Raw genomic sequence first — 72,089 nt, 5'->3', positions numbered from 1 at the left:
CAGGATCTTGTTTCTTTTGAGGTAATTTCTGCCTAGACAAGTCATCCAGTTCTTTGGTGAGCAAAGGAGGTTCATTCTCCCAAGTCTCATTTCCAAATAACTTGTCATTTAGCTTCATGATTGCTCCAAGGTATTTAGCAACTTGCTCTTCAGTGACATACTCATCCTCTTCAGAGGAAGAATACTCATCAGAGCTCATGAATGGCAGAAGTAAGTCCAATGGAATCTCTATGGTCTCATTTTGAGCCTCAGATTCCCATGGTTCCTCATTAGGGAACTCATTGGAGTTCAGTGCACGCCCATTGAGGTCTTCCTCAGTGGCGTTCACTTCCTCTCCTTCCTCTCCAAATTCGGCCATATTGATAACCTTGCACTCTCCTTTTGGATTTTCTTCTGTATTGCTCGGAAGAGTACTTGGAGGGAGTTCAGTAACTTTCTTGCTCAGCTGTCCCACTTATGCCTCCAAATTTCTAATGGAGGATCTTGTTTCAGTCATGAAACTTTGAGTGGTTTTGATCAGATCAGAGACCATGGTTGCTAAGTCAGAGGGGTTCTGTTTAGCATTCTCTGTCTGTTGCTGAGAAGATGATGGAAAAGGCTTGCCATTGCTAAACCTGTTTCTTCCACCATTATTGTTGAAACCTTGTTGAGGTCTCTCTTGATTCTTCCATGAGAAATTTGGGTGATTTCTCCATGAAGAATTATAGGTGTTTCCATAGGGTTCTCCTAGGTAATTCACCTCTTCCATTGAAGGGTTCTCAGGATCATAAGCTTCTTCCTCAGATGAAGCATCCTTAGTACTGTTTGGTGCATTTTGCATTCCAGACAGACTTTGAGAAATCAAATTGACTTGTTGAGTCAATATCTTGTTCTGAGCCAAAATGGCATTCAGAGTATCAATCTCAAGAACTCCTTTCTTCTGACTAGTCCCATTGTTCACAGGATTCCTTTCAGAAGTGTACATGAATTGGTTATTTGCAACCATTTCAATTAGCTCTTGAGCCTCTGTAGGCGTCTTCTTTAGATGAAGAGATCCTCCAGCAGAGCTATCCAAGGACATCTTGGATAGTTCAGAGAGACCATCATAGAAAATACCTATGATGCTCCATTCAGAAAGCATGTCAGAGGGACATTTTCTGATTAATTGTTTGTATCTTTCCCAAGCTTCATAGAGGGATTCTCCATCCTTCTGTCTGAAGGTTTGGACTTCCACTCTAAGCTTACTCCATCTTTGAGGTGGAAAGAACTTTGCCAAGAAGGCATTGACTAGCTTTTCCCAAGAGTCCAGGCTTTCTTTAGGTTGTGAGTCCAACCATATCCTAGCTCTGTCTCTTACAGCAAAGGGGAATAGCATCAGTCTATAGACCTCAGGGTCTACCCCATTAGTCTTGACTGTGTCACAGATTTGCAAGAATTCAGCTAAGAACTGATGAGGATCTTCCATTGGAAGTCCATGGAACTTGCAATTCTGTTGCATTAGAGAAACTAATTGAGGCTTAAGCTCAAAGTTGTTTGCTCCAATGGCAGGGATAGAGATGCTTCTCCCATAGAAATCGGGAGTAGGTGCAGTAAAGTCACCCAGCACCTTCCTTGCATTGTTGGCATTGTTGTTGTTTTCGGCTGCCATGGGTTTTTCTTCCTTGAAGAATTCGGTCAGGTCCTCTAAAGAGAGTTGTGCTTTGGTTTCTCTTAGCTTTCTCTTCAAGGTCCTTTCAGGTTCAGGGTCAGCTTCAACAAGAATGCCTTTGTCTCTGCTCCTGCTCATATGAAAGAGAAGAAAACAAGAAAATGTGGAATCCTCTATGTCACAGTGTAGAGATTCCTTGAGGTGTCAGAGGAAAAGAAAAGTAGAAGACAGAAGTAGAAAATTCGAACTTATCAAAGAAGATGGAGTTCAAATTTTGCATTAAGGGATAGTGTTAGTCCATAAATAGAAGGATGTGAGAAGAAGGGAAGCAATTTTCGAAAATTAATTAAAATATTTTGAAAACATTTTGAAAAAACATCAATTGATTTTCGAAAATAAAAGTGGACAAGAAATCAAGTGATTTTTGAAAAAGAATTTGAAATTAGAAATTAAAAAGATTTGATTGAAAATTTGTTTTGAAAAAAAGATGTGATTGAGAAGATATGATTGAAAAGATATGATTTGAAAACAATTTTAAAAGATATGATTTGAAAACAATTTGAAAAAGATTTGATTAAAAAAAAAATTAATGACTTGCCTAACAAGAAAAGATATGATTCAAACATTAAACCTTTCTCAACAGAAAAGGCAACAAACTTGAAATGTTCAATCAAATCATTAATTGTTAGTAAGTATCTTTGAAGATGGAAAGAAATTGATTTTGAAAACATTTGATTGATAAGATATGATTTGAAAAAGATTTGATTTTGAAAAACTTTGAAAACTTGAAAAAAAATTGATTTGAAAACAAAATCTTCCCCCTTTAGCCATCCTGGCGTTAAACGCCCAGAATGGTGCACATTCTGGCGTTTAACGCCCAAAACTATACCCTTTTGGGCGTTAAACGCCCAACCAGGTACCCTGGCTGGCGTTTAAACGCCAGTCTGTCCTTCTTCACTGGGCGTTTTGAACGCCCAGCTTTTTCTGTGCAATTCCTCTGCTGTATGTTCTGAATCTTTAATTCTCTGTATTATTGACTTGAAAAGACACAAATTAAAAATATTTTTGGATTTTTAATAATAAAGAATAATCAAAATGCAACTAAAATCAAATAACAATGCATGCAAGACACCAAACTTAGCAATTTGTATACTATTGACACTAACAAAATGAGAATGCACATGATAAACAACAAAACACTCAAGTCAATAGAATTTAAGGATCAAAACAAGGTAATCATCAAGAACAACTTGAAGATTAATGAAGACATATGCATGAATTCGAAAAAAGCAAGAAGAGCAAAAACATGCAATTGACACCAAACTTAAAATGAGACACTAGACTTAGACAAGAAATATTTTTGGTTTTTATGATTTTGTAATTTTTTTGGATTTTTCGAAAATTATATGAAAATAGAAAATGAAGGTTTCAGAATTCTCAATTTGAACTTCCAGGAATCATTGCAATGCTAGTCTAAGACTCCGGTCCAGGAATTAGACATGGCTTCACAGCCAGCCAAGCTTTCAAAGAAAGCTTCGGTCCAAAACACTAGACATGGCCAAGGGCCAGCCAAGCCTCAGCAGATCATTGCTCCAATAGCAAGATTGATGGAGATCAACAAGCTAGTGTGATGATCAGTTGAAACCTCGGTCCAATAAGATTAGACATGGCTTCTCAGCCAGCCAGATTTCAAAAGATCATCATGAAACACTAGAATTCATTCTTAAGAACTCTGAAGAAAAATACCTAATCTAAGCAACAAGATGAACCGTCAGTTGTCCATACACGAACAATCCCCGGCAACGGCGCCAAAAACTTGGTGCACGAAATTGTGATCAATACTTTTCCATACACAAAACAATCCCCGGTAATGGCTCCAAAGACTTGGTGCTCAATACCATGGCATAAACACAACTTCGCACAACTAACCAGCAAGTGCACTGGGTCGTCCAAGTAATAAACCTTACGCGAGTAAGGGTCGATCCCACGGAGATTGTTGCTATGAAGCAAGCTATGGTCACCTTGTAAATCTCAGTCAGGTAGACTCAAATGGGTATAGTGATAAACGAATAAAGCATGAAGATAAAGATAGAGATACTTATGCATATCATTGGTGAGAGCTTCAGATAAGCGAATGAAGATGCCTTCCCTTCCGTCTCTCTGCTTTCCTACTGTCTTCATCCAATCCTTCTTACTCCTTTCCATGGCAAGCTCGTGTAGGGTTTCACCGTTGTCAGTGGCTACCTCCCATCCTCTCAGTGAAAATGATTGCATATGCTCTGTCACAGCAGGCGGAATTCATCTGTCGGTTCTTGTTCAGGCCGGAATAGAATTCATTGATTCTTTTGCGTCTGTCACTAACGCCCCGCCTTCAGGAGTTTGAAGCACGTCACAGTCATTCAATCATTGAATCCTACTCAGAATACCACAGACAAGGTTAGACCTTCCGGATTCTCTTGAATGCCGCCATCAATTCTTGCCTATACCACGAAGACTCTGATCTCACGGAATGGCTGGCTCATTTGTCAGGCGAGCACTCGGTTGTCAGGCGATCAACCATGCATCGTGTAATCAGGAATCCAAGAGATAAACACTAGGGCCTTGTTGCTTTGTAGAACAAAGTGGTTGTCAGTCACTTTGTTCATAAGTGAGAATGATGATGAGTGTCACGGATCATCACATTCATCAAGTTGAAGAACAAGTGATATCTTGGACAAAGAACAAGCGGAATTGAATAGAAGAACAATAGTAATTGCATTAATACTCGAGGTACAGCAGAGCTCCACACCTTAATCTATGGTGTGTAGAAACTCCACCGTTGAAAATACATAAGAACAAGGTCTAGGCATGGCCGTGAGGCCAGCCTCCCAATGATCTAAGATAGCATAAAAATGAAGATAGCTACCAAAAGTCTTCTAATACAATAGTAAAAGGTCCTACTTATAGAAAACTAGTAGCCTAAGGTGTACAAAGATGAGTAAATGACATAAAAATCCACTTCCGGGCCCACTTGGTGTGTGCTTGGGCTGAGCAATGAAGCATTTTCGTGTAGAGACTTCTCTTGGAGTTAAACACCAGCTTTTATGCCAGTTCGGGCGTTTAACTCCCAATTAGGTGCCAGTTCCGGCGTTTAACGCTAGAATTTCTGTAGGTGACTTTGAACGCCGGTTTGGGCCATCAAATCTTGGGCAAAGTATGGACTATTATATATTGCTGGAAAGCCCAGGATGTCTACTTTCCAACGCCGTTGAGAGCGCGCCAATTGGGCTTCTATAGCTCCAGAAAATCCACTTCGAGTGCAGGGAGGTCAGAATCCAACAGCATCTGCAGTCCTTTTCAGTCTCTGAATCAGATTTTTGCTCAGGTCCCTCAATTTCAGCCAGAAAATACCTGAAATCACAAAAAAACACACAAACTCATAGTAAAGTCCAGAAAAGTGAATTTTAACTAAAAACTAATAAAAATATACTAAGAACTCAACTAAAACTACCAAAAACATACTAAAAACAATGCCAAAAAGCATACAAATTATCCGCTCATCAGAAAGCTAGCCTTGCCAAGGTGGAGGGCTTTTCGGCTACTTTGTAGAGTTCTGGAGAGATGACTTCATGAACTTCTACTTCCTCCAATCATGATGCTATGGATCATGATGGCCCGATCCACAGTTACTTCGAATCGGTTGCTAGTGGGGATGATGGAGCGTTGGATGAACTCCAACCATCCACTAGCCACAGGCTTAAGGTCCAGTCTTCTCAATTGAACCGGCTTGCCTTTTGAGTCTCTTTTCTATTAAGCTCCTTCCACACATATGTCCATGAGGACTTGGTCCAACCTTTGATCAAAGTTGACCCTTCTAGTGTAGGGATGTGCGTCTTCTTGCATCATAGGCAAGTTGAATTCCAATCTTACATTTTTCGGACGGAAATCTAAGTATTTCCCCCGAACCATTGTAAGACAATTCTTTGGATTCGGGTTCATACTTTGATCATGGTTCCTAGCGATCCATGCATTGGCATAGAACTCTTGAACCATTAAGATTCTGACTTGTTGAATGGGGTTGGTAAGAACTTCCCAACCTCTTCTTCGGATTTCATATCGGATCTCCGAATACTCATTTTTCTTGAGCATGAAAGGGTCCTCGGGGATCACCTTCTTCTTGGCCACAACTTCATAGAAGTGGTCCTGATGGACCTTTGAGATGAATCTCTCGATCTCCTATGACTCGGAGGTAGAAGCTTTTGTCTTCCCTTTCCTCTTTCTAGAGGTTTCTCCGGCCTTAGGTGCCATAAATGGTTATGGAAAAACAAAAAAAACTATACTTTTACCACACCAAACTTAGAATATTGCTCGCCCTCAAGCAAAAGAAGAAAGAATAGAAGAAGAAGAAAAAGATATGGAGGAGAGGGAGAGATGTGTTGGTTTTGGCCAAGGGGGAGAAGAGAGAGTGGTGTTGTGTCAAAATGAAGAAATATGAAGGTGTTTATATAGTGGAGGGAGAGGGGTGTAGTGTTATTGGAATGTGTGAAGAAAAGAGAAGTAGGGTAGGTGGGGATCCTGTGGGATCCACAGATCCTGAGGTGATCCTGTGGGGTCCACAGATCCTAAGGTGTCAAGAATTTATCATCCCTGCACCAATTAGGCATGTAAAATGCCCTCTGCATGCAATCCTGGTATTTAACGACAGACTGAAGCTTGTTTCTGGCGTTCAACGCCAACTTTATGCTCTGTTCTGGCGTTAAACGCCAGCCAGATGCTCCTTACTGGCGTTTAAACGCCAGTAAGCTCTTCCTCCAGGGTGTGCTGTTTCTTCTGCTATTTTTTATTTTGTTTTTAATTTTTGCAATTGTTTTGTGACTCCACATGATTATGAACCTAATAAAACATAAAAGAATAATAGAAATATAGATAAATAAAAATTGGGTTGCCTCCCAATAAGCGCTTCTTTAATGTCAATAGCTTGACAGTGAGCTCTCTTGGAGCTTCACAGATGTTCAAAGCATTGTTGGGACCTCCCAACACCAAACTTAGAGTTTGGATGTGGGGGCTTCTCAACACCAAACTTAGAGTTTGGTTGTGGCCTCCAAACACCAAACTTAGAGTTTGATTGTAGGGGCTTTGTTTGACTCTGTATTGAGAGAAGTTTTTCATGCTTCTTCTCCATGGTTGCAGAGGAAGATCCTTGGGCTTTAAACACAAGGTAGTCCCCTGTCAATTGAAGGACTAGCTCTCCTCTATCAACATCAATCACAGCTCCTGCTGTGGCTAGGAAGGGTCTTCCAAGGATGATGCATTCATCGTCATCCTTCCTAGTGTATAAGATTATGAAATCAGCAAGGATGTAAAGGCCTTTAACCTTCACTAACACATCCTCTACCAATACATAAGCTTGTTTTATTGACTTGTCTGCCATCTCTAATGAGATTCTTGCAGCTTGTACCTCAAAGATCCCTAGTTTCTTCATTACAGAGAGTGGCATAAGATTTATACCTGACCCCAGGTCACACAGAGCCATCTCAAAGGTCATGGTGCCTATGGTACAAGGTATTAAGAATTTACCAGGATCTTATTTCTTTTGAGGTAAAGTTTGTTGAACCCATGCATTTAGTTCACTAATGAGCAAGGGAGGTTCATCTTCCCAAGTCTCATTACCAAACAACTTGGCATTCAGCTTCATGATGGCTCCTAGATATTGAGCAACTTGCTCTTCAGTTACATTTTCATCCTCTTCAGAGGAAGAATAGTTCTCAGAGCTCATAAATGGCAGAAGAAAGTTTAATGGAATCTCTATGGTCTCTATATGAACCTCAGATTCCTTTAGGTCCTCAATAGGGAACTCCTTTCTATCTAGGGGGCATCCCATGAGGTCTTCCTCATTGGGATTCACGTCCTCCCCTTCCTCTTTGGATTCGGCCATATTGATAATATCAATGGCCTTGCACTCTCTTTTTGGATTTTCTTCTGTATTGCTTGGGAGAGTACTAGGAGGAGTTTCAGTGACTTTCTTACTCAGCTGACCCACTTGTGACTCCAAAGTTCTAACGGAGGACCTTGTTTCATTCATGAAACTCAAAGTGGCCTTAGATAGATCAGATACTATATTTGCTAAGCTAGAGGGGCTCTGCTCAGAATTCTCTGTCTGTTGCTGAGAAGATGATGGAAAAGGCTTGCTATTGCTAAACCTTTTTCTTTCCACCATTATTAAAGCCTTGTTGAGGCTTTTGTTGATCCTTCTATGAGAAATTCGGATGATTTCTCCATGAGGAATTATAGGTGTTTCCATAGTGTTCACCCATGTAGTTCATTTCTGCCATTGTAGGGTTCTCAAGATCATAAGCTTCTTCTTCAGAAGATGCCTCTTTAGTACTGTTGGATGCATTTTGCCATCCATTCAGACTCTGAGAAATCATGTTGACTTGTTGAGTCAACATTTTGCTCTGAGCCAATATGGCATTCAGAGCATCAATTTCAAGAACTCCCTTCCTCTAAAGCGTCCCATTACTCACAGGATTCCTCTCAGAGGTGTACATGAATTGGTTATTTGCAACCATATCAATGAGTTCTTGAGCTTCTGCAGGCATTTTCTTTAAGTGAATGGATCCACCTGCAGAATGGTCCAATGACATCTTAGATAATTCAGACAGATCATCATAGAATATATCCAGGATGGTCCATTCTAAAAGCATGTCAGAAGGACACTTTTTGGTCAGTTGCTTGTATCTCTCCCAAGCTTCATAGAGGGATTTTCCTTCTTTCTACCTGAAGGTTTGAACATCCACTCTAATCTTACTTAGCTTTTGAGGAGGAAAAAACTTGGCCAAGAAGGCCGTGACCAGTTTATCCCAAGAGTTCAGACTATCTTTAGGTTGAGAGTCCAACAATACTCTAGCTCTGTCTCTTACAGCAAAAGGGAAAAGTATAAGCCTGTAGATCTCGGGATCAACCCCATTTATCTTAACAGTATCACAGATCTGCAAGAATTCAGTTAAGAACTGAAAAGGATCTTCTGATGGAAGTCCATAAAACTTGCAATTCTGTTGGATCAGAGAACTAATTGAGACTTTAGCTCAAACTTGTTTACTCCAATGGCAGGGATTGAGATGCTTCTTCCATGTAAGTTGGAATTTGGTGCAGTAAAGTCACCAAGCATCTTCCTTGCATTATTGTTGTTGTTATTATTTTTGGCTGCCATCTCCTCTTCTTTTTCGAAAATTTCTGTAAGGTTTTCTTTGGATTGTTGTATTTTAGCTTCTCTTAGTTTCTTCTTCAGAGTCCTTTCAGGTTCAGGATATGCTTCAACAAGAATATTATTGTCCTTGCTCCTGCTCATATGAAAAATGAGGCAACAGAAAATAATAATAGAGATCCTCTTTACCACAGTAGAGAGATTTCTTTATGTGAGTAGAAGAAAGAAGAAGAAAATCCGAACACAGGTAGAGGGGAGAAGAGGGTTCAAATTTTGAGTAGAAGAGAAGTGTTAGTAGATAAATAAATAAATAAATAGAAGATGATGAGAGAGAGGAGATTTCGAAAATTATTTTTGAAAAATGGTTTGTGATTTTTGAAAATTAAAAGAAGAAATAAAATTAAAATTAAAATTTGAAACAATTAGTTAATTAAAAGAATTTTGAAAAAGAGGGAGGTGATTTTCGAAAATTAGAGAGAGAAAAGTAGTTAGGTGGTTTTGAAAAAGATAAAAAAAAAACAAAAAGTCAATTAGTTAGTTGAAAAAGATTTGAAAATCAATTTTGAAAAGATAAGAAGTTAGAAAAGATTTTGAATGATTTTGAAAAAGATATGATTGAAATTTATTTTTGAAAAAGATTTGATTTTTAAAATTAAAATTGATTACTTGACTAACAAGAAACTAAAAGATATGATTCTAGAATTTGAAGATTGAACCTTTCTTAACAAGAAAGTAACAAACTTCAAATTTTTGAATCAATCACATTAATTGTTAGTAAAGTTTCGAAAATTATGAGATAAAATTAAGAAAAAGATTTTGAAAATCAATTTTTTTTTAAATTTTCAAAAATAAATAAAAAAATAGAAAAATATTTGATTTTTGAAAAAGTTTTGAAAAGATAAGATTTTTAAAAATTGAAATCTTGACTTGACTTACAAGAAACAACTAATTTTAAAATTTTTTGACTAAGTCAACCCAAAGATTTCGAAATTTATGAGGAAAATAAGGGAAAGATATTTTTTATTTTTGAATTTTTAATGAGGAGAGAGAAAAACACAAATATGACACAAAACATGAAAATTTTGGATCAAAACTAATGATGCATGCAATAACACTATGGATGTCAAGATGAACACCAAGAACACTTTGAATGTCAAGATGAACATCAAGACTTATTTTTGAAAATTTTTTCAAGAAAAGAAAAACATGCAAGACACCAAACTTAGAAAATTTTCATGCTTAGACACTATGAATGCAAAAATGCATATGAAAAATAACAAAAGACACAAACCAAGAAAATATGAAGATCAAACAAGAAGACTTTATCAAGAACAACTTGAAGATCATGAAGAACACATGCATGAATTTTTGAAAAATGCAAAAATTTTTAAAATATGCAATTGACACCAAACTTAAAAATTAACACTAGACTCAAACAAGAAACACAAAATATTTTTGAGTTTATGATTTTTTAAAAAAAAATTTGGATTTTTCGAAAATAATTTTGTAAAAACGAAAAAAAAGAAGAAAATTATTTTTTGGAAAGATTTTTTAAAACTTTTTGAAAATAGAATAAAGGAAAATTACCTAATCTGAGCAACAAGATGAACTGTCAGTTGTCCAAACTCGAACAATCCTTGGCAACGGCGCCAAAAACTTGGTAGGCGCGAAATTGTGATCATCAACAATGGCGCCAATAGACTTGGTGCTCTTAAATATGAATCACACTTCGTCACAACTTCGCACAACTAATCAGCAAGTGCACTGGGTCGTCCAAGTAATATCTTACGTGAGTAAGGGTCGATCCCACGGAGATTGTCGGTATGAAGCAAGCTATGGTCATCTTGTAAATCTCAGTTAGGCAGATTCAAATGATTATAATGATTTTAGAATATAAAGATAAATAAAGCATAAAATAAAGATAGAGATACTTATGTAAATCATTGGTGGGAATTTCAGATAAGTGTATGGAGATGCTTTGTCCCTTCTAAATCTCTGCTTTCCTACTGCTTTCATCCAATCCTTCATACTCCTTTCCATGGCAAGCTGTATGTAGGGTGTCACCGTTGTCAATGGCTACTTCCCATCCTCTCAGTGAAAATGGTCTAAATGCTCTGTCACAGCACGGCTAATCATCTGTCGGTTCTCGATCATGTCGGAATATGATGCATTGATCCTTTTGCTTCTGTCACTACGCCCAACACTCACGAGTTTGAAGCTCGTCACAGTCATTCAATACCTGAATCCTACTCGGAATACCATAGACAAGGTTTAGACTTTCCAGATTCTCAAGAATGCTGCCAATGGATTCTAGCTTATACCACGAAGATTCTAATTAAGGAATCCAAGAGATACACGCTCGATCTAAGGTAGAACGGAAGTGGTTGTCAGTCACGCGTTCATAGGTGAGAATGATGATGAGTGTCACGGATCATCACATTCATCATGTTGAAGTGCAGCGAATATCTCAGAACAAGAATAAGCTGAATTGAATAGAAAATAGTAGTAATTACATTAATACTCGAGGTACAGCAGAGCTCAACACCTTAATCTATGGTGTGTAGAAACTCTACCATTGAAAATACATAAGTGATAAAGGTATTCATTGGTTCCGGCCCCAGAGAGGGAAACAGGATAACCAAGACGACTAATACAATGGTAAAAAGTCCTATTTATACTAAACTAGTTATTATGGTTTACAAGAATAAGTCTAAGTGCAGAAATCCACTTCTGGGGCCCACTTTGGTGTGTGCATGGGCTGAGCTTGAGCTTTACACGTGCAGAGGCTCCTCTTGGAGTTAAACGCCGAGTTGTAACGTGTAATTGACGTTTAACTCTGGTTTGTGACGTGTTTCTGGCATTTTACTCCAGAATGCAGCATGCAACTGGTGTTGAACGCCAGTTTGCGTCATCTAAACTCGAATAAAGTATGAACTATTATATATTGATGAAAAGCCCTGGATGTCTACTTTCCAACTCAATTAAGATCGCGCCATTTAAAGTTTTGTAGCTCCAGAAAAGCCATCTTGAGTACAGGGAGGTCAGAATCCAACAACATCAGCAGTCCTTTTTCAGCCTGAATCAAATTTTTGTTCAGGTCCCTCAATTTCAGCCAGAAAATACCTGAAATCACAGAAAAATACACAAACTCATAGTAAAGTCTAGAAATGTGAATTTTGTATAAAAACTAATAAAAACATCCCTAAAAGTAGCTAGATCCTACTAAAAACTACCTAAAAACAATGCCAAAAAGCGTATAAATTATCCAATCATCACTCATGCATTTTGATATGCTTTCTTCTCTTTATTTGCACACACTATTTATATTGGTGTGTTAAATAAATAAAAATAAAAACATGGTTTAAATAAATCCTATGTGAGCTAAGCTTACTTACCAAACCTCTTTTAGTTGCTTCCTAGTTCTTTTCATGGCCTGTGGCCAGTAATTCAAATCCTACCTTTTGTAGTTTATTTCTTTTTGTTGTAAGAGTATTTTGTCTAAGTCTGTCCTTGGTCTTATCATGTGTTAAATTTTAGGAGTATCTTTAATAAAAAGCAGCCAAAAAAACTCAAATCCATATCACCTCTATTTCACTCATGCACCCTTTGTGATGTGTTAGCATAATGTTTATAATATTTATCATTTTACATAAAATCCATTCTCTTATATGTTTATTGAAAAGAAAAGGTTTTATTTTGCTAGTTCTAATGGTATAATAATGAGTAGATTGTGATTTAAGAATAAAATTTGACACTGAATCTAAATGTCATTCATTTCTCTGATGCATTATCTTGTTATCTCCTCCTTTCATAAACTCAGTATAATAGTTTCTAATTATAAAAGGGTTATGAATGTCTATGCTGGAAATATGCTTTTTTGTGCTTGTTTTTTCGAAGTCTACTAATAACTCAGAGCAACTAGCATATTTAAGCAAGGATTCACAATGAAACTTGAAAAATCAATGTAATAGTTGTCAAATTTGGAAAACTAATTGAAGTATTAGATAGCATTGTGTTTTGGAAATGCAATATTTGTAGAGTTGTTTCACTATTTTTGAAGTACAACACATTTTTTCATCGATGGAAGAATTACATTTCAAAATTAATGAGGAATATATGCATGATTTCTTTAGTGATTTATTTATGAGTTGTTCCTTTGTAGTTCAATATTTTTCAACTTTTTTTCATGATTGCAATTTGATATTTTTGAATTATTTGATTTTTTTTTTTTTTTGCTGTAGTTATTGCTAGAGTGGTAACCGTTGCTGAAATATTGAAAAATAATAGGCTTGCTGTTGAAAGGAGTAAGACATTTCATATTTGCTGATTTTAGATTATGTTATCTTATTCCTTATGATCGGTTGCATTGTACTACAAGATTTTTCTTTATTTGTGGCAGTTTTTTTTTTTTTTTTTTGTGGAGGTTTATAACCCCCACCAAATAATTTATGGGAATTTCTAAAACCCCCAAAATTTGAGGTGCCACAAGGTTTTTTGTGGGGGTTTTTAGAAACCTCCACAATCTATTCAGTGGGGGTTTTGTATGTATTTAGTGGGGGTTTTGTATTGAATTTTTGTGGCAATTTTAAATCACTTTTGTGACAGTTTAAAACCTCCACAAATTAATTTTTTAATTTAACAAAAATTAACTATTTTCTGATTTTTAAACCTCCACAAACTCTGTAATTATTTATTTACTTTTAATTTCAAATCATTCATTAATCTCATTTCATTTACATACTCTCAAATTAAAAATTTATTTTTTAATATCAAAATTTAAAAACTAAATCTTTTATAATACAATTTCTCAATATAAAACAACTCTACATATAAAAAAAAATCTCAATGTCAATAGTTCCAAACATAATTACATATGGTATTGTGCTACATAACTATTACTGTTTTTTTTTTTTAAAAAGTAAAATAAAACAACTTCAATATTTCAATATCATCTAATTACATAAAACAAATACACATAAAAAAATTTAAAGCATAGGCACAAACTAAGCTCTAAAATTTTAACATTAATAGTATATAATTACACTGAAGGTCCCCCATCCTGAAAGACCTTTTAACATTATCAAGTTAATTTATGTTGCTTTCTGTGTAGCTGAATTTCTTCCTCAGTAGAACCACATAGCTCAAGTCCTCAATCACCTTAATTCATTAATCACTAATTAACCACAATTACAGACTTAATTATTTCAAATCATATATATAGACTAGAGACAAAACCTTGTGAATTGCTCCCAATTGAACAACACCTTCTCTTACAGTAATGAGAGCTATGGTCTGCATCAAGAAACAATAAAGATCCAATGATGTAGACACATGAATATAAATGTTTATTATTTTCTTATCATAATCATCATAATAAATACTACCTTTTATTCGAGATTGGAACTGTGCTTCCCAAGTCCTAGGATGCTGTTATTAAGAATATAATTAAGCATGAAATCATGAAGTTGTAATTAAGAGTAAGATTATTAATGAATTAATTAATAAGTAGTATTAACTGAATCAGCCAAATTATGCCACGCTGACAAGAAGTTGATTTCTTGTTCATTAGGCTCTTTGTATATCCATTTGTGACTGTGATCTGCAGCAACTTTCCCTATCAACCTGCACTTATTCAATTCCACCCATCACAATAATAATTAATAATTATATTATTGATAATCACACAACATAAATAGAAGAAGAAGAACCATTATTATTATTTTTACGATTATTATTATTAGGACAATCACCAGAGTTTATTTCAGGTGCTGCTGCTGACGCTGCAAAGTTGCAGAATCCATCTTCCCACACCAATATCCTAATAATATATCATAAAAACTTTTAATCGATTACAAATTGCAAGATAAAGATCAAATATCAAGATAATTATCAAGAAAAATAGTGTGAAAAGCAAATGATATCCCTGATCAGTATGGATTATATGATCAGTCATTCTTTAAACTCTGAAAGTTACTACAAAAGAAAGAAAAAAATGTCCAATTTCTTAGGTTAGATAGCTGGATAAATAGATGATATCCCTCTGTCTAAGCAGGATCAGCAGGATTTGGCTGGTCAAGCAAATCCTGGATACCAACAAGAATTTGCTTCACTGTTATAGCTGGTCTCCACCCCTACAATGACAATAAATCTGTAAACCTGTTTGCTCACTGACATGTAAATCAAATTATATAAGTTAGTCTCAAGCAGTCCTACACAAGAGAGACGAACTTACACTATCTTCATTAAGTATAGACAAGCAAACAGTTCCAGATGGATAGACATTAGGGTGGAAGAAGCCTTGTGGGAATTTACACTTCGGAGGCTTGCTAGGGTAGGTCTTCACTGAAGTGCATTGTAAGGGGGAAAAAGCCACCTTTTCCAATCAGTCTGCAACATATGAAATGTAAACTTGATAGAATGCAAATAACAGGCTCACTATTCGAGAAGCTGCTTTCTTAGGTGGGACACAGCTCACAGTTGTCAACTGAAATTATGACCCACACAGCAATTACACACAAAGAATCAATCTTTTATTTTAATTGCTTATTTAGTAATTAGTCTTTTTCATTTAATTTGCCTAAAAGAATCAGACTACTAAAGAGTAATTGGTCTTTTACTTCATGGAACAAACAAATTTGATTGGTTTGTTGCCATAATTAGTTACTGGTTATGAAAAAAAAATGAACAAGCATAACTGACAAGTTAGACTAACTTGACCACAATGCCATTATTTGAAATTATTCGGGACATCAACCTGTCTGTTCCACCATATAGATCATCTCCAGCAACAATTTTTTCACCTACATTATAGTATATTATCAGCGCTAAATATAAGAAAATATAATTTTTGCATCAAAAAAGGGGAAAAAGAACAGTTCTTTGAGAATTCATGGCTTTCAGTCCCATAGTGCATTAATCGGTAAATTTTAAAAATGAATCCAACAAACGAATAATCTAAGAAAAATACCAATAGTGATGACACGACACTGCATGAGTAAATTCATGAAACTACTCATATTCTTAAATTCTCAGTGATGAATCTAATCTAAATTTCACAACTAAAAATGAAGAAAAATCAGATTATAGCACAATGAAAAAAGAAAAGGCACCAACTTAAACAAGATGAGAAACAGCACTCAGAACAGCCATTCCACTGATGAAGCATAGGGCTCTATCCATCATGTTTCGCCAACAAATTGAGAACACAGCATGCAAGGTAAAACGTGGTGAAAAAAGAAAACATTAATGCCACAATATTGGCAGTTACAATGGTAAACAAACACAACTAACAGGACACAGTAAACCTTTTTAAAGCATCTCGAGTGAGATTTCCATTTCTGGTATAATCATAAGGACCATTTTCTATTCCATTAGGCTGCATGAATAGAGTACTGGTCAATAAATATAATGAGATCAAGAGAAAACTACTCCTTCCATTCCAATTGGCACTCTTACTTTTTCGGTACATCGGAAAATCAATGTATCTAGACATATTTATGTCCAAATACATTGGAAAGGTTCATGTCACAGTGTGTATCAAAAAATCAAAGCTTCACCTGCTTAATAGTAGTAATCTGGTAGAGCGGATTATTGACTGCTCCAAAAGGATCATTGCATTGAGTCAATAAGATAATTGCATTGAGACTTTGGCAAAAAAAACAAAATTAAGTAACATTCAAACAGAATAACAATGATCTTCGTTGTAGAAAAAAAAAAGTCTCATGAAAAAGAATCAAATCATCGAGAAGTGATTAAATTGAAGAAACATACGTGACTGGCATTCTTTCCAATTCCTATTTGCTCGAACACCGCAATCCTAAAATATAATAAACAACGCATCATTCAAAGAAGTAATATGAGCAAATTAACAGGGAAGAAGAAGAAAAAGAAGTATCAGCAGCAGTTCAAAGGAAAAATTAGAGTGCAAAAAAGCGTCGTTGAAGAAGAAGCTCTGAAGTGAACAGATCTGAAAATGCTTTGTACCACGGCAACTACAGTGGCATCGACGGAAGAAAATGTGGCGGCAACGGCGACAAAAACTGCGGTGGCAACAATGGCAGCAACGACAGTATAGAGAGAACAGATGCGTTAATAGAAGAGGTGGCTCGATCTAGAAGCTCTCTACTGCAACGGACACGGCAATGATAACGGTGCCAGAGGCGAAAACGGCGGTGAGAATGATGGCAAAAATAGCGGTAGAAAACTTAGGGTTTCATGCCCCTCTCTCGGCTAACTCAGCGCCTCTTATTTGGGGAAAAAGAGAAAATTAGCATGGAACAAAATGGAAATCAAGCAACCATGCTCAAATTCCATTTTCACACGATATACTTTTCATTAATAATTTAGAATTTTAATTAATGGAGATTTTTTAAATTGCCATAAATAAAATGTGTTGGGAAGGTTTTAAAAAACTTCCATAAAAAAATTCCATAAATAAATAGAAATTTTGTAGTGTTGATTTCTAAGTGCTACATGTGATAAATGGTGTTTTAGATTGAAATATTACTTGAAAGTTGGGAAGACTGCAAACTTTAACGAGCTGATGGCTACTGTGGCTACCGAAGGTGAGAAAAGTGGAAACGTCAAAGAAAATAATGCATGAGGGTTATGGAAATTACTCACGAATCACGTGACGACATTTTGTACCATTTAAAGAATTTTACTTTTTGTTGTTTGTTGGTAGAATTCATTATATAAAATGTGACTTATAATGTTAAAACTCTTAAATTCCTTCCGTTCTTTTATCCTTATAAAAAGAGTGTCCTAGTATTTTCTTTTTTGGTAGGACTAGTATATGGAGATGATATATTGTCCATTTAATTATTTCTATGTTTTTATGTTCAGGTTGAGAAGCTTGTTGAGAAATTAGAGTTTTGAACTTGAGATTTATTTTGTTTCTTGAGTATAAATATATAAAATAATTATAGCAAAAATTATATATGTCACTAATTATTGTTTGATTTGTCTTGAAATAAAAATTTCATACTATATTTATAGGTTTGGTAATAAAAAAGAAGTGAAAATTTATATTGTGTAGAAATAAAGATAAAGTCAGAAAAATAATTTTTTTTTAAAATTTTATGATGCTATCGCCACATTTTAAAAGCGTGGCTGTATCTTTTGCTATTGTCACGGTTTAAAAGCGTTGCTATATCTCACTATCACCACACCTTAAAAGAGTGGATGTATCTGTAAGACTCCGAATTTTTAAAAAATTAAATAATTAACTATTTAAGAGCTAATATATTATATTAAAATATAATTTTTAAGAAAATTATTTTTAACAAAAATAATTAAATCAAATTTTATTTAATTGAAGTTTAATTTAATTATTATTTATTCTATTAAATTTAAAATTATTTATCAAAAATAATTTGATAAAACAAAATATTAAATTAATTATTATTATTATTATTATTATTATTATTATTATGGCCGAAGCCTTCTGAAGAACAAAAGAAAAGAAAATGAAATTTATATATATATATATATATATATATATATATAAACCAATGCCACGTTTCCTTTATATATGCAAAGACACATGATCACCTTTCATTCCATTATTCATCATTCCCTTTACTTCTTCACCGAACCGTAATGAAAGAAAAGAAAGAAAGAGAAAGACCGTGGGTGAGGGAGGAAATCATAACTCCCTTTGATCTTTCGATTTCGATTTCTTGAGATCCGTAATTTCAATAAAAAATTTAATCCGATAAAAGTGTTTGTATCTTTTTTCTTTATGTGTTGGCGTTATTTTTGTCCGATAGAAATTAACGGTGACGTAACTTCTCTTCTCCTTGAGTTCGGTCAATTGGAATTCTAGGAGGCACAGGCGATTTCTGACGTTTTCTTCTTTAGTAGCTCGGTCAAAAAGTTTTTTCAGAATCTTTATTGACTTTGATTTCGTATGGAGGTAGGAGATTTCGTTTTTTAAATTATAAGTTTTTAATTTAAGAATGTCAAAAAGCTTTATGAGTAATTGCAAATAATTTATACGTGTTTTATGTGTCTAATTGATGAGAATTGGTTGTAATTGTGAGTGTTGGTCAATTTAGTGTTGCTTGTTAAATTAAAATGTGAATTGAGTTTATGAATTGGGGTTGAATTGAGACTGTGTTGGATGTTGAGATTTATGGTTATGGAAGTGAATGGTAACTGATTTTAGTATTAGTATGATGGTGAATAAGTGCTGATGAAGGGCTGGTAAAAATATGCGAGAAGGTGATTTTGGTTAGTATTAAATGTTAAACGAGTATGGTCGGAGGAATTTGTAAAGTCTGAATGAAGAAATAAATTTTCTTAAATTTCAAAAGCAAAAGATTTGAAACGAGCTAGTTTAATTAAAATAGAAAGAGGCTTAGTTTTTAAAGAGAATGATTTGATTCTATTTGATATTTTGAACGGTGTGAATATTGAAAATGATTTGTTACTTGAAAATATTTTGAAAAGAATTTGAAAGGTGGTAAGGTTGGGAATCTTGAAGGGTGGTAAAGCCTGGATTTTAGAAGAAATGCTGTCGAAATTTTATAAAACCTGAGGTTTTATTTGAAAAGTTATTTTAAAATATTTGGTTTTGGAAAATTAAATTATTTGAGATTATTTAGTTGAGAAAATGTGTATTCTATTTTTAAACTCGATTTATTATAAAAAACCTAATGTTTTAAATCCAATTTTGTAAGGAGATATTTTGTTTTAAGAGTTGTTTTGAGCTCGGGTTTTTTTAAGAAAAAGAATCTCTGCCACAGGAGAGCAGAGAATAAGGATTTAAAGAATATATTAACTTAAAGAGATTGCCTGCCATAGGAGAGCATATGTGACATTGTTTGGGCCTTAGTGCTAAATGTAAAGTGAGGACGCCCACACATTGAGAACTGTTTTCCAGAGGTACGCTTATTAATTTGGAAAGTCACACTTATGCGGCCTGGCCGTACGACTTAAAGTCACACTGTATGCGGCCTAGCCATAAGACTTATAAGCACACTGTATGCATCTGGAAAGCCATATCTGGAACTTGTGTCCGGGTAATGTCGGGAGCGGGTAGGCAATCGACACATGAGCTCATGGCCTGCGTTAGGGATAGACATGCATAATATTGTTTTCATATTTGAATTTAATTGCGCTTGTTTGTTTTATTTCTTTATGATTGTGCTGTTTGTCTAGTTGTGACTTTCTTGTACATTAAATTGAGTCTCTTGCTTGTACTATTTGTTTATGAATGTATTCAAGTGATTACGAATTGACATTTGGCAGAAGATTAACTATGTGGCTGAGAGACGGGTAATGTGACTAGTTTTATATTTAGAATTCGTTTTGAGTTTAGAGATTTTAAAAAGAGGTAATTAGTTAGATATAGTGGAACCAAGAGTATTTTCAAAGGGTTTGATAAAAATATAGTTTTATTGAGTAAAGTTAATTATTTGCACTTTATTTCGTTACTTTTACGGCATTTCCATTCCCTACTGAGAACGCATGGTTTGTTCTCACCCCAAAATCTTTCACCCTTTCAGTGACACAGGTTCAAAGAATCAGTTTGAAGTTGCGGGCGATTATTAGTTTTCTTAGTTAAGTTTATGTGTTGAGTCGCTTTCCTAGAATTCCCTCTCCTTTGTTAGTTAAGATTCTATTTTATACAGAGGGATAGGAGTTGTATTGAGTTTTATTTGAATTCTTTTGTATGATATTTATTATTCTTACTAACTATGTGACTAGTATTACATGGAAATCTTTGATATGTGATTTTTAATTAATAGAAACAAAATCTTTCGACTTTTCTTAAAAATTGAAATGCGAAATCAAACTAAAGGCTCAGTATTAAATAGTAAATTCGAGAAACAGGTCAGTAACGCCTCAATTTTAGTATGATCATGACGTGCTAAAAATTAGAATGTTACAGTATCTCTTGTTATTGCCAGGCTTTAAAAGCATGGCGTATCTTTCGCTATTGCCATGCGTTAAAAGTGTGGCAGTATCTTTTGTTATTACCACGCTTTAAAAGCGTGGTTATATCTCTCACATACCGAAAAACGTGGCAAAAATACACAAATATTTTTTAATATTTTATTGATACTCTTAAAAAATAAAAATAAAAAAAACAACATTACTTTTACTTTTTAATTATAGATAACAATTTATTTCTATGAAAAGAAAAATATATGGAATGACATGAAAATTACATAATTATAATTACCATTTTTATATAATTATATATAAGTAATATTTATATAATTATGTACCATTTTTATTTTAAAAAATTCTTTTTTACTTTACACAAAATCGGTGTTTCAGTTATTATTATAGTCTTATAGAGTAAAATCCAAAAAGATAAAATTAATTATCTAGCTACAATTTAATAAATAATTGACAATTCTAATAAAAAAAAGTTAAAAATACAATAACTTATTTTTTTTAATTGTTTCAAATATTACTCATCATGATTAATTTGAGAGTTATCAAAGAGACAGCGAATTGTTACATAGACTCATGAAAGTCACAAATTAGTGTGGGTAGATATGTAAAGATTCCTAATTCTAAGTACGTTTATATATATATATATATATATATATATATAGATATATATAATATATATATATATAATATATATATATATATATATAATCTTTAGAAGTAAATTTTTATCTATATTTTTAAAAAATAATAATATTGTTTATTTTCTATTTTTATTTTTTAAAAATATAAATAAAAATTCAAATATTTGTTTAAAAGTGTGTAAAATAAAAAAAATCAGCATTTTCATGTATTATATAACATTGGGATGAAGACCAATACGGTCATGGGACACAACATGACACAGGATACACAGATGTACGAATTTCAAATTCTTATAAAACACGGAAATGATATATATATAAAATATAAATTTTTTTAGATAAATTATAATGATATTTTGATATTTTATTGATATTTAAATATATATTAATTTTTAACCATTTTTAGTATCATTTTTTTAATTATATAGAATATTTAAAAATAGTTTTTTACTTTAATAAATAATAATATATAATATTTCTAAATCCATTTCAAGAATATATATTAAAAATAAGGCTGAAAATTTTTTTTTATTTTTTACTAAGACATGGTTCGTTGGACACAAAAAACATAAGTGTCGGATGAGTGTCGATAAATATCGTATTTAAAATGTGTTCGATATACATACATAGGAACTAGCCAAATGACTCATAGAAATCATATAATATTTTAAAACATACATTAATATGAAAGGATAATTTTGTGCACATTATAAAATATGTTATTATATAATAGTTAAGTTTGTTAAAATGATATCACATATAATATTTGAATAAAGTGCATGTTTACAAATATTTAGATAAAAAAATTGTATTACACAATAATATAATTTTAACAAATTAACTATTACAATGTATTTAATTTTTTTAACAAATAATCTAATTATTTTCAAGTAATATAAAATAACTTAATTAATTTATAATTTGTAATTAAAATAATATTGCATAATAATTATTCTTAATAAATAAAAATATTCTTTATTTATTTATATACTTAATATTTATTTATTTTAAATTAAAAGATTTTATTTGTCATTTTTCAAATATTATATATTAAATATATATATATATATTTATAAAATCTATCAATATATTTTTTCTATTTTTAGTTACATTTATATGGCAAAAACGATGATGGAATGTGATGAAATTTTCATCTTTTTTTTTTTTTTTTTTACTTTTTGTACACGATCCAATAAAGTAGTAAATAATGATTACTGCTGCATCTAGAAGAGAAAGACGTCAATTTTATTGGTATAAGGTCCAAAAACTAAGTTGAATTAGCAATATGACTAACAAGTAAGTGTTACCATACATGATAACTTGTGGAATAAACTCATAACATTATTAAAAAGTGTAAAATAAAATATTGTTTTTAATTATATTTTTATTGTATTTTTAATATTAAAAAAATTTATTGTATATAAATTAATCTTAATAAATAAAAAATATTTTTGTATGTATGTATAAGCTTTATGTTTTAATATTTATTTATTCAAAAATAAAAGATTACATTTAGTTTTTTAAAAATATTATATATTAAAATATATTTATCTATATATACTAATTTATTCTATATTTATAAAATTTATTAATATTCACTTTTTATAACCTTCATTGATTTTTATTTAATAAATTTAAATATTTAATAACTCATAAAAAATGGCTCATCTAATATAAAATTATTATGCTTATTTTAGATGCATCTAGATATTAGACTCTTTAGATTTATACTTTGTTTGGATATAGAAAAGAAAATTAAAAGAAAGAAAATAAGAGGACGGAAAATGAGAAGAGATAAAATAGAAAAAAAATAGAGTTATTTGTGTGTTATTTGGATGAAAAAAAAATAGATAGAATGAAAAAAATAAAAAGAAATTCTTTTTTATTTAGATAAAAAATTAAAAAAAATATAATAGTATAAAATTACATTAATACTTTTATTATAAAATAAAGTATAATTTTTTTATTTATTTATATTTATTATAATTTATAAATATTATAAAATATTATAATTTTATATATTTAATTTAAATTATTTATCTAATACATATAATGTTTAAATATAAATCTCTATTATAATAATATATTAAAACTATTAAAACTAAGTTTATATTAATAATGATTAATAATAATATAACTAAAAGTAATATTAGAAATACAAAAAATCTAATATTTTCTCTCTTGTTTAATTATTTGTGATGAAAAAAAAATTTAGTGACACACAAAATTTTTTTTTCTATTTTGTTTGATATTCAAATAAAAAAATATTATTTTTTATTGATTTTCTTTTCCTTCATTTTATTTCCTCTCATTATTTTCTCCAACCAAACATAGAATGAGAGTATGTGGCTCAACTAGTGGGGTATTATATGTAATTTCGGGAAACTGCGGAGTTTGAACGTACTTTACCCTTCTTTTAAAATTCCAAAAGCTTAACATATGCAAGGACATCCCTTAGCCTTTTGAAGGGAATAAAAAAAAACTCGGAATACAAAACATAACTAACTAGGAAACCATCATCAATACAGAGAGAAGGAAAAAGTGATTATGAGATGCAACGATTCAGCAACACAGTGATTGGGTTCTTGAACTTCTTCACACTCTTATCATCAATACCCATAATCGGTGCAGGTCTATGGATGGCAAGGAGCACAACGTGTGAGAATTTCCTGCAGACCCCACTTCTGGTTATAGGCTTTGTTGTGCTTGTGATTTCACTTGCAGGGTTCATAGGTTCGTGTTTTCATGTGGCTTGGGCACTATGGATTTACTTGGCGATCATGTTGCTCCTAATGGCCGCACTCTTTGGTTTGACCATATTTGGGTTCGTTGTGACTGGCGAGGGTGGTGGAGTTCAAGTTCCTGGAAGGGTGTATAAGGAGTACCATCTTGGGGGTTATTCACCATGGTTAAGGAGTAGGGTTAAGGATCCCCAATATTGGAGCACTATTAGAGGGTGTATTTTGGGGTCTAATACTTGTGACAAGATTGCTTCTTGGACCTCTTTTGATTATATAAAGAGGGATATGACTCCCATACAGGTACACTGGTAGTTTTTTTTTTTAATTTTTATATCATATATTTTGTGGATTCAAATTTTGAAATTGAAATTTCATTAGTTTGAGTTTTTTTATATATGTTCGAAAAGGATAATATTAATAGAAAAGACATCGGAGATACGAATTTTTAAAATATTTTACACATTTATTTAATTATGTTCATTCTTTTAAATAATTATTCACACGATCATATAAAAATAGTTATTTTTTCTAATACGACTATATATGTAAAACTGTTCTACATTAAGATTATATTAAAATTAAATTTAATTTTAATTTCATGTACAATATGTAACTCTTAGTTTTAGTCTTAGTCCTAAAAGATTTAATTTTTTTGTCCTAAGCCTTACCGTTAACTTAACATTATTATTTTAGCCTAACATATATTTTCATTTGATGAAAGTAGTTAATCAAAACAAAATTTATAAAAGAATTTAAATAATACTATACATCCAATTCTTTTTTTTAATTAAGTCTAACTAAGTTAGTCTAATATAATAAAAATTAATTATAGCTAGTATTATTTTAAATTTTATTATTTAATTTAATTAGACTTGATTCATAAAAAGATTTGGATGTATAGTGAAATTTATATTCCAAACCAGAAAAAAATGACAGTAACATCAAAAACTGATTCCCATTTTTGTAGCTATTCTTTTTGCTTTGTTGTCTAATTCATGAAAAATAAAGTTTTAACAAATTTTAAATTCATGTAAAATATGTAACTTTTAGCTTTAGTCCTTGCATAAAAATTTAGTCTTAATCCTAAAATGTTCAAAAGTTTGTCCTAAGCCTTACCATTATTTTAACATTATTATTTTAGCCTATGATATATTTTCGTTTGATGAAACAAGTCAATCAAAAGGAAAATATAAAAAAAATTATATTCCAAACTGGAAAAAATTGTTATACCAACATCAAAAGCCAATATAGATGTTTTATTGGGATTATATACTTGATGTAAAAAAAAAAAAGTTTCATCCAAATTAATTCATAAAAAAGTTTAGATTCTACATTTAGTCTCCAATAAATTTTATTCTTTAAAAATTCCCAAAAATTATTTTGGCAGAACAAATTGATCTTTTGCTCACCTTGAATCATCAATTTTTTAATATATGCATCGAACAAATAGTAAGTTCCTAAAAGCTTTTATTATAGACAAATAAAATCCTAAAGTATATTGCTATAAGACAAATTAACTCCTTTCTAAAATAATAAAGAGATTAATTTGTTTGATAAAAGTAATTTTTGAGAATTTATAAAAAAAAAACTTATTGGAGATCAAAGTGTCTAATATCAAATTTTTTGAAGATCAACTTGAATATTTACTAAAAAAAAAAATGTTTATATCTACTCCTTTTGATTTGTTGTCTAAACATAAGAGAATCCAATAATAAGTTATATGTTTGACTGCAGTCTGGATGCTGTAAGCCACCAACATCATGCAATACCAATTACTACAACCCGGACACAATAGTGGTTGCTCAACAATCTGATTGCTATCGTTGGAACAGCGCCCCAACAATGCTATGCTACGAATGCGATTCGTGCAAGGCTGGGGTGCTTGAAAACATCAGAAGAGATTGGCACAAGATATCAGTTCTGAACGTTGTGGTGCTTGTGTTCCTCATTTGTATTTATTCCATTGGTTGCTGTGCTTTCCGAAACGCCAGAAGAGCTGAAAGTGATAATCCTCATGGCCACAACCGCATGACTAAAGTTAGACCCAGATGGGATTACTATTGGTGAGTTTTTTTTATTTCAAATAAAAAAAAGAATAAATCCCTTTTACATAGAGATATTATAGCACGAAACCAAATTTAACAAGTAAACAACAATTTTGAAACCCCTGCAACGTATCACATAAATTCTTAAAATTAAAAAATAAATTCTCTATGGTGGAACAGGATATCTTTTATTTTTTCCTTGAGTAAATTCTTTTTTTTTTTGGAGCAATCTTAATAAGTTGTCTTTGCTTTGAAGACTGAAGAGTAACGGCAGCAAGTAATTGAGTTCAGTAGTTCCTCATATAAAATCAGTACTTTTTGGTCGTGAATATCTGAATAGGATAAACCGCCCCGTGGATATCTTTGCTTCGGAACAAAACAATTAGACTTGAGATATTTTATAATTCTTGGGTGCTATGCTCATGGCTTCCAAAGCTCCCTAAAGTTAGAGGTTAGAATTTGTTTGGGTGAGTTTTTAAAAGATATCTTTTTTTGAGTTATCTTTTTTAAAAAGATCTTTAGAAAAATAAAAGTAATTTTATATTTGGATATTTCATACAAAAAGATATTTTTATCTATCAATTATGTTTGGGTATAATAATATAAAAGTATTTTTTCGTTTATTTATTACATGAAAAACATCTTTTTTTTTAAATCTTTTAAAAAAAGATGTAAATTATACCTTCTCAAAAACGATGTTTTTTTTTTATTTTTTTAGTACTTTTACTTTTATTACTAGAAATTTGCCAAACACAATAAAAAATAAAAAAGATATTTTTCATTCAAAAAAGATTTTTTTTAATCAAGATAATAACGCCCAAATAAGCACTTAATTATGTCAAACTTTTGTGATTTTCGAAATTATATTTTGGTGAAAAAATTGCCAAATTTTTAATTTCTTTTTGGGTCAGTAATATCTTTGTTCATTCAAGGACGGCTATTTAATTGTAATTAGAATATTTCTTTTAACACATCATCAAATGACCGATTTACATATTGTTTCGATCCTTGCATTTGTGGTCTCAAACGGCCCAATGACGAACTGGACTCTAAACCTAAGTCATCCATACGACCCAAATGGGCTAGAAAATCGGGAACCAATAACTAACATTCAATTTCAAATACCTCCCTTATCTTAGTTAAGAAGATATAAGACAAATTATATAAAGGGAGTTAAGGACTTCCTTAGATACGTTAGACACTCCTAATTCACACCTATACATCTTAGACTCATTTTGTGGCAGATTTTTCGCTCCGCTGGAGCTGTTGTTCGAATCAAGGCTCGTTTTATAATATTATTCTCGTCAAACAGCAGCTCCAGCGGAGCGAGAATAATATTAGAAAATGAGAATGAGATTACTATCGAACAGTTGATTCGATGCGAATTTCCAATCTCCAATAATCAGCAAAATATGAAGCCCTCTTAGCTCGATTAACGCTGGCTAAGAAAGTTGGTACAAAAACATTGGAGGTTTGCAGTGACTCCTAGGTAGTTAGTTCCCAAATAAATGGGGATTACCAAATACGGGACCCCTACTAAAGGTATTTATCCAAAGTTAAGGAGATGACCTACTCTCAAAGCTAACAAGCACCAAGTCGGTCTTGGGAAACTGCTCTCTAATCCAAGAAGTCATCAAAGAACCTTCCGTCGCCGCCACTTCCTCCACAAACCTGCCCTTGTCCAATCAGCACTCATGGACCTCCCTGATCTTCGAGTACCTTACCACCAAGGACATATCCGGGGACCCTAAGGAGGCAAAACATGTGAAGTGGGAACCCACAAAGTACACCACAATAGCGGGACGATTGTATAAGCGAGGACTATCCCAACCCCTTCTTTTGTGTACAGAATCCGGTGAGACAGACTACATACTTTGTGAAATTCACGAACGATGTTGTGGCCACCATGTCAAAGGCAAAACCCTAGCTCAAAAAATTATCTGAGTTGGGTACTTCTGGCCTACTATCATCACTATCATCAGAGATACCCTCCAACTAGTCAAAAGTTGCAGACAGTGTCAAGTGCACGCCAACCTCCATCAAGCAGCCCCTCATCAGCTCAGCATGATAACGACAGAATGCCCCTTCAAAACCTAGGGAATCAACCTCATAGGCCCCTTTTCCACATCTCCCGGGCAACTCAGAATTCTCATAGTTGCCATTGACTACTACACCAAGTGGATTGAAGTTGAAGCACTACCTACAATCACCGCCATTCAATGCCAAGAGATTCTTTTGGAGATTTTTTTAGAGACAAGTCATAACCTGGTTTGGGATCCTAGAGATTGTGATCTCAAATAATGGGACCCAGTTTGCAGACAAATGCTTCAGGGAGTTCCTAGAGGGACTCGACATCTCACAAGAGTTTAGCTTAGTGGAACACCCACAAACTAATGGCCAAATAAAGGCGGCCAACACGATCATCTTGAAAGGACTCAAGAAAAGACTAGACGAAGCCAAAGGTCTCTGGGTCGGCGAGCTTGGTTCTATACTTTGGTCACATTGAACATTGCCCCAGACCTCAGCCGAACCCCTTTAGGATGACATTTGGCCTAGAATCCGTCATCCCTGTCGAGGTCAAGGAGCCCAGCCCTCTAAGGACCATAGGAGCACATGATGAGGACACAGAGTAGGGCCTCATGGATGAAGTCAGAAGCATAGCCCACCTATAGGAACTAGCTTTAAAACAGAGAGTAAGTCTGAGGTACGACCGAGACATGGTAAAATAAGATTACAAGCAAGGAGATTCGGTCTTGTGAGCAACGACATAGGCCCTCCCACCTTGGGAAAGCTAACTCCCAATTTGGAGGGACCCTACCGACTTAAGTCCGTAATAGGAAAGGGAGCTTACAAGTTGGAACGACTTAACGGCACCAAGCAACTGAGAACATGGAATGCCACAAATATACGGAGCTACTACTTGCTACGGAAAAATTTATTCTCCGTTTTAACTACCGACAAGTGCACCGAGTCGTATCAAGTAGTAAAACTCACAAGAGTGAGGTTGATCCCACAGGAATTAAAGGATAAAGCAATCAATAGTGAGTTAATTATTCTAGTCAGACGAACATATAGAAGTGATGAACAAGCATGAAATATAAATGACAGAAAGGTAAATGAAGGCAATAGAGTGCAAGAACAATAAGTGACAAGAGTTGTAAAGTGCAGAAAAATAAAGTGCTGGAAACTAAATCGCAAGGAGTAAGCAGTGCAAGAAAATAAAGTGCAAGGAATTAAGGTGCTAACAATAAGGTGCTAGAAAGTAAAAGAGCCAAAAAAGTAAATTGCAAGGAGGAGAGTACAAGAGAGTAAGTGCAATAAAGTAAAGTGCAAGAAAGTAAATGACGAAAAATAAAGATGGAAACCATAAGGGATTGGAGATGTTAATTCTTCATGAATCAATGGATCTCAACCCTAATCATATGAAGTAAGCGATGACGGATTGCAATAATTGAATCCCAATTCCTTGTTGACCTAATTTCTCTTAACACAAAGAGTTGCCAATTCCTTGATCTAATTGTTCATGAGAAGAGCTGAAGCTCTATTCTCAAATCCATAAGCCACACAAGTTCTCAGGATCTCAATTCATCCTGAATGTATTGATCAAGAGAGTTGTGAGAGATAGAGCTCCAAACTAGTTTCTATAATTCCCCTTCCGAGGCTTACATAGAAATTCAATGATCTAAACCCCCTTCCGAGGTGAATAGATCAATTAAGCACGGAAGTTATCTCTTGGCTACAACAAGCGTATTGAGAAAAAATGAACATCAATTTAATCAAAACTTAAGACAGAGCTCCTTTCCCAAATGCATAGGGAGTTAAGTTGTCATTGCCCTCAAATCAAAATTAAAGTGCATGAAAGTAAAGATGAAAATTAAAGATTCACAACTGAAATGAAAACTAAAGATTCATAACTGAAAGTTAAAGATTAAACTAAACTATTACAAAGAAAGAAAAGAAGAGGAAGAGGAGAAGAGTGTATGGGGGGAGGAGCCCGAAGACCCACTCCCCTTGGAGTGTGCCAATTCACAGAATTTCGAATTGGTCTTCACTCTCTCCCTATCCCCCTCTGTGGTGGTGCAGCTCTATGAAAACTAATGCCTAGAATACAAATTGAAATGAAAAGCAAATTACAATTGAATAAAAATTCCTATTCTAGATGCTTCTTGTGCCTTTGATTGAGTGAGATTAATGGGCTTTGTTTGCTTTAAAAGTGAATGCACGCTCTAGGGGTGGATTCACGTTATCGGGGCCGTTATTGGTGTTGCTAACACTGAGAAACTGCCCCCAGGCCCTTTCTGGTGTTAATAGCCACGTTAACCAATGTTATTACTGGTGTTATCATTCTAACGTTGTCATTAACATTTTTCCAGTGAAGCGTACGCGTCGCCCACGCATACGCGTCAATGCTGTTTTTGGCCATGTAATGCGTATGCGTCGTCAATGCGTACGCGTGACCTTCATTTCTGGCGTTAGTGACATAGTGTTAGTGTGTTAATGCTCTCCTCACGCGTGTGCGTCGCCCATGCGCACGCGTGGCTTGTCAGTTTTCACCCTCACGCGTACGCATCACCCCACGCGTATGCGTCGCCGCCGATTTTCATGCTTTTGTCGAAGACGTTAGTGTGGCAACGTTGGCTCACTAACGTGCACACTAACGTTGGTTTACCAACGTGCAAACTAACGTTGATGGCCTTGGCATAGTGACCTTGGGAACAATGTTAGCACTGGCATTGGTGTGCTTACGTTGCCCATTAACGCTCCCTTCTCTCTTGACCAACATTGGTACTGGCGTTAGTAAGCCAGCGTTGGTACCACCTCCTTGCTTTCCTCCGCTTCTGCTTTGCCTATCATCAAATAAATAAGTGCATCAAAGTAATATACAAGATGATCTTAATATACTAAGTGTGCTAATAATACTCAAAATCATAACTTCACTTAGTGTTATCTATTTCATCATATTTACCTTGTATATTAGCTAAACTTGCACATATGCTTGAGATTTTACTAAATGCAGAGATATTTCATGATATTAGTTATTTATCAACAGAGTTTGTATGAAAACTAACCTAAAATCTATTAAAATAACAACTAAAAATAGGCAATGATGCACCCATATCACAACACCAAACTTAAACCTTACTTGTCCCCAAGCAAGAATAGAACAATACACAAAGAATTCATTTTATGGGAATGTGCTAAAGAATTGCTTATGATGCCTCAGTGAGTGAAGTGACTAAGTGATAGTGGGGTGAACTCAAATTGTATGCTTATGCAAGGATTCCAGTGCTCACTAGTCCTTACATCTTGGAAGTCTTAGATCTTAGGAGTGTCATTAGATGGTGTTATGGAGTTCTCTTTATAGATTATCACCTTGAAGCAGCAATTATTCATCTTGGCCTTGACTCTAGGTGTCATGTCTCAAAGCGGCCCTTTATAATAAGCTTTCAATCAATACTCCCAACCCAGTTGGGTTAAGGTATTAGGTGTTGAATCACCACTTAGGATTTACTTGCTCAGGCCTCACTCTTTGACACAAATCCACCACAAGCATTTAACTAGGACAATAACTCTTTGAGTTCTTGTATCTTTCTTTTTTTTCTAGTAATTGATGCTCAGAGCCTTGGGCTTATTCTTTTTTTTACTGCTTCTTGGATCAATAGATTTTTGAGAATTTCCATAACACTTCTCTAAACTTCAATTCCTTTCTATGAGCTCCCATGCAAGTTTTCACAAACATGAAACTTCAATGCTCAATCAAACAATTAGAACCTCCACTTCTCTTAATCTTTAGCTTGCCTCAAAACTGATAAAATTCTTCAACACTTTCCCTTTAAAAGAATGATTTCTTTGTTGCATTTTTAAGTGTAATGGGTGTAAGCAAATGCAAAAGCAAGGTGCAATGAGAGATAGTGAGTCATGCTTATTATTAAGCTAGAAGAAACTAAATAGAATAGGGGCAGAGCCTGAACTTTAAAACAAGAGACATTCATGATTGCAATTAAATATACTGGGAGGAAATAAGGAAACAAGGGACTTTACAACCTTGTAGTTCATCTTCACTTTTATTGTCCTTTCTCACAGATTTTCTCCCCCCAATCACCATCTTAGAATGAGTGCTTTGCCGGCAAGCAACAAGTAGGAATAGTGATGCTGGGGTTGTGATTAATCTTCAATGTCAAACAGAAACAAAATATAAGTAATGCATGAATTTAAGCAAGTTTGGTTAAAGATGACAATGCGGGCCAAAGAAGTAGAGACATTATGATTGCACAAATAAGTGGTGTTGCAAGATACATTGCAAAGAAAAAAAAAATAAGTGGCACACCAAACTTAATGTTACACTTTCACTTAGAATTGATGAAAGTACCCTGAAAAGATTGGAAACAAATTGTTGCAAGGCAACACCAAACTTAGAGTGCGATCATATGCCAATTTATTTGAAAGAAGGCTAAGTAAAACAAACTATTGTATTAATAGCACAATCACCAAGAGCAAGATATGTCACGAACAAGGGCTTCTTGGTGAGGCATTAATACAAACAGTTAAGGAGCATAGAAAGTAAAGAACAAAGGTAATTAAATGAACAAGATAAAATACTAAAAAAATGTCTAATCTAGGTAATCAACCACTGGTAGATTGTCAATCACAATTAATCCCCGGCAACAGTGCCAAAAACTTGATACGGAAAAATTTATTCTCTGTTTTAACCATGGCAAGTGCACCAGGTTGTATCAAGTAGTAAAACTCACAAGAGTGAGGTCGATCCCACAAGGATTAAAGGATTAAGCAATCAATAGTGAGTTGATTATTTTAGTCAGACGAACATATAAAAGTGATGAACAAGCATGAAATGTAAATGACAAAAAAGTAAATGAAGACAATAAAGTATAAGAACAGTAAGTGACAAGAGATGTAAAGTGCAGAAAAATAAAGTGTTGGAAACTAAATTGCAAGGAGTGGGCAGTGCAAGAAAATAAAGTGCAAAGAATTAAGGTGCTGACAATAAGGTGGTAGAAAGTAAAAAAGACAGAAAAGTAAATTGCAAGGAGGAGAGTACAAGATAGTAAGTGCAATAAAGTAAAGTGCAAGAAAGTAAATGACGAAAAATATAGATGGAAACATAAGGGATTGGAGATGTTAATTTTTCATGAATCAATGGATCTCAATCTCAATCATATAAAGTAAGTGATGGCGGATTGCAATAATTGAATCCCAATTCCTTTGTAAACGGGATTCCTGTAGCAATTGGGATCATGGATTTTCAGTTTATGGGGAGTAGTATGGGATCTGTAGTAGGCGAGAAAATAACCCGTTTGGTCGAACATGCTGGCAATCAACTTTTACCTCTTATTCTAGTATGTGCATCCGGAGAAGCACGTATGCAAGAAAGAAGTCTGAGCTTGATGCAAATGGCTAAAATATCTTCTGCTTTATATGAGTATCAAAAAAATAAAAGGTTATTCTATGTATCCATCCTTACACAATTTCTCTTAACCCAAACAATTGCCAATTCCTTGATCTAATTGTTCGTGAGAAGATGTGAAGCTCTATTCTCAAATCCATAAGCCACACAAGTTCTCAGGATCTCAATTCATCCCGAATGTATTGATCAAGAGAGTTGTGAGAGATAGAGCTCCAAACTAATTTCTATGATTCCCCTTCCGAGGCTCACATAGAAATTCAATGATCTAAACCCCCTTCCGAGGTGAATAGATCAATTAAGCACGGAAGTTATCTTGGCTACAACAAGCAGATTGAGAAGAAGAAATGAACATCAATTCAATCAAAACTTAAGACAGAGCTCATTTCCCAAATGCATAGGGAGTTAAGTGGTCATTACTCTCAAATGAAAATTAAAGTTCATGAAAGTAAGGATGAAAATTAAAGATTCATAACTGAAATGAAAACTAACGATTCATAACTGAAAATTAAGGATTAAACTAAACTATTACAAAGAAAGAAAAGAAGAGGAAGAGGAGAAGAGTGTATGAGGGGAAGGGTCCGAAGACCTACTCCCCTTGGAGTGTGCCAATTCACAGAATTTCAAATTGGTTATTCAATGTTATTACCGGCGTTATCATGCTAACGTTGTCATTAACGTTTTTCCAGTAAGTGTGCTAATAATACTCCAAATTATAACTTCACTTAGTATTATCTATTTCATCATATTTACCTTGTATATTAGCTAAAATTGCACCTATGCTTGAGATTTTACTAAATGTAGAGATATTTCATGCTATTACTTATTTATTAACAGAATTTGTATGAAAACTAAACTAAAATATATTAAAATAACAACTAAAAACAGGCAATGATGCATCCGCATCACTACTCATAGGCGATCTTCACTGAGTTGATAACTTTAGCAAAATTTAAGGTTTCTTTGGAGTTTTCATATTTCCTTTGTTTTGTTTTACTTTTCCATTTTCATGTTCATGTTCAAAACATTTTTTCAGGAACTCTTTCCTACCCAAAAGACAATGGGGGGTTTTCATGAGGCCCAACTTTTAATAAAATGGTTATTCAATCAAATAATCTCTTTTAAGTTTTTACGTTTTTACTCGAACAAATGGTACGAACAAAATGGCCACCCAGGGGACCAATCACTCCCGAGGCCAACAAAATCAATATACAAACAAATCAAATAAGCATGCAATTTGGCCCACCAAGAGGCCCACAAATAGTTCATAAGAAAATGGCCAAGGAAAGGCCACCAAAGCAGTGTATATATGTCGCACAAACGGCTTACAAACTTAAGAAATTGTTTCACAAAACTTAAAACCAAGTTACTCAAGATCTATAATCTGTCCGTTCTTTATAGTCCGAAAAGCTCCTATAACAGACACATCCATGCCCGGAGCCAACACTTGGACCTAAGCTTTCAAAGCTTCCTCGGTAGCCGAGGTGGCCGCCCTCGCATTAGCTAGAAGTTTGGCATTTTGCTGCTTCAAACCCTCCACCTCGACCCTCACCGCATAAACTTTGGAACGGCCTACGGCAGCAGCACTCTCAGCATTGGTTGCCAACTTCTTCTCCTTAGCCACCTGGGACATAATCTCAATTTCCCATTCTGACAAGCGCAAGATCTCAAAGCTCGCATCCTCAGCTTTCTTAGCTGCCTTTGCCCTTGCAGTTTTGGATGTCTCCAGTTGCCCCTTTAGAGTGCTAAGCTCTGCCTGAGCTTGATGAAGTTTCTCATCCAGAAGGAAAGTCTGCAAAAGCATTGGTTCGGCCCTTCAGATGATAGCAGCCATTTGAGGGGGAACATGGTATACCGACTTAGCCTGATTGAAAAGATCACAAACCTTGAAGTATTCATCTGTGCTAGGCAGGAAGTGTTGATTAATAAAGCTGGTAGCATCAAAGGAGTTATTAGTCACACAGAGGGCAACCACACCTGTGTTAATACCCTCCAAATTACCTCTCTTGGCAGGCCTCTTACTCTTCTTGTTGGGCTCCAAGATCAGAGTCTCTTGGATATCATCATCTCCAGCAGTCCCCTTTTGAACAATTTCTTGAGAGACCGCCTGAAAGCTGGGAATAAAATCTATAGGAGGCGTCAATTGTGAAGAGCCATTGGTATGGACTTTACAAACCACAAACTACAGGCATGTGCACCGGGTCGTACAAAGTAATAACTCACAGTCAGTGAGTATCGATCCCACGAGAATTAATGGATTAAGCAAACAATGGTCAATTGATTATTCTAGCCAGACAATAAAAAATAAGTGTTTCAATTGTAAATAGCATGAAAATAGAAAATTTATCAAAAGCAAACTAAAATTCATTAAGAAAATAAGATGATAAAGATAGTTAAGGTGTCAAAGATGTTCACTGTTTAGGAAAACAATCCTTATGTTTATTTATATGATGTATCCAAAGATTAATCACGACAAATCATAAATAATCAAATTCCAATTCCTTTGTAATTCATTTTTTCTTTAACTCAATTAACCGCTAATTCCTTAGTTAATTGCTTAAGAAAAAGAGGTGAAGCACAATTCTAATTCAATTTCACGTAAGATTCAAAAATAGTCCTTAGGTTGAATTATATGTCATGTATTCAAGCTAGTCCTAACAATTGAAACTCACAAAGTGTCGCACACTCTTTGAACCTATTCCTAGTGAAATAAAAAAGTAGTGTGAAAGACTTTTCAAGCTAATTCACATATTAATTTTTTCCAAAACAATATTTAGAATCCAAGACGGAGTTAGAATATTTTCCAACAATTCTAAATCTTTAAGGATGAAGAACGAAAACTCAATCATGAATTAAATCAAATCATAACCCTCATATGAAATTAAATACTTAGATTAATAATCCATTAAAAGATGAACATGGCTCTTAACATTAACCAAGGAGGAAACAAAATATCAAAAAATGGCAAAAGGTCTGATGGTCTCTTCAAAGTATTTTTAGGACCTTTTTATACTAAAGAAAATAAAACCTAATTATTAAATTCAAACTTAAATTCAAAAAGAAAACAAATCGAATCTAATCTTCCGCATTAATTCTTTAACTTTATATCTTCTATGGTCCCAAATTTTCATCTTGAATTGGCTTTGAGTGTTGTAAACAAGGCTTATAGAAAATGGGCCAAAGAGAGCAAGTGAAACAACCATATGTGTATGCCACGCTTTGCATGTAAATGCCACACTTTTCATGCATAATGCTATGCTTTCCTGGAGCTGGCCCTTTTGGCGTGTAATGCCACCCTTGGGCGTGTAAAATGCCCATCTTCTCTTCCCTGGGAGGTCTTCCCTGTTCGGCATGCGGAACGCCAACATGTGGCGTGTGAAATGCCACTCTTCTGTGGTCCCTGGAGCTCTTTCTCTCTTGGCGTGTGACACACCCTGGTTGTGGCGTGTAAAACGCCCAAATGGGATCTTTGAATAGTCTTCTGGAAACTTAGCCCATTGTCTAATACCCAGCTGCGGCATGCGGAACACCACTCAATCAAACAAGGTTCTAGGAGGTAAAATATTGCGTGTGACATGCCCAAAGTGTGGCAATGCCCATATACATTGCCAAATAGAAGCCTTCCCTTAAGTGTCGACGGCGTGTAAAGCACAAATGCCCGTTCTTCCTAGCATGTGGAACGTCCACTGTTCACTGGGACGTGCGTACGCATGAGGCATGCGTATGCATGATTATGACAAAAATCTTCAATCGTGCGTACGAATGCAGTATGTGTACACATGAGCCCTTGTTTTCCAGCTTTTGCATGTACGCATGAGGCATGAGTACGTACAAATCCACATTTTTCAGGTGTTGTGCGTACGCATGAAGCATGCATACGCATGAGTCCCATATCGAAGGTGTTTCCATTCTACACGCCCATTCTCCCTGGCATGTGGAACGCTACTTTATTGCACTTCTAGGGGTCTTCTCTTCATGGGCCACGATTTAAAAAGCGTGGGCTAAGGTTCCAACGCGTGTTCTAAGCTTTAAAGTGCTCCAAAAACTTTCTCTTTTTTTCTTTTGAGCTTGTTTTGTGCATTTTACTTCTTTTTCTATTATTTCCTACAAAATTTATCAAATCAAAAGATCGAAGCAATATCTAACTTAAGCACCAAAGCAGTCTATAATTAAGCATTATGCATTTATTTCTTATATGAAAAGCATAGAAAAACATAACATGATACACATGCATCACAACACCAAACTTAAGCTCCTGCTTATCGTTAAGCAAGCAAATAATCATGCCTTAATCTTCAAAACCTTACAGCTTAAAATGCAAGGGTGAATGGTAGCAATTCAAATGATTTCAGTTAGCCATTTCACTTATGCACAATTCAACACAAATGGTTATAATCTTTGAAGATCTCTATCCGGATTAGATTATGGAATGCTTCCTTGAATCATCACCTTGAAGCAAGCTTATTTACTTTCTTTGCACATTTTCCTTTTTTATCTTTTATTGGATGCTTTGTACCTTGAGCCTAGCCGTGACTATAAATGCTTTGTTTTCAAGCTTTTGCTTGAAACATAAACACCACAATCACTTGATTGGGGTCTATTTGAGCTTATTTTTCTTTCAACATTCCCCATCAGTGGTGCTCAGAGCCTTTGGCTTCTCTTTTTTTCTTTTGGGGGGAGGGTACTTTGCACCTTTGAACTTAGCTGTGACTCTAAATGCTTTATTTTCAGGCTGTTTCTTGATACATAAGACCACAAGCACTTGACTTAGGAGGGCTCTTTGAGCTCATTTTTCTTTTGATTCCTTTAGTCAGAGGTACTCAGAGCCTTTGGCCTCTCTTTCAATCCCTTTTTGTTAATTATTATTCATTATATTTTGCTTCTCCAAAGCTTTTTCGATGACAAGGACCCCATAATAGTCCTCTAGATTAAGGCCTTAAGCAATTTGGCTCAGTAAGTGTTGAATAATTCAGTTAGTTTGGCCTTCCAAACTCAAATTGTCATGATCTCTATATGATCAATCCATTGTTTCTTTCTTAGCACAAGACTCTATACTAACATTCAATAATAAGTATAATTATAATTGTGGGTTGTGATGAACAAGTAATGACATGTACTTAACAAATAGAAAATTTAAATGCATTATCTAGGATAGAGTAAATTGAAACAAATGCATATAATTAAAAAGGAAGGAAACAACCTTAGTTCTCACTGCCTTTCTCTTCATCATCTTTTAGGCTATGTGGAACATATCCTCCAACACCAAACTTAGAATGATTGCTTGTCCTCAAGCAACAAAGAAAAGACATAGTGGTGATAGACATAGGCATAAACAAGGTTATCAAGTGAAAGCAGTTGAGTAATACGAAAGCTTATCCAAGTAAAACAAACAAAATTAAAAACTAAATGAAAGTAAAGCCAAAACAATGTAACATAAATGAGTTGTTAATATTTTTACATGGGGGTTGGACCTTGCATAAAGTCTAGAAATGAACCTACCAAAATGGGAGACAGATGCATAAAGACTAGAAATGAACTTACCAACATACGACCTACCCGCCTCGAGACTCCCCAAGACGTACCGAGGATTCAATGCCGTATCCCCAAATATCACTATTAAAACATAGGTGATATCCTTATTCTCAGAAGAGAGGCCCTCATAAGTTATCCTCGTGAGATAGAAGCCCCAGCCACAAAATTCCAATATGGGAAAATTCGGCGCCCCCCCTCCTGGGATAACCAAAAAGGGCAATGACCTTGGACCGGACGGACCTAGAAATACTCCGCCTTAAAACCATAGAATGAATCTTCAAACAAGTCAAAGATCCGGCGGTTTGGCTAAGCACGGAAAGAAATATTCCTTTTCGATGTATCCTCTCCTTATGTGGAATGGTGCACAGAAAGAAAAATAAAAAGACTTTAACCTGAGCCGGTATCTGCAAAAATTCACACACTAATTCAAAGGTATGGATAGCCACCCAACTATTTGGATGTAGTAATTACGAGGATTTCTTAGGTATGGGTTGTAGTACATCAGATGGCATTGAACAAAAACTTGACGCGGACTTTCCACAATTACTAACGACATGTATACCGAGTCGTACCAAGTAATACCACGTGAGTGGGTTGTCGTTCCCACGAGAATTAATGGACTAAGCAAGTGGTGGTTAAATGATTATTCTAGTTAGACAATCAAAAGAGAGTTCTTTAAATCTTTACTATCAAAATATGGAATGTAAATTGAAAGCAATTGTAAACGTGTAAAGAGGTAATATGATGAGTAAAGTTAAGGTGCCAGAGATATTTATGTTTCAAGATCAACAATTATTGCTATCTACTTTGGTCATGCAGAGATATAATTCATGGCAAACCCTAAGTAATCAAACCCCGATCCCTTGAATAATTAATTGTGTTAAGAGATTAAATACAATTTCTAGTTTAAAGGCCACACAATTCTTAAGAACCAATCGTAATTGATTTTATGTCACTTATCAAATTAAGTTCGGACAGTTAAAGAATCATGAGAAAGAGTTTCTAGCTTAATTCTAAAAATTAACCTTTCTAGGAATTTAATTCAGATTAAAGTTATTTTCCAATACACTATAACTCTTAAGATGAAGAACGAAACTCAAGTCATAAATAAAATATCAGTGCATTAATAAAAATAGGGGAACAGTGATATAATCCATCAAAATAAATAGAGCTCCTAACCTTAACAATGATGGTTTTAGTTGCTCATGCTGCTGAAAAATCAAAATCCTAATGTGTGTAAACAAAAATTGAACGAACCAGAGAGAGGTGGCACTGGGCGCCATGTTGGATTCAATTAGTGAAGGTAAGGGTGGAATGGCACTGAAGGCCAATGATGCCGCACTAGACACTGCAGGTCCAGAGTGGAGAATGGAGGTTTGGGCATGAGTGGCACTAAACGCCGCTAGTGTAGCGTTAAATGCCAAGGGTCTAGAGGGTACATTTGTGTGGCTCCTTTAGTGGCGTTGAGCGTCACTAGTACCGCGCTAGACACCAAGAGTCTAGAGATTGACCATTTTGGCTTTTCACGTTCTTAAGTCTTACCAAATCTTTATCCAATGGTATCTACAATCATCAAAAGACCTCAACAACTCAAAAAATACTCATGATGCTCATGCATCATGTAGTTGAGACAGCACTATGGAAACATGATTCAGAAAGGTCATAACAAACTCAAAGAAAGGCAACCGAACCCCATCTTGGTAAACAAAGGTTTGTACACCCATATCCATTGGGAACTTGGGGGAGTCCAGATTTAGGTAGCACACTCTCTCATTTTAACCAATGAGCACAAGCTCATATTGTTGCTCTGCCTCACGTCCTCCCAACACGGCCCCCTCATCTCAAAGTCGCTGAAGGTCCCTCTCATCTAACTGGGAGGGTGTACCTAACACATCGAACGTCACCCAACGGTAACGATCCAGTACACCTCCATATAGGAAACTCGGACTCGGATTCCCCTAAACTCTTATCTGTCGTACCATACCTATATCCAAACAGGGGCACTACTGTCAGCCCATTCCCAAAAACACAGAAAAACAAGAAGATCCCTTCCTATATCAAAACTACGTAAAAAATTTACCAAATCCCGTAAATCCCAAACCTTAACAACACAATGACATCCCCACATTTCCTTTACCATCACATGAAGGAAACCTAAAAAGAAATAATGCAGAACAAAAACTAAAGCAACAAAGCATGAAAAACAAAGAGAAGGCACTAACTTGTTCTGGAATCAGCAAGAGAAGAAACTAGCAGAGCAAAAATGCAACAACCAATAATGGTCAATCCAATCAATAGTACTAGAGACCAGAAAAATGTCAGAAAGGAAGATATAAGGAACATGGGGGAGAAAGGAGCAGTTACAGGGATATTGAAGCAAAAAACTCCTAAATTTTAAATTGAAATATAGAAGGACTAGGGGTGTTCATGAAAAAAAAGGCAAAAATCCATCTCTCTCTCTCTCTCTCTCTCTCTCTCTCTCTCCTATTACGCATCATTATGACGCCTTGGAAAATGTAATAGACAAAGCTCACTATCGGGAAACACAATGGACAAATGTAGAAATAGTCCGCACTCTGACAATGGTAACACGACCTTATGAACAGCAATGAACTGAACTGATCAGCTAGCAATGAAACCAAGCATACACTTGCTCTCACGCTACGGGGCAACTATTCCGGTCTTGGCATTTGGGCCCTAAACATCACAACGACGAACCGGACCTGAAACCCAAGTCATCCTACAGCCTAAACTGGCCAGAAAGCTGGGAACCAATAACAAACATTCAAATTGAAATATCTCCCTTATCTTAACCAACAAGATAAGATAAGATAACAAGAAAACTATATAAAGGGAGTCAATGGATCCTTCAGGTACGTTAGACACTCCTAATTCACACCTATACCTCTTAGATTCATTCTGACTTGAGTGTCGGAGTGTCTTTGCAGGTACCAGCCTTTGCCACTTCAAAGGTACGATCACGTCATCACTAAGGCTGGCTAATCCTTGATCCTTCCCTCAACCCGTACCAACGAAGTCTAGTACAGATATTAAAATACTCAATCAAATAAAAAATATGTAAACTTATCTACAGTTATATTTATGTAATATTAATAGTTGAAAATTGTTAAATGATATATATCATGTAATATCCTACCACACAAAACTTTATGCTATAGTCATAAATCAAAGGTAGTGAGGCATTACGAAACCTAAAAGGAAGATTTCATACATAATAATAAAAGAATAAAGATATAACTAGGAGCTTGTGAAGAAAACTAAACATTGATAGCCGTAACCACACTCGTAAAATGGTAAAGCAAGAAAATGTCGTATACAAAAGCAACACACACACACACACACACACACACACACACACACAGAAGTTTGGAAAAGGATATATAATAGTTACTAGTCTTGACCTGCGAAGAAAAAGCCAACTAGAATATTATAATACCAGAAAATATACAAAATAGATATCCTATCTCTCCAAATAAAAGACTCCATGAGGGATATACAAAATATATACAATAAAGTGTCAAAAATAGAGAGAATTCTAGAAAGCCAAAAGAAGTCCCAAAAAGTCTTCTTCGCTTCCATATAGAATCCCACCCTCTCAGCAAGGTGCATCACGTCCTATATCTAAAAAATAGTAAATCCACGACAAGTGAGAACTCGAAGATTTTCAGTAGGGTAATAGTTCCAAATAAAGACTATATAAAGAAATATGAACCCTCTAGGCAATCCTAATCTCCAACACCACCGAAGTTCAAGTCTAGGGTTTTCAATAATACACACAAGGCTAAATTTTGCTAAATTCTCAACTCTGTAACTATCTCTAGTCTCAACTCTGTAACTATCTCTAGGCAAACCAAAACAATTATGCACACTCAAACAATAGCAAAAAATGCACATGATGCATGCCTGTCCTATTGGCCGTGAGCTCACGCGTCGGTTAAACTGCCAGACCCAACACATCCGGTAGCTCACCCAGATATTGTCTTTCTAGCAGGCATCCCAAGAGGTAAATGTCTCATGGATAAGCATAAAAAATAAACTCGCAGGGAGAATGCCTTGTTCACGTCTCGCAGGAAGGGTCCCCTATTCACCTTCTCTTGGAGACTAGCTATTTTAAGGAATGAGTGTCTGGTCACACTTACAAATAGAAAGAATATGGGTAGGACAAAATCACAATCCCTATATCTACACCGCAGCACTGAACAAGTGGGACGAACCACCATCCTTGTTAGGCACATGTGCCTTATCAATAACGCAAGCGGGACAAACCCACGTCTATGCCAATTTAGTTATCAAATCACAGTTATAATCATATTTTATCATGAGTCAAAATCTTAGCCGATTTAGTAAATTATAATTTATTAATCCGTGAGTGAGACTAAGCCACCGTCCTCAGCGTGGACGGGACGAACAACCATCCTCAGAATATTTTCATCCGGTTAACCAAGTTTTTATACAGGAATTAATCAATTTAATTCACCTCCAATATTTTCAAAGCTTTAGAAATGGTTATCATACTTCAAATGGAGGTTACAGGGGATTACAAGCTTGTCGAGAAGGCTAAACAGTAAAAAAGCAACATTTTGGAAAAAACTGGCTATGTGCACACGCACAGACCCAAAAACCTTCCTTGACGAGTGGATATGCACCACCCTATGCATGTGCACAGGGTTTTATTTAGCCCCTCACAGGTGCACACGTATATCCCTGTGCACGCGCACACCGGTGAATTTTCTAGTATGCTGCAAAATCTGAAATTTTCAATTTTCAATACCAATTTTCAAACATCTATAACTTTATCTACAAAAATTAGTTTTCCTCCATCTTTCAACTATTTTAAAGTACTCATTTCCAGTTATAATTAAAGATATATTTCTCTCAATTCCAAGCTACGAGTGCCAAGTTATAACCTGTCGAAGTTTGCCAAAAAATATCTATTTTACCAAAAATTCTGCATCATCTATAATTTCCATTCTTCAAATCCTTTTCTTTCCGAACAATACCAAATGCTTATTTCAATGCTCAAACTCAAACCATATCTTATTCATTTCACTTTACAACTCATCCAAGTCATCATTTAACTTCTCATTAAACAAACCTAACAATTTCACCAAACTCAACAATTAACCACTTTTGATTCAATTTCATATGTTATTATTTACACAAAATTATAAATCTCAATCCTCCAAAATTACATCACTTCTTAATCCCATCATCATATAGTCCTAATTAAACATCAATCAATCATCCAAATCTAATTTCATACTTCACTTACAACAATTCATTTCAACATTATATCACCCAACTTCAAAACACACCAAATCATATAATTCATTCAATAATTAATAATTAACTAACATAAACATTCACACTAAGCCAATGTCATCAACAACACCAATCATATCAATTTAACACTATCTTAAAGTCATCTAACCTAGATTTTCACATAGCGTTATATAGTGTTTATCCGAAACCAAAACCCGTACCTTTTGTTAGTGGCAATTTCCAACTTCTTGATCCTTTCCTTTCGGCCAATCCATGCATCCACCGACTCCTCATCAATCGAATCCAAGAAACCAATCTGTACCAATTCAAGCCAAGCAACCAATCACTCTATTCAGTCTAATTATACCAAAATTTCAATTATTTACACTAGGACTTTTGCATAAAATTAGGGAATATAGGGAGAAAGAGTTGTCTTACCTTGTTCTACATAACCTTAGGTCAAAACTCCTCTAGAAATTGAGACTGAGCTTCCCTTAAAGCATCAAAATCACTAATTTCAATCAACACATACCAAAAATGCAAAATCAGAAATAAATGAAGAAATAGGGTAAGGTCCTTGTGATTACTCATCACAAAAGTTATATAGAGTCGAAGACGATGATAAGATGATCGCGTGGCCGCAAATGGGTTGTCGATCGAAGCTCTGGTTTTTAAGAAAAGTGGATTTGTATGTGTATGCGAATAGTGTTATGGTTCTTCCGTCTTCTCCTCTGACTCTTGAGACTGTCTATCTCAACGTAAAAATGAATGAAATTTTGGAAGTAGGGTGGGAGGGGGTGTATCATGTTTTTGGTTAAGTGGGCGAGGAGCGTTTTTGTCTTTTTACCTATTGGCCCCACCTAGGACCAAAATTTTAAAGATAAGTGTTCTAGTTTTTATTATAAACATTTTTCTGGTTATTCCTATATCTTTAATTTTCTCATACATAATACGAGACAGACTTAAGCCTGTAAAATTAATTTTAATACTGATGCATGTTTTTCATAATTAATTATATTTTTGCGCTCTAAATAATTTTTTGAGTTAAATTTTTATCTATAAATTTTTAAATTATAAATTTTAAACTTTTAAGAGTTCACTTTTAATTAATTAATAAGTTGTTATCTTGTTAATATTTTTCTGGATCTTACATATCAGCTTTATATAAAAATAAGTTTGATTTTTCACTTAAAGAAAAATATAAAAAAAGTGAAGTCACCTAATATAACTCTTTTGATAGTAAAAATATTTCAAAATGCTTTAGAAAATGAGATTGGAACTGCTCCAAAGATTCTCTTCTTTGTATATTGCTTTTGCCACGGACGCTTTATTTTCTTGAGTAAAACGCGAGCGGTAAAATTGCAACACAATATTTGAAAGTGGAGTCCGCATGTATGACGATGCTCTGATCTTTTGACTGCTAACCAATGCTTTTTGGTCTGCTTTTTTCCTTTTTTTTTTTCTTGTTACAGTTGGAGATGGTGGTATGACAAGAAGGAGCAGCTTTTCTAAATGATAATATCTAATTAGCTAGCGTCCAAGGGGGGCTTTCTTGTAATAATGTCTATGATGCTGTTTTTTTTTTTTTTCTTGACCGAGTAAACTAAAACAGAACTAGTAAGGTTTTGTCCAACACCATAATAATTTAGAGGATTAGAGAAGATTTTACTTCCTTAGGAATCTAGTTTATCAACATCAAAATATTTCTGAGTAGGTAGTCTACTTGAAATATCAACGAGACTTGCCTAAGGGGCTACCCCATATATATATATGCTAGTGGGGTGTTTGAATTCTATAAGTAATGTGAAATATATTTACTATTCGAGTGTTTGATTCTGTGTGTATTTGCTTGTCCTTTTTTTTTTTTGTTTAACGATATTAATTATAACACACATTCATGGAAATATTTATATTTTATATTTTTCATGATTTTATTGTATAAGGAAAAATATTTAGATATTAGGATGAAAATCCTAGTAATTAAATAAATAAATAGATCAAGTAATATAAATAGACTAACATAGAGTTTATTGTAATCAAGTGAAATATATATCGAGTTCCTAAAATATCTTTATACTATCTTCTTAACCTATTAATAATATAAGGGTTAAGTACGATTTCGATGCATAAGATAGAGGCTGAAAATTTGTTTCGTCCTCAATCTTTTTTTGAATTCGAATTCGTCCCTAAGGTTCAATTTGGTTTTAAAATTGCCCTTTGGACCAAAATGCCCTTCTCCTTCTTCACCAAAATACTCAGTTTTTATTCTTCTTTTTCTTCTTCTTCATCACAGCATTAGCAACAAGAACAATGAAATCAGAAGCAGAAACAATCTAATAAACATAAAAAAAAACAAAAATAGAAGCAAAAGCAAAAGTGAAAAAATAAATCTGTATTTCAAATATCAAAGAATCAAAACATAATTCATTTCAACTAGCAGCAACAACAAAAGAGAAGAAGAAAAGAGAAACCATCACCATATTTCTCAACTCTAAAGAATATCAACAAAAGACAGAAGCAGAAGAATCAACAACAACAATGAAATCAGAAGTAAAAGAATAGAATCAGAAGCAGAAGCAGAAGAACAATGGAATCAGAATCAACAACAACAATGGAATTAGAATTAGAAACAATGTGATTAACAAAATCAACAAATCAACAATGTAATTAACAAAAGAAAAAGAAGCAGAAGAATTAACAATGTAATTAATAAAATCAACAAATTTGAAGTAGAATTGGAACCCTAGGGAGGACCAATGGTGAGGAGTTGCGGCCAGGACGCGAAGCAGCGGCGACCAACGACGAGCCGCGGTGACGGGCGAGGAGCAGTGGTGACCGGCAAGCGAGCGAGAAGGAAGAGCAAAAACAGCGATGCGGCAGTGGTGGACGAAATTGTGATTCCTTTGTTATTGTATTTTGTAAAATTCATTGCTTTTTCTTTCCCTGGTAATGGCGCCAAAAACATGATGCCAATACCATGGTTCACAACTATGTTTGGTCACAACTCCATTCAACTTAACCAGCAAGTGTACTGGGTCATCCAAGTAATACCTTACGTGAGTAAGGGTCGATCCCACAGAGATTGTTGGTATGAAGCAAGCTATGGTTACCTTGTAAATCTCAGTTAGGCAGATTAAATGGTTTATGATAAGTTCGAAAATAAATAATAAACAGAAAATAAAATAGTAAATAGTTACTCATATAATTCCATGGTGGGAATTTCAGATAGGCATATAGAGATGCTATGCTCCTCTCGAATCTCTACTTTCTTATTACATTCATCCAATCCTTCTTACTCCTTTCCATTGCAAGCTGTATGTAGGGCATCACCGTTGTCAATGGCTACATCCCATCCTCTCAGTGAAAATGGTCCTATGCTCTGTCACAGCACGGCTAATCATCTGTCGGTTCTCAATCAGGTTGGAATAGAATCCCTTGATTCTTTTGCGTCTGTCACTAATGCGCAGCTTTCAGGAGTTTGAAGCTCGTCACAGTCATTCAATACCAGAATCCTACTTGGAATACCACAGACAAGGTTAGACTTTCCGGATTCCCGGAATCCTACTCGGAATACCACAGACAAGGTTAGACTTTCCAGATTCCCATGAATGCCGCCATCTATCTAGCTTATACCACGAAGATTCTGTTGGGGAATCTAAGAGATATGTGCCCGGCCTAAAGTAGAACGGAAGTGGTTGTCAGTAACGCGCGTTCATAGGTGAGAATGATGATGAGTGTCACGGATCATCACATTCATCAAGTTGAAGTGCAACGTATATCTTGGATTAAGAATAAAAGAGAATTGAATAGAAAATAATAGTAATTGTATTGAAACTTGAGGTACAGCAGAGCTCCACACCCTTAATCTATGATGTGTAGAAACTCCACCGTCGAAAATACATAAGTGAAAGGTTCAGGCATGGCCGAATGGCCAGCCCCCATGAAGGTGATCAAAAGACCGAATGGTCAAAAGATGTCTAATTCAATAGTTAAATGTCCTATATATACTAGACTAGCTACTAGGGTTTACAGAAGTAAGTAATTGATGCATAAATCCACTTCCGGGGCCCGCTTGGTGTATGTTTGGGCTGAGCTTGATCTATCCACGAGCTGAGGCTTTTATTGGAGTTGAACACCGAGTTATAGCGTGTTTCTGGCGTTCAACTCCGGGTTGTGACGTGTTTCTGGCGTTTGACTCCAGACAGCAGCATGTACCTGGCGTTGAGCGCCACTTTACGTCGTCAATTCCCGAATAAAGTATGGACTATTATATATTGCTGGAAAGCTCTGAATGTCTACTTTCCAACGCCGTTGAGAGCGCGTCATTTGGAGTTCTGTAGCTCCAGAAAATCTATTTCGAGTGAAGGGAGGTCAGATTCCAACAGCATCAGCAGTCCTTTTGTCAGCCTTTTTCAGAGTTTTGCTCAAGTCCCTCAATTTCAGCCAGAAATTACCTGAAATCACAGAAAAATACACAAATTCATAGTAAAGTCCACAAATGTGAATTTAACATAAAAACTAATGAAAACATCCCTAAAAGTAGCTTGAACTTACTAAAAACTACCTAAAAATAATGCCAAAAAGCGTATAAATTATCCGCTCATCACAACACCAAACTTAAATTGTTGCTTGTCCTCAAGCAACTGAAAATCAAATAGGATAAAAAGAAGAGAATATACTATAAATTCCATAATATCAATGAATATTAATTATAATTAGATGAGCGGGACTTGTAGCTTTTTGCTTCTGAACAGTTTTGGCATCTCACTTTTTCCTTTGAAGTTCAGAATGATTGGCTTCTCTAGGAACTTAGAATTTTGGATAGTGTTATTGACTTTCCTAGTTAAGCATGTTGATTCTTGAACACAGCTACTTATGAGTCTTGGCCGTGGCCCTAAGCACTTTGTTTTCCAGTATTACCACCGGATACATAAATGCCACAGACACATGACTGGGTAAACCTTTTCAGATTGTGACTCAGCTTTGCTAGAGTCCACAGTTAGAGGTGTCCAGAGCTCTTAAGCACACTCTTCTTGATTTGGATCATGACTTTAACCACTCAGTCTCAAGCTTTTCACTTGGACCTTCATGACACAAGCACATGGTTAGGGACAGCTTGATTTAGCCGCTTAGGCCTGGATTTTATTTCCTTGGGCCCTCTTATCCATTGATGCTCAAAGCCTTGGATCCTTTTTACCCTTGCCTTTTGGTTTTAAGGGCTATTGGCTTTTTCTGCTTGCTTTTTCTTTTTCTTTCTCTTTTTTTTTCCGCCAATTTTTTTTTTCGCAAGCCTTTGCTTTTTCACTGCTTTTTCTTGCTTCAAGAATCAATTTCATAATTTTTCAGATCATCAATAACATTTCTCTTTGTTCATCATTCTTTCAAGATCAGAGCCAACAATTTTAACATTCATAAACAACAAGATCAAAAATATGCACTGTTCAAGCATTCATTCAGAAAACAAAAAGTATTGTCACCACATCAATATAATTAAACTAAATTCAAGGATAAATTCGAAACTCATGTACTTCTTGTTCTTTTGAATTAAAACATATTTCATTTAAGAGAGGTGAAGGATTAATGGATTTTATTCATAGCTTTAAGACATGGTTACTACATACTAATGATCATGGAGTAGAGACACAAAATATAGATAAACATAACATAGAAACCGAAAAACAGAAAGAAATAAGAACAAGGAATGAATCCACCTTAGTGGCGTCTTCTTCTTGAAGGACCAACAATGTCCTTAAGCTCTTCTATGTCCCTTCCTTGCCTTTGTTGCTCCTCCCTCATTGCTCTTTGATCTTCTCTTATTTCATGGAGAATGATGGAGTGCTCATGATGTTCCACCCTTAATTGTTCCACATTGTGGCTCAAATCTTCTAAGGAAGTGTTAAGTTGTTCCCAATAGTTGTTGGGAGGAAAGTGCATCCCTTGAGGCATCTCAGGGATTTCTTGATGATGAGCTTCCTCATGCATCTCTTGAGATCCGTGGAGGGTCTCTCTTGCTTGCTCCATCCTCTTCTTGGTGATGGGCTTATCTTCTTTAATGGAGATGTCTCCTTCTATGATAACTCCAGCTGAGTAACATAGATGGCAAATAAGGTGAGGAAAAGCTAGCCTTGCCATGGTGGAGGGCTTTTCGGCTATTTTGTAGATTTCATTGGAGATGACTTCATGAACTTCTACTTCCTCTCCAATCATGATGCTTTGAATCATGATGGCCCGATCCATAGTAACTTCAGATCGGTTGCTAGTGGGAATGATGGAGCATTGAATGAACTCCAACCATCCTCTAGCCATAGGCTTGAGGTCCAGTCTTCTTAGTTGAACTGGCTTGCCTTTGGAGTCTCTTTTCTATTGAGCTCCTTCCACCCATATGTCCATGAGGACTTGGTCCAACCTTTGATTAAAGTTGACCCTTCTAGTGTAGGGGCGTACATCTCCTTGCATCATGGACAAGTGGAACGCCAACCTCACATTTTCCGGACTAAAATCTAAGTATTTCCCCCGAACCATTGTGAGATAATTCTTTGGACTCGGGTTCATACTTTGATCATGGTTCCTAGTGATCCATGCATTGGCATAGAACTCTTGAACCATTAAGATTCTGACTTGTTGCATGGGGTTGGTTAGGACTTCCCAACCTCTCCTTCGGATCTCATGTCGGATCTCCGGATACTCATTTTTCTTGAGCTTGAAAGGGACCTCAGGGATCACCTTCTTCTTTGCCACAACATCATAGAAGTGGTCTTGATGGCTTTTGGAGATGAATCTTTCCATCTCCCATGACTCGGAGGTGGAAGCTTTTGTCTTTCCTTTTCCTTTTCTAGAGGATTCTCCGGCCTTAGGTGCCATTGATGGTAATGGAAAAACAAAAAGCTTATGCTTTACCACACCAAACTTAAAATATTGCTCGCCCTCGAGCAAGAGAAGAAAGAAGAGAAGAAGAAGAAGAAGAAAATATGGAGGAGAAGGGAGAGTGTAGGTTTCGGCCAAGGTATAGAAGAGGGGGGGTTGTGTTGTGTGAAAATGAAGTGGAATGGAGGGGTTTATATAGGAAAAGGGGAGAGGGTAGGTTCGGCCATTTTAGGGTGGGTTTGGGTAGGAAAGTGTTTTTGAATTTTGAAGGTAGGTGGGGTTAATGGGGAAGAGTGGATGGATGTGAGTGGTGAAGAGGTGATGGGGAAGAGAGATTGAGGTGATTGGTGAAGGGTTTTGGGAAAGAGTGTTTATTGGGAGGAGAGATTCAGAGATTAAAGTTGTTGGGAAGTGTGACATGGGAAAGAGTGTTATAGGATTAGGAGGTAAGGTAGAAATATGTTAGGTGGGGATCCTGTGGGGTCCACAGATCCTGAGGTGATCCTGTGGGGTCCACAGATCCTGAGGTGTCAAGGAATTACATCCCTACACCAAATAGGCATGTAAAATTCCTTTGCATACCATTCTAGCGTTTAAACGTCGAGGTGATGCACGTTCTGGGCGTTCAACGCCCATGTGAAGCATGTTTTGGGCGTTCAACGCCCATGTGTAGCATGTTTCTGGCGTTGAACGCCAGTTCCATGCTTGTTACTGGCGTTCAGCGCCAGCTTTTCTCAAGACACATTCCTGGCGTTCAAACGCCAGAATGTTGCTTGTTTCTGGCGTTCAGCGCCAGATTCATGCTCTGTTCTGGCGTTGAACGCCAGCCAGATGCTCCCTACTGGCGTTGAACGCCAGTCTGTCCTTCCTCTAGTGTGTGATTTTTCTTCTGCTGTTTTTGATTCTGTTTTTAATTTTTATATTTTTTTCGTGACTCCACATGATCATGTACCTAATAAAACACAAAATAACAATAAAATAAAATAAAATAAAAATTAGATAAATAAAATTGGGTTGCCTCCCAACAAGCGCTTCTTTAATGTCAATAGCTTGACAATGGGCTCTCATGGAGCCACAAGGTGATCAGGTCAATGTTGTATAGTCCCAACACCAAACTTAGAGTTTGGATATGGGGTCTTAACACCAAACTTAGTGTTTGGTTGTGGCCTCCCAACACCAAACTTAGAGTTTAACTGTGGGGGCTCTTCTTGACTCTGAACTGAGAGAAGCTCTTTGTGCTCACTCTCTTTTGTCACAGAGGGATGGCCATGTGCCTTTAACACAAGGTAGTCCCCATTCAATTGAAGGACTAATTCACCTCTGTTGACATCTATCACAGCTCCTGCTGTAGCTAGGAAAGGTCTTCCAAGGATGATACATTCATCCTCTTCCTTCCTAGTGTCTAAGATTATGAAATCAGCAGGAATGTAAAGGCCTTCAACCTTTACTAACACGTCCTCTACTATTCCATAAGCTTGTCTCAATGACTTGTCTGCCAATTGTAATGAGAACAAGGCAGGTTGTACCTCAATGATCCCCAGCTTCTCCATTACAGAGAGTGGCATAAGATTTATCCCTGACCCCAGATCACATAGAGGTTTTTCAAAGGTCATGGTGCCTATGGTACAAGGTATTAAGAACTTGCCAGGATCTTGTCTCTTTTGAGGTAGAATTTGCTGAATCCAGGTATCTAGTTCACTAATGAGCAAGGGAGGTTCACTTTTCCAAGTCTCATTACCAAACAACTTGGCATTCAGCTTCATGATAGCTCCTAAATATTGAGCAACTTGCTCTCCAGTCACATCTTCATCCTCATCAGAGGAAGAATAGTCTTCAGAGCTCATGAATGGCAGAAGGAGATTTAATGGAATCTCTATGGTCTCTATATGAGCCTCGGATTCCTTTGGATCCTTAATAGGAAACTCCTTCTTGCTTGAGAGACGTCCCAGGAGGTCTTCCTCACTAGGATTTTCGTCCTTCTCCTCCCTTGTGCATTCGGCCATATTGATCACATCAATGGCCTTGCACTCTCCTTTTGGATTCTCTTCTGTATTGCTTGGGAGAATACTGGGAGGAGCTTCAATGATTTTCTTACTCAGCTGGCCCACTTGTGCCTCCAGATTTCTGAAGGAGGATCTTGTTTCACTCATGAAACTGAAAGTGGCTTTTGACAGATCAGAGACTAGATTGGCTAAATTAGAAGTGTTTTGTTCAGAATTCTCTGTCTGTTGCTGAGAAGATGATGGAAAAGGCTTGCTATTGCTCAGCCTATTACGTTCACCATTGTTAAAGCCTTGTTGAGGCTTTTGTTGATCCTTCCATGGGAAATTTGGATGATTTCTCCATGATGAATTATAGGTGTTTCCATAAGGTTCACCCATGTAATTAACCTCTGCCATTGCAGGTTTCTCAGGATCATAAGCTTCTTCAGAAGCTGCCTCTTTAGTACTGTTGGATGCATTTTGCCATCCATTCAGACTTTAAGAGATCATGTTGACTTGCTGAGTTAACACTTTGTTTTGAGCCAATATGGCATTCAAAGCATCAATTTCATGAACTCCCTTCCTCTGAGGCGTCCTATTATTCACGGAATTCCTCTCAGAAGTGTACATGAATTGGTTATTTGCAACCATGTCAATGAGTTCTTGAGCTTCTGCAGGTGTTTTCTTTAGGTGGATGGATCCACCTGCAGAATGGTCCAATGACATTTTCGAAAATTCAGATAGACCATAATAGAATATATCTAATATGGTCCATTCTGAAAACATGTCAGATGGACACCTTTTGGTCAACTGCTTATATCTTTCCCAAGCTTCATAGAGGGATTCACCATCTTTTTGTTTGAAGGTCTGAACATCCACTCTAAGCTTGCTCAGCTTTTGAGGAGGAAAGAATTTATCCAAGAAGGCCGTGACCAGCTTATCCCAGGAGTCCAGGCTATCCTTAGGTTGTGAATCCAACCATATTCTAGCTCTGTCTCTTACAGCAAAAGGGAAAAGCATGAGTCTGTAGACTTCAGGATCAACTCCATTCATCTTTACAGTCTCACAGATCTGTAAGAACTCAGTTAAAAACTGGTAAGAATCTTCAGATGGAAGTCCATAAAACTTGCAGTTCTGTTGCATTAAAGCAACAAGTTGAGGCTTAAACTCAAAATTGTTGGCTCCAATGGCAGGAATTCTTCCATCAAATTTGAACGTGGGTTTGGTAAAATCACCAAGCATCCTCCTTGCATTATCATTATTGGGTTCGCCTGCCATCTCCTTCTCTTGTTAGAAAATTTTTGAAAGGTTACTTCTGGATTGTTGTAATTTAGCTTCTCTTAGTTTCCTCTTCAGAGTCCTTTCAGGTTCAGGATCAGTTTCAACAAGAGTGCTCTTGTCCTTATTCCTGCTCATATGAAAGAGAAGAAAACAAGAAAAGAAGAGGAATCCTCTATGTTACAGTATAGAGACTCCTTTATGTTAGTAGAAGAAGAAAGCGGGGAAGAGTGAAGAAGAATGAATAGTCTGTATAAAGAGTAAGGATATGGGAGGTGATAAGAGATGAAGAGATGTGTTAGTAAATAATTAAATAAATAAAAAGAGATGAGAGAGGGAGAAATTCGAAAATAAGTTTGAAAAGGAGTTAGTGATTTTTCGAAAATTAAAGATAAGATAGAATTAAAATTAAAATTTAAAATAATTAATTAATTAAAAAGAATTTTTGAAAAAGGGATGAGATATTTTCGAAAATTAGAGAGGGAAAAGTAGTTAGGTGGTTTTGAAAAAGATAAGAAACAAATAAAAGTTAATTAGTTGGTTGAAAAAGATATTAAAATTAAATTGAAAAGATAAGAAGATAAGAAGTTAGATAAGATCTTTTGAAATCAAATTTTTGAAAAAGTTAAAATTTTGAAAAAGATATGATAAAAAGATAAGATAAAAAGATTTAATTCAAAAATTTGAAATTACTTACTTCACTAACAAGAAACTACAAGATAAGATTCTAGAACTTAAAGATTGAACCTTTCTTAACAAGAAAGTAACAAACTTCAAATTTTTGAATCAATCACATTAATTATTAGTGAATTTTCGAAAATATGATATAAAGATAAGAAAAAGATTTTGAAAAGATAAGATTTTTAAAATTGAAAATTTGACTTGACTTGTAAGAAACAACTAATTTTGAAAATTTTTTGACCAAGTCAACCCAAAGTTTTGAAAATTTGGAGGGAAATAAGGAAAAAATATTTTTTGATTTTTAAATTTTTAATTATGAGAGAGAAAAACATAAAAATGACCCAAAACATGAAAATTTTTGGATCAAAACATAAGATGCATGCAAGAACACTATGAATGTCAAGATGAACACCAAGAACACTTTGAAGATCATGATGAACATCAAGAACATATTTTTGAAAAAATTTTTGATTCAAGGAAAACATGCAAGACACCAAACTTAGAAATCTTTAATGCATGGACTCTAACAAACAAAAAATGCATATGAAAAACAACAAACAACACAAAATAAGAAAACATCAAGATCAAACAAGAAGACTTGTCAAGAACAACTTGAAGATCATGAAGAACACCATGAATATATGAATTTTCGAAAAATGCAAAAAAAAAAATTTTAAATCATGCAATTGACACCAAACTTAAAAGTTGACTCAAGACTCAAACAAGAAACACAAAATATTTTTTATTTTTGTGATTTTTTTGATTTTTTTGATTTTTATTAATTTTTTTCGAAAATAAAGTTTGGAAAAAATGAAAAAGAAAATTTTTGAAAAAGTTTTTGAAAAGAAAATTACCTAATCTGAGCAACAAGATGAACCGTCAATTGTCCATACTCGAACAATCCCCGGCAACGGCGCCAAAAACTTGGTGGACGAAATTGTGATTCCTTTGTTATTGTATTTTGTAAAATTCATTGCTTTTTCTTACCCTGGTAATGGTGCCAAAAACATGATGTAATTACCATGGTTCACAACTATGTGTGGTCACAACTCCATTCAACTTAACCAGCAAGTGTATTGGATCGTCTAAGTAATTCCTTACGTGAGTAAGGGTCGATCCCACAGAGATTGTTGGTATGAAGCAAGCTATGGTTACCTTGTAAATCTCAGTTAGGCAGATTAAATGGTTTATGATAAGTTCGAAAATAAATAATAAACAGAAAATAAAATAGTAAATAGTTACTCATATAATTCCATGGTGGGAATTTCAGATAGGCATATGGAGATGCTATGCTCCTCTCGAATCTCTACTTTCTTATTACATTCATCCAATCCTTCTTACTCCTTTCCATGGCAAGCTGTATGTAGGGCATCATCGTTGTCAATGGCTACATCCCATCCTCTCAGTGAAAATGGTCCTATGCTCTGTCACAGCACGGCTAATCATCTGTCGGTTCTCAATCAGGTTGCAATAGAATCCCTTGATTCTTTTGCGTCTGTCACTAATGCCCAGCCTTCAGGAGTTTGAAGCTCGTCACAGTCATTCAATACCAGAATCCTACTCGGTATACCACAGACAAGGTTAGACTTTTCGGATTTCCGGAATCCTACTCGGAATACCACAGACAAGGTTAGACTTTCAGGATTCCCATGAATGCCGCCATCTATCTAGCTTATACCACGAAGATTCTGTTGGGGAATCTAAGAGATATGCGCCCGGCCTAAAGTAGAACGGAAGTGGTTGTCAGTCACGCGCATTCATAGGTGAGAATGATGATGAGTGTCACAGATCATCACATTCATCAAGTTGAAGTGCAACGTATATCTTGGAATAAGAATAAAAGAGAATTGAATAGAAAATAATAGTAATTGTATTGAAACTTGAGGTACAGCAGAGCTCCACACCCTTAATCTATGATGTGTAGAAACTCCACCGTCGAAAATACATAAGTGAAAAGTTCAGGCATGGCCGAATGGCCAGCCCCCATGAAGGTGATCAAAAGACCGAATGGTCAAAAGATGTCTAATACAATAGTTAAATGTCCTATATATACTAGACTAGCTACTAGGGTTTACAGAAGTAAGTAATTGATGCATAAATCCACTTCCGGGGCCCACCTGGTGTATGTTTGGGCTGAGCTTGATCTATCCACGAGCTGAGGCTTTTATTGGAGTTGAACGCCGAGTTATAGCGTGTTTCTGGCGTTCAACTCCGGGTTGTGACGTGTTTCTGGCGTTTGACTCCAGACAGCAGCATGTACTTGGCGTTGAGCGCCACTTTACGTCGTCAATTCCCGAATAAAGTATGAACTATTATATATTGCTGGAAAGCTCTGAATGTCTACTTTCCAACGCCATTGAGAGCGCGCCATTTGGAGTTCTGTAGCTCCAGAAAATCTATTTCGAGTGAAGGAAGGTCAGATTCCAACAGCATCAGCAGTCCTTTTGTCAGCCTTTTTCAGAGTTTTGCTCAAGTCCCTCAATTTCAGCCAGAAATTACCTGAAATCACAGAAAAACACACAAACTCATAGTAAAGTCCACAAATGTGAATTTAACATAAAAACTAATGAAAACATCCCTAAAAGTAGCTTGAACTTACTAAAAACTACCTAAAAATAATGCCAAAAAGCGTATAAATTATCCGCTCATCAGGCAGATGTCCTCCTTTGCCGAACACTGGTGCAGGAGCAGAAATGGCGATGCGGTATGCGGCGTCTATCCTCCCTCACTAGCGTCATCGCCACCTTCCTCTTCCCCTTCTTCTTCTTCCCTTTCCCGTGGTTCTCTTTCTGTTTCTCGTCCGTTCTGTTTCTCTTTTTTGTTCCTTTTTTTAATTTTATAATTTTTTGTTAGGAATAATTTAGTCCAAATTTTAAAATTTAAGTAAAAAGAACGATTTTAAAACCAAGTTAAACCTTAGGGATGATTTTGTCAGAAAAAAAGGTTGGAGACATAAAAATTTTTTTGGCTTAAACCTTTGGGACCAAAATTGTACTTAATCCATAATATAACTATAAAATTTCTCTAACCATTCATCGAAATTATTCCTTTATCAAAATTATTATTCTACTCTTGCTACAAAAATTCAAGATCATAATACAATAAACCAACTTCAAACTATATTTTATAAGACAAATAGTGGTACCAGAGCTATATTCGATCATCTATTTCACATAGAATCTTTCTTCCTAGCCTATTAGCTATACATATCGATCATATTATAACCCATTCAAACAAATTTTTTTATAACCATGACTAGCTAAATTATAAGTATTCTCATCTCCATATTGTCAAAGGACTGTTATGAGGACAAACATTCTCAAATGAAAACCTTTCTATAAGTACAATACTTTTGGGAGGTTGTCCACAAAGGATTCACCATTCAGAGATTCACTACAAAAAAAACTAGCTTTTGCCATGGTTAAAAAGCGTGCCAAAAAGTAAAAAAAAAAAGCATATCCACAGATACTGGCCACACTTTTTTAGCTATGGCCAAGCTTTTTCAAGGGTTACATGCACGACCATTGCCATTGCTTTATCAGCACGCTTTTAGTGAACTATGACCATACTTACTTTACTGCCACGCTGTTATCAATTACCACGCTTTAAAAGCACGACTATATGTATAACCTCATACCTACACTTTCTAAGTGTGCTTTCTGGTAGACATATGGTGCACGAAATTGCAATAACACTTTTGCAATCCCGCACAACTAACCAGCAAGTGCACTGGGTCGTCCAAGTAATACCTTGCGTGAGCAAGGGTCGATCCCACGGAGATTGTCGGCTTGAAGCAAGCTATGGTTATTTTGTAAATCTTAGTCAGGATATCAGAAATTATCAGGATTGATTGTAAAAAGCAAAAGAACATGTAATGGGTACTTGTACTGCAGTAATGGAGAATGGGTTGAGGTTTGGAGATGCTCCATCTTCTGAATCTCTGCTTTCCTACTGTCCTCTTCATCAAACACGCATGTCTCCTTCCATGGCAAGCTCGTGTAGGGTCTCACTGTTGTCAGCAGCTACCTCCCATCCGCGCAGTGAAAGCTAATGCAAAGCACTCTGTCACAGTGCCGCCAATCACCGGTTTGGTTCCCTCCCCTACCGGAATAGAATCACTCTTTTGCGTCTGTCACTAACGCCCAGTAGGTTACAGGTTTGAAGCACATCACAGTCATTCAATCATTGAATCCTACTCAGAATACCACAGACAAGGTTTAGACCTTCTGGATTCTCTTGAATGCTGCCATCAGGTCCTGCCTATACCACGAAGATTCCGATTAAAGAACCCAAGAGATAACTACTCAATCTAAGATAGAACAGAGGTGCTTGTCAGGCACGTGTTCATGGTTGAGAATGATGATGATTGTCACGGATCATCACATTCATCCGGATTAAGAACAAGTGTTATCTTAGAACGGAAGCAAGCATGATTGAATAAGAACAGTAGTAATTGCATTAATCCATCAAGACACAGCAGAGCTCCTCACCCCCAACCATGGGGTTTAGAGGCTCATACTGTGGAAAGAACGTGTATGAAATGTTATGAGGTCATAAGGTTCTGATTACAATGTCAAAAGGTCCTATAAGTAGTAAACTAGTATCCTAAGGTTTTACAGAAATGAGTAAATGACAGAAAAATCCACTTCCGGGCCCACTTGGTGTGTGCTTGGGCTGAGCATTGAAGCTTTTATGTGTAGAGACGTTTTCTGGAGTTAAACGCCAGTTCTCATGCCAGTTTGGGCGTTTAACTCCAACTTTTAATCCAGTTCCGGCGTTTAACGCTGGAATTTCTGAGGCCGGATTGCTACGCGGGTTTGGGCCATCAAATCTTGGACAAAGTATGGACTATTATATATTGCTGGAAAGCCCAGGATGTCTACTTTCCAACGCCGTTGAGAGCGCGCAAATTGGGCTTCTGTAGCTCCAGAAAATCCACTTCGAGTGCAGGGAGGTCAGAATCCACAGCATCTGCAGTCCTTTTCAGTCTCTGGATCAGATTTTTGCTCAGGACCCTCAATTTCAGTCAGAAAATACCTGAAATTACAGAAAAACACACAAACCCATAGTAAAGTCCAGAAAAGTGAATTTAATTAAAAACTAATAAAATATACTAAAAACTAACTAAAAGATACTAAAAACATACTAAAAACAATGCCAAAAAGCATACAAATTATCCGCTCATCACAACACCAAACTTAAATTGTTGCTTGTCCCCAAGCAACTGAGAATCAAAATAGGATAAAAAGAAGAGAATATACTATAGACTCCAAATATCAAAGAAACATAGCTCCAATTAGATGAGCGGAACTAGTTGCTTTTTGCCTCCGAACAGTTTTGGCATCTCACTCTATCCTTTGAAGTTCAGAATGATTGGCATCTATAAGAACTCAGAACTCAGATAGTGTTATTGATTCTCCTAGTTAAGTATATTGATTCTTGAACATAGCTAATGTATGAGTCTTGGCTGTGGCCCAAAGCACTCTGTCTTCCAGTATTACCACCGGATACATACATGCCACAGACACATAATTGGGTGAACCTTCTTAGATTGTGACTCAGCTTTGCTAAAGTCCCCAATTAGAGGTGTCCAGGGTTCTTAAGCACACTCTTGTTGCCTTGGATCACAACTTTATTTCCTTCTTTTTTTTTTTTTTTTTTTTCTTTTTTTTTTTTTTTTTCTTCTTTCTCTTTTTTTTCGAAATATATTTTTTTTTTTCACTGCTTTTCTTGCTTCAAGAATCAATTTGATGATTTTTCAGATCCTCAATAACAGTTCTCTTCTCCTCATTCTTTCAAGAGCCAACAATTTTAACATTCTTAAAACAACAAATTCAAAAGACATATGCACTGTTCAAGCATTCATTCAGAAAACAAAAAGTATTGCCACCACATCAAACTAATTCAACTAGTTTCAGAGATAAATTTCGGAATCCTGTACTTCTTGTTCTTTTGTGATTAAAGCATTTTTCTTTTAAGAGAGGTGATGGATTCATAGGACATTCATAGCTTTAAGGCATAAACTTATTAATTTTATTAATTAAGAACAAGACTCAATTATAGATAAGATGAGACTAAAAATAAAGGAAAGAGATAAAAAAAACGAAAAACAGAGGCCTCTAATGATAGAGGTTTCACAGAGTTAGGACTCAACAACCTTGATTTTGAGAAGTGGATGCTCCCCCAGCTTGAGAGGAGAGCTTTTGGCGTTTCAGTTCCTTGATATCACGCCCCTGCTTCTCTTGTTCCTTCAGCAATTTGCAGATCATGCAGTTCTGATTCTGCTGTTCTTCCTTCAGTTGCTCCATAGTCTCTTGCAGCTTGTTGATGGATGCTTCTAGGCTGGCCCAGTAGCCAATTTCAGGGAATTCAGGGAGGAACTCACGCGCCCTCCTTTTGATGGAGTTGTCTTGCACTTGTCCTTCCATTGACTTCTTGGTGATTGGGTGTTCAATGGGTATGAACTCATCTACTCCCATCTTTACCCCAGCCTCTTTACAGAGCAAGGAGATCAAGCTTGGGTAAGCCAACTTGGCTTCAGTGGAATTCTGTTTGCAATTGTGTAGATCTCACAAGCAATCACATGATGCACCTCCACTGCTTTTCCAAGCATAATACAGTGAATCATCACTGCTCTCTTGATGGTGACCTCAGAACGGTTGCTAGTGGGCAATATGGAACGCCCGATAAAGTCTAGCCAACCTCTTGCAATTGGCTTGAGGTCTCCCCTCTTGAGTTGGTTTGGGACACCCTTAGAATTGGTTATCCACTTAGTTCCAGGGAGGCATATGTCCTCTAGAACTTGATCCAACCCCTTATCTACTCTCACCATCCTCCTATTGAAGGAATCAGGATCATCTTGTAGTTGAGGTAACTTGAAGATTTCTCTTATTTTGTCCAGATGGAAGTACATAACTTTCCCTCTGACCATGGTTCTGTGGGTAGGAAAAGCGGTTCCAGTCATTCTTTGCTTATCTGTGAGCCACAGATTTGAGTAGAATTCCTGAACCATGTTCCTTCCAACCTTTGTCTCAGGATTGGTCAGAACTTCCCAACCTCTGTTTCGAATTTGCTCTTGGATCTCCGGATATTCATCTTCTTTCAGATCAAATTTAACTTCCGGGATCACTGACCTCAGTCCCATTATTTTGTGATAATGGTCCTCATGTTCTTTGGTTAAGAACTTCTCTTCATTCCAAAGATTCTTTGGATTGGTCTCTTTCCTTCCTCTTGAGTTGGTTTGTTTTCCCTTGGGAGCCATGATATTGATGAATCTGGCTTAGTGATCACGGAAAGGCACACCAAACTTAGAGGTTTTGCTTGTCCTCAAGCAAAAAGAAAAGAAATAGAGAAGAGAGAGAGAGAGGGAGAGAAAATTCGAATGGTGTGAGGAAGGAGGGGTGAGGAACGTTCATTTATAGAGTGGGGGGAGGAGAATTTCGAAACAAAAGAGAGATTTGAAAGGAAATTTGAAAAGATATGAAAGATTTTTGAGAAAAGGGTGAGTTTTTGAAGAAGAATTGGGATTATTTTGAAATAGATTTGAAAAGATTGTTTTGATTTTTGAAGATTTGAAAGTGTATAATGAATGATTGAAGTGTGATTTTGTAGAAAAGTATGGGTGAGAAAAGGAAAGTTTGAAAAAATCTGAGTTGAAAACAAAAATGTGGTCCCCCCACCAAGCTGGCGTTAAACGCCCAGAATGGCACCCATTCTGGCGTTTAACGCCCATTTGTTGCCCCTTTTGGGCGTTTAACGCCCAGCCAGGTACCCTGGCTGGCGTTAAACGCCAGAAAACCTTCCTCACTGGGCGTTTTTCTGAACGCCCAGTGATGCTGCACACCTGGCGTTAAACGCCCAGAATGGTGCCCATTCTGGCGTTTAACGCCCAGAATGGTACCATTACTGGCGTTAAACGCCCAGAATGGTGCCCATTCTGGCGTTTAACGCGCAAAATGCCCCTTACTGGCGTTTTTTCGCCAGTAAGCTCATTTTCTCTGCTTTTTGAGCTGAATCCTTCTGTAACTCTGTGAATTCCTTCATTTTTGATACTTGCCTCTGTAAGAACTAATCGTACAACTTCCTAATGACTGGGTTGCCTCCCAGCAAGCGCTTCTTTACTGTCTTTAGCTGGACTTTCACTGAGAATCACTCAAGTCTCAGTTTTGAGCATTCCTGCTCAAAATTTCCTTCAAGATAGTGTTTGATCCTCTGTCCATTAACAATGAACTTACTGTCAGAATCAATATCCTGAAGCTCAACATACCCATATGGTGACACTTTTGTAATCACATATGGACCCCTCCACCGGGATTTGAGTTTTCCTGGAAACAGTCTGAGCCTAGAGTTGAAGAGCAGAACTTTTTGTCCTGGTTCAAAGACTCTGGTTGACAATCTCTTGTCATGCCACTTCTTTGCCTTTTCCTTATAGATCTTAGCATTTTCAAAGGCATTGAGTCTGAACTCCTCTAGCTCATTTAGCTGGAGCAGTCTTTTCTCACCAGCTAACTGTGCATCCATGTTTAGGAATCTGGTTGCCCAGTAGGCTTTATGTTCCAGTTCCACAGGCAAATGGCAGGCCTTTCCATACACCAATTGGTATGGAGAGGTGCCTATAGGAGTCTTGAATGCTGTTCTGTATGCCCACAGAGCATCATCCAAGCTCTTTGCCCAATCCTTTCTTCGGGACATCACAGTCCGTTCCAGGATTCTTTTTAGCTCTCTGTTAGAGACTTCAGCTTGCCCATTTGTCTGTGGATGATACGGAGTTGCCACTTTATGGCTGATTCCATATCTAACCATAGCAGAGTATAGCTGTTTATTGCAGAAATGAGTACCCCCATCACTGATTAGTACTCTAGGGACGCCAAACCTGCTGAAAATGTTTTTCTGGAGGAATTTCAGCACGGTTTTGGTATCATTAGTGGGTGTAGCAATTGCTTCTACCCACTTAGATACATAGTCCACTGCCACCAGAATGTAAGTGTTTGAGTATGATGGTGGGAATGGCCCCATGAAGTCAATTCCCCATACATCAAACAGCTCTATCTCTAATATCCCTTGTTGAGGCATGGCATATCCGTGAGGCAGGTTACCAGCTCTTTGGCAACTGTCACAGTTACGCACAAACTCTCGGGAATCTTTAGAGAGTAGGCCAGTAGAAGCCGCACTGGAGAACTTTAGTGGCTGTTCGCTCACTTCCAAAGTGTCCCCCATACTGTGATCCATGGCAGTGCCATAGGATCCTTCGTGCTTCCTCTCTGGGTATACACCTGCGGATCACTCCGTCAGCACATCTCTTAAAGAGATATGGTTCATCCCAAAGGTAGTACTTGGCATCTGAAATTAGTTTCTTTCTTTGCACATAACTGTACTCCTTGGGTATGAACCTCACAGCTTTATAATTTGCAATGTCTGCAAACCATGGAGCTTCCTGAATGGCAAAGAGTTGCTCATCTGGGAAGGTCTCAGAGATCTCAGTAGAAGGGAGGGACGCCCCAGCTACTGGCTCTATTCTGGACAGATGATCTGCCACTTGGTTCTCTGTCCCTTTTCTGTCTCTTATTTCTATATCAAACTCTTGCAGAAGCAACACCCATCTGATAAGCCTGGGTTTTGAATCCTGCTTTGTGAGTAAGTATTTAAGAGCAGCATGGTCAGTGTACACAATCACCTTTGATCCCACTAAGTAGGATCTAAACTTGTCAATGGCATAGACCACTGCAAGTAATTCTTTTTCTGTGGTTGTGTAATTCTTCTGTGCATCATTTAGAACACGGCTGGCATAATAAATGACATGCAGAAGTTTGTTATGCCTCTGTCCCAACACTGCACCAATGGCATGATCACTGGCATCACACATTAATTCAAATGGTAATGCCCAATCTGGTGCAGAGATGACTGGTGCTGTGACCAGCTTAGCTTTCAGGGTCTCAAATGCCTGCAAACACTGTGTGTCAAACACAAATGGTGTGTCAGCAGCTAGCAGGTTACTCAGAGGTTTAGCAATTTTCGAAAAATCCTTGATAAACCTTCTGTAGAATCCTGCATGCCCCAGAAAGCTTCTGATTGCCTTAACATTGGCAGGTGGTGGTAATTTTTCAATTACTTCCACCTTTGCCTTATCCACCTCTATTCCCCTGCTTGAAATTTTGTGCCCAAGGACAATTCCTTCAGTCACCATAAAGTGACATTTCTCCCAGTTTAAAACCAGGTTGGTCTCTTGGCATCTTTTCAGGACAAGTGATAGGTGGTTAAGACAGGAGCTAAATGAGTCTCCATATACTGAAAAGTCATCCATGAAGACTTCCAGAAATTTCTCTACCATATCTGAGAAGATAGAGAGCATGCACCTCTGAAAGGTTGCAGGTGCATTGCACAGACCAAAAGGCATTCTCCTATAGGCAAACACGCCTGAAGGGCAGGTGAATGCTGTCTTCTCTTGGTCCTGAGGGTCTACTGCAATTTGGTTGTAGCCTGAATAGCCATCCAAAAAGCAGTAATAATCATGGCCAGCTAGTCTTTCTAGCATTTGGTCTATGAATGGTAAAGGAAAATGATCCTTTCTGGTGGCTGTATTGAGCCTTCTGTAGTCAATACACATGCGCCACCCTGTGACTGTCCTTGTAGGAACCAGTTCATTTTTTTCATTATGAACCACTGTCATGCCTCCCTTTTTGGGAACAACTTGGACAGGGCTCACCCATGGGCTGTCAGAAATAGGATAAATAATCCCAGCCTCCAGTAATTTAGTGACCTCTTTCTGCACCACCTCCTTCATGGCAGGATTTAGCCTCCTCTGTGGTTGAACCACTGGTTTGGCATTATCCTCCAACAGGATCTTGTGCATGCATCTGGCTGGGCTAATGCCCTTGAGATCACTTATGGACCACCCAAGAGCTGTCTTGTGTGTCCTTAGCACTTTAATCAGTGCTTCCTCTTCCTGTGAATTTAAAGCAGAGCTTATAATCACTGGAAAAGTATCACCCTCTCCCAGAAATGCATATTTCAGGGATGGTGGTAATGGCTTGAGTTCAGGCTTAGGAGGCTTATCTTCCTCCTGAGGAATTTTCGAAAATTCCTTTGCCTCTTCTGGCTCTTCCTGATCAGTTGGAGCATCTTTGAAGACGTCCTCAAGCTCTGATTCTAGGCTTTCAGCCATATTGATCTCTTCTACCAGAGAGTCAATAATGTCAGCGCCCATGCAGTCCTCTGGTGTGTCTGGATGCTGCATAGCTTTTACAGCATTCAACTTGAACTCATCCTCATTGACTCTCAAGGTTACTTCCCCCTTTTGTACATCAATGAGAGTTCGTCCAGTTGCTAGGAAAGGTCTTCCTAGAATGAGAGTTGCACTTTTGTGCTCCTCCATTTCCAGCACCACAAAGTCAGTTGGAAAGGCAAATGGCCCAACCTTGACAATCATGTCCTCTATTATGCCTGATGGGTGTTTAATGGAGCCATCAGCAAGTTGGAGGCATATCCTGGTTGGTTTGACTTCTCCAATCAACCCAAGCTTTCTGATAGTGGATGCAGGTATTAAGTTAATACTTGCTCCAAGATCACATAAGGCTACCTTGGTGTAAGTGCCTTCCAATGTGCATGGTATCAGAAAGCTTCCAGGATCTTGAAGCTTTTCTGGTAAGCTTTTTAGAATGACTGCACTGCATTCTTCAGTGAGAAATACTTTTTCAGTTTCTCTCCAATCCTTCTTATGACTTAAGATCTCTTTCATGAACTTAGCATAAGAGGGTATTTGCTCAAGTGCCTCTGCAAAAGGAATCTTTATTTCAAGAGTCCTTAAATAGTCTGCAAAGCGGGCAAATTGCTTATCCTGTTCCGCTTTGCGGAGTTTCTGAGGATAAGGCATCTTGGCTTGATATTCTTCAACCTTAGATGCTGCAGGTTTATTCCTTACAGAAGTGGTTGAAGAAGCCTTGTTAGAGGGATTACTGTCAGCACTCTCAGGTGTCTGATTCTCCTGGGGCGTTTGAACGCCAGGAGTGGATGAAGTTTGGGCGTTAAACGCCAACTTCTCCCCCTTTTCTGGCGTTTGAACGCCAGAACTGGGCAGGGAATGGGCGTTTAACGCCAGCTTTCCTCCCTGTTCTGGCGTTTGAACGCCAATAATATTCCTCTCTGGGCTCTTACTGTCCTCAGAGGGATTTTGAACAGTGGCTTGGTCATCCTCTGTCAACTGTTCCTTAATTGACTTCTTGCTCTTTTGAGCAGTGGCATTCAGTGTTTTCCCACTCCTCAGTTGAACTGCTTGACATTCTTCTGTTATTTGTTTAGATATTTGCTGTTTTGCTTGATTCAACTGCAGTTCTATGCTCTTGTTAGCAACCTTAGTATCATGGAGCATTTCTTTAAATTCTGCTAACTGTTCAGTCATCAGGAGTAGTTGTTGATTAAGCTCATTCATCTGTTCTTGAGGATCAGGATCAGTGACTACTGCCATGACCTCTTCTTGTGGAACGAATTCCTTGCTAGAATATAAGTATTGGTTTCTAGCAACAATGTCTATAAGCTCTTGAGCTTCTTCAATTGTCTTCCTCATGTGTATAGATCCACCAGCTGAGTGGTCTAAAGACATCTGAGCTTTTTCTGTGAGCCCATAGTAGAAAATGTCTAACTGTACCCACTCTGAAAACATTTCAGAGGGACATTTTCTTAGCATACCTCTATACCTCTCCCAGGCATCATAAAGGGATTCATTATCCTCTTGTTTAAAGCCTTGGATGTCCAGCCTTAGCTGTGTCATCCTTTTTGGAGGGTAAAAATGATTCAGGAATTTTTCTGATAACTGTTTCCATGTCTTTATGCTTGCTGTAGGTTGGTTATTTAACCACCTTTTTGCTTGATCTTTTACAGCAAATGGAAACAGTAACAGTCTGTAGACATCCTGATCTACCTCTTTATCATGTATTGTGTCAGCAATTTGTAAGAACTGTGCCAGAAACTCAGTAGGTTCTTCCTCTGGAAGACCGGAATACTGGCAATTTTGCTGCACTATGATAATGAGTTGAGGGTTTAGCTCAAAGCTGCTTGCTTTGATGGGAGGTACACAGATGCTACTCCCATATGCAGCTGTACTGGGGTTGGCATAGGACCCCAGAGTCCTTCTGGACTGATTAATTCCACTTAAGTCCATAATAGACAAAAGGGAAATGAGAATAATTGCAAAGAGATGAATTTTGTTTATTTTTTTATTATTATTATTATTTTTTTTTTGAAATAACCGAAAAATTAAAATAAAATAAAATAAAACAAAAGGAAAATAAATAAAATTCGAAAATTAAGAGTAGAATAAGATCAAAGCAAATTGGGAACTGAATCAATTAGTAAAGAAAAAGATTTTGAAAACAGCAATTAAGAAGATATGATTGAAAAATTTTTTTGAAAAAGATTTGATTCTTAAAAAGAGGAAAGAGAAAAACACAAAAACACCAAACTTAAAATTTTAGAAAATCAAACACTAATTTTTTTCGAAAATTTTAAAGGAAAAACACAAAGAGGACACCAAACTTAGAACTTTTATGAATCAAAAAGGGCTAAGAACATGCAAGAACGAAAATTTTAAAAGAAAAACAAACGCATGCAATTGACACCAAACTTAGAATATGAAACTAGACTCAACTAAAAAGACTCTAAACCAACAAAAATAAAAAAAAATCCTAATCTAAGCAACAAAATAAACCGTCAGTTGTCCAAACTCGAACAATCCCCGGCAACGGCGCCAAAAACTTGGTGCACGAAATTGCAATAACACTTTTGCAATCCCGCACAACTAACCAGCAAGTGCACTGGGTCGTCCAAGTAATACCTTGCGTGAGCAAGGGTCGATCCCACGGAGATTGTCGGCTTGAAGCAAGCTATGGTTATTTTGTAAATCTTAGTCAGGATATCAGAAATTATCAGGATTGATTGTAAAAAGCAAAAGAACATGTAATGGGTACTTGTACTGCAGTAATGGAGAATGGGTTGAGGTTTGGAGATGCTCCATCTTCTGAATCTCTGCTTTCCTACTGTCCTCTTCATCAAACACGCATGTCTCCTTCCATGGCAAGCTCGTGTAGGGTCTCACTGTTGTCAGCAGCTACCTCCCATCCGCGCAGTGAAAGCTAATGCAAAGCACTCTGTCACAGTGCCGCCAATCACCGGTTTGGTTCCCTCCCCTACCGGAATAGAATCACTCTTTTGCGTCTGTCACTAACGCCTAGTAGGTTACAGGTTTGAAGCACATCACAGTCATTCAATCATTGAATCCTACTCAGAATACCACAGACAAGGTTTAGACCTTCCGGATTCTCTTGAATGCTGCCATCAGGTCCTGCCTATACCACGAAGATTCCGATTAAAGAACCCAAGAGATAACTACTCAATCTAAGATAGAACAGAGGTGCTTGTCAGGCACGTGTTCATGGTTGAGAATGATGATGATTGTCACGGATCATCACATTCATCCGGATTAAGAACAAGTGTTATCTTAGAACGGAAGCAAGCATGATTGAATAAGAAACAGTAGTAATTGCATTAATCCATCAAGACACAGCAGAGCTCCTCACCCCCAACCATGGGGTTTAGAGGCTCATACTGTGGAAAGAACGTGTATGAAATGTTATGAGGTCATAAGGTTCTGATTACAATGTCAAAAGGTCCTATAAGTAGTAAACTAGTATCCTAAGGTTTACAGAAATGAGTAAATGACAGAAAAATCCACTTCCGGGCCCACTTGGTGTGTGCTTGGGCTGAGCATTGAAGCTTTTATGTGTAGAGACATTTTCTGGAGTTAAACGCCAGTTCTCATGCCAGTTTGGGCGTTTAACTCCAACTTTTAATCCAGTTCCGGCGTTTAACGCTGGAATTTCTGAGGCCGGATTGCTACGCGGGTTTGGGCCATCAAATCTTGGACAAAGTATGGACTATTATATATTGCTGGAAAGCCCAGGATGTCTACTTTCCAACGCCGTTGAGAGCGCGCAAATTGGGCTTCTGTAGCTCCAGAAAATCCACTTCGAGTGCAGGGAGGTCAGAATCCAACAGCATCTGCAGTCCTTTTCAGTCTCTGGATCAGATTTTTGCTCAGGACCCTCAATTTCAGTCAGAAAATACCTGAAATTACAGAAAAACACACAAACCCATAGTAAAGTCCAGAAAAGTGAATTTTAATTAAAAACTAATAAAAATATACTAAAAACTAACTAAAAGATACTAAAAACATACTAAAAACAATGCCAAAAAGCATACAAATTATCCGCTCATCAACATACAACCACGCTTTCTGAAACGTACCCTTTGGTTATGATAACGATTGGAAAGCATGCCAATAGTTGAAGATATGGCTATACTTTTGAACCATGCCAATATTTTTAGTTATGGCCATGTTTTGTGAGTGTGGCCGTTGATGACTGCTCTACATTATGGCCACCCATTTTAAATGTGGCTATAGATTAGCTCAAAAAATCTATGGCTACACTTTTTTATGAATCTTCCTAACAAAACCTTGCAAAATTCATATATAATTTTAAATCATAGTTTGAAAAAGTAATTTAAATAACGAAAAAATTATATATATAATTTTAAATCAACCAATTCAACATAAATAAATTTATCACAAAAAAATAGACTTTGATCACATAACATTCTAACAAAATACCAAAAGTCAAAGTCATGATAATAACTACCCATAAATTCCTACTACATGAATTATAATTCCAAGAACTATCACATGTCTACTTCTTTTGTGTACTTTATTACAAAATATCAAGCATCATGAATAATGTGATCATCCATTGTGAGCTCCATTATTTTTACCACTGTTCTACATCATTTTAAATATTATTGTGTTAATGTATCTTATATTTTATCACTATTTTTAATGCAACTAAAATAATTTTATTATTTGAAAAATACAACAGTTAAATTGTTAAAGCTATAGTAAAGGGAAAGTGAAAAAATGTGGTTGCTTGAAGAATAAGAAAATTGTTCTTGTGTGATTACCAAAATAAAATTAATACGGGGTGTAAAACTCCGATTAAACAAAATTAAATAAGAGGGAAGGGAAGAGTGTAAAACCATAACTTCTTGAACTTTAATCCACCATAACGTTTTCTCCTGAGCTTCGATTGACTAGCCGTTTACACTCAAGCAAAGCCCTCGTCAAGCTTTTCAATTCCATATAAAAACTTGGTAAGCTTCTTGATAGGCAAAATTGTGATTTACTCTTTTCATAACTCGAACAATTTTTAGTAATGGCTCCAAAAACTTGGTGCAAACTACTATGGTTCACTCACATTCCTCACAACTTTGCACAACTAACCAGCAAGTGCACTGGATCGTCCAAGTAATAAAATCTTACGTGAGTAAGGGTCGATCCCACGGAGATTGTTAGTATGAAGCAAGCTATGGTCATCTTGTAAATATTAGTTAGGCTGATTCAAATGATTATAATGGTTTTCAAAAATAATAATAAATAAAGCATAGAATAAAGATAGAGATACTTATGTAATCATTGGTGGGAATTTCTGATAAGTGTATGGAGATGCTTTGTCCCTGTTGAATCTCTGTTTTCCTACTGCCTTCCTTCAATCCTTCATACTCCTTTCCATGGCAAGCTGTATGTAGGGCATCACCGTTGTCAATGGCTATATCCCATCCTCTCAGTGAAAATGATCCAAATGCTCTGTCACAGCACGGCTAATCATCTGTCGGTTCTCGATCATGTCGGAATAGAATCTATTGATTCTTTTGCGACTGTCACCACGCCCAACAATCGCGAGTTTGAAGCTCGTCACAGTCATTCAATCCTTGAATCCTACTCGGAATACCGCAGACAAGGTTTAGACTTTCTAGATTCTCAAGAGTGGCCGCACAAGGTTCTAGCTTATACCACAAAGA

The 72,089-nt window shown here is 36.2% G+C and overlaps 1 protein-coding gene, 1 long non-coding RNA gene and 2 other non-coding genes across 18 annotated transcripts; 3 read left to right on the top strand and 1 right to left on the bottom strand.

The window, feature by feature from the left end:
* The first annotated feature begins 1,114 nt into the window (after window positions 1–1,114).
* LOC130977421 (small nucleolar RNA R71) lies at window positions 1,115–1,222 on the top strand. The gene has a single exon (XR_009085111.1). It is a non-coding gene; the product is annotated as a small nucleolar RNA R71 (small nucleolar RNA).
* A 12,418-nt stretch (window positions 1,223–13,640) lies between these two features.
* LOC130973051 (uncharacterized) lies at window positions 13,641–17,378 on the bottom strand. 15 transcript variants are annotated; one of them, XR_009084007.1, is made up of 12 exons: window positions 16,794–17,372; window positions 16,581–16,626; window positions 16,367–16,454; window positions 16,115–16,185; window positions 15,924–15,981; window positions 15,523–15,610; window positions 15,043–15,197; window positions 14,561–14,941; window positions 14,327–14,432; window positions 14,195–14,237; window positions 14,046–14,102; window positions 13,641–13,967 (listed from the first exon to the last, which is right to left on the bottom strand). It is a non-coding gene; the product is annotated as an uncharacterized LOC130973051 (long non-coding RNA). The 15 variants fall into 15 exon arrangements; XR_009084004.1 differs by having other exon boundaries at window positions 16,367–16,404; window positions 16,794–17,371; XR_009084000.1 differs by having other exon boundaries at window positions 16,115–16,454; window positions 16,794–17,376.
* A 6,383-nt stretch (window positions 17,379–23,761) lies between these two features.
* LOC130976948 (tetraspanin-6-like) lies at window positions 23,762–46,218 on the top strand. The gene is made up of 3 exons (XM_057901908.1): window positions 23,762–24,402; window positions 25,837–26,165; window positions 45,858–46,218. Exons 1-3 carry the CDS (start codon window positions 23,914–23,916, stop codon window positions 45,895–45,897), a joined length of 858 nt encoding a protein of 285 aa, XP_057757891.1. The 5' UTR covers window positions 23,762–23,913; the 3' UTR covers window positions 45,898–46,218.
* Window positions 46,219–54,015: 7,797 nt separating this feature from the next.
* LOC130977954 (small nucleolar RNA R71) lies at window positions 54,016–54,119 on the top strand. Its single transcript, XR_009085622.1, has one exon. It is a non-coding gene; the product is annotated as a small nucleolar RNA R71 (small nucleolar RNA).
* Window positions 54,120–72,089: the final 17,970 nt, after the last annotated feature.

This window comes from Arachis stenosperma, chromosome 4 (genome assembly GCF_014773155.1).
Source record: "Arachis stenosperma cultivar V10309 chromosome 4, arast.V10309.gnm1.PFL2, whole genome shotgun sequence".
NCBI classification, from domain to species: Eukaryota; Viridiplantae; Streptophyta; class Magnoliopsida; order Fabales; family Fabaceae; genus Arachis; species Arachis stenosperma.
The sequence above is the reverse complement of the archived record's forward strand: the minus strand, read 5'-3'. Positions and strand labels throughout refer to the sequence as shown.

What these genes read in the sequence shown, in the direction of transcription:
- LOC130976948 (XM_057901908.1), top strand. Translation starts at nt 23,914, where the DNA reads ATGCAACGATTCAGCAACACAGTGATTGGGTTCTTGAACTTCTTCACA. An exon ending in GGGATATGACTCCCATACAG is followed by an intron (nt 24,403 to 25,836) that starts GTACACTGGTAG and finishes GTTTGACTGCAG; the next exon opens with TCTGGATGCTGTAAGCCACC. An exon ending in CCCAGATGGGATTACTATTG is followed by an intron (nt 26,166 to 45,857) that starts GTGAGTTTTTTT and finishes TTCTTGTTACAG; the next exon opens with TTGGAGATGGTGGTATGACA.